Source organism: Ischnura elegans, chromosome 6, assembly GCF_921293095.1.
Source record: "Ischnura elegans chromosome 6, ioIscEleg1.1, whole genome shotgun sequence".
In the NCBI taxonomy this organism is placed as follows: domain Eukaryota; kingdom Metazoa; phylum Arthropoda; class Insecta; order Odonata; family Coenagrionidae; genus Ischnura; species Ischnura elegans.
The window spans coordinates 13,762,352-13,818,816 of NC_060251.1; the positions used below are offsets into that span (position 1 = coordinate 13,762,352).

A 56,465-nucleotide genomic window follows, 5' to 3' on the forward strand; every position below is an offset into this window, starting at 1 on the left:
CTGGTTCAATTATACTCACACAAACAAAATATATGTATATAAGAAGGTTAATTTATTTACATCAAGAGTCCTTCTGAGCAATATTTGGCTTAACAGAACGATCTATTCTTTATATTTTTCCCTTTTGAATTAATATATTGATCAATCAATTGATATTGTGCATAACATAAGTAACGAGTAAATAGACAATACGGTTATGACATAATTAAATAACTTAAAACCAGTGCATCTGTCATCCTATTAAATTTTTACTTTTGAAAATAATATTTTTTTATAAATTTATGGAATATTTAAAGCGATATAAAATAAAGTAATACATTCAAAATACTTAAAAATTCATGCATCAGTCAGAATAGCGTTTACTATTGCACAATTCGTATATTTTCAAATTTCAATTGTCATATTTCTAATAAATGTTTCCTTACGTAGTTATATTTTGACCTCATTGAATGACCGACCGAAAGCCGTGCAATGTCTTTGGAAATTGATGGAATGTTTTGGTTACAGCCATTTTAATTCTATTTCAACCGTTTTCATTTCAATATTTTCGGATTTCGTAATAGTTTACATATCTTTTGTATAATATGTGAATGCTCTTTCAATTTAATTACTGTACCTATAATAAGAGAAATGAAGTGCTTCTTTTATTCATTTTTATTCTTTCAATCCATATTAATAAAATTATGAAGCCCGCTGAAACAACGGAGTGATGGTTATCAACGCATTTACGTTTTAATCTTAATGCAATTTGAGGAATCCATTCATTGGCTTTCTGTTGTGTTTCTCGTAGGTATGCTATTTGAAAGCCAATCAAATCAAATGTGATAGACATGGTTTTCATTTTATTTGTCAACAAAAGGGTTAAAATTCATGTTTCAACCGAATAAATCCTTATTTATAGCCATTCCGTACCGTTTGTAACCGTATTTAAAATCACAATTATTTCTATTTTTCAATAAATATTAGTACAGAAGTCTTACAAATATTTAAATTAATTATTTTTCTTGGAGGACTGCCAGCAATTTCCTCTCGCCAATTATAGAGAGTCGGTTGATTTTGTTTAATTTCTTTCAAGATTGGCCGATTTACAGGTATATTGATGGATTTTGATTTATTTATGCTCTCACTACGTCAAATTTTTACTTTTTTGTCCGTTTTTTGTCAATATTTTTATTAATATTTTTGTGATCGTGAAATCGTTACGAAATGGCAGAGTTTATAGAGATATTTGTAAATCATACGTATGCTAGCTCTTCTCTCTTGAATAGGTCACTGTATGAAGTGTTTCTGTGAATGAGTTAAGCGACCGCTTTAAGTGCATATCATACTATGCATTCACTACAACACTTCAAGTAAGGGAAATGAGGGGACGAAGTTATTGGTGTATATTATTTTCATATAATTATATTAATTATATATGGATCAAAATAGCCTTTTGTGTAAATTAAAAGAAACCTTGTTATAATTTTTTTGATTGATTTGCCTCTGATCTATAGTTTGAATTTAATAATTAATGACTTGCTGGGCTTATTATTTTTATATACAGCCGATATCGAGTTCCCTCCACATCTACTTTAAGGTGTACTTTTGGTTAACTTCGCTTCAACACCTAAATGATGAATATATATTCCAATGCTCAATTTTGTATTCATACTGTGGAGCAAAATCATAATTTATGCTCCATAATCATTAAAAGTATCTAGTTTGTATTGTAATTAGCAATATATTTCTTGCCTCAGCCAACAAATGTGATAATAATCTTGTTTTTCGCGAATCAGGGAGTGACCATTTTGGCTAATAATTTAAGAGAAAGTCTCCGGGGTTAAAAAATGTTCACAAGGGTCTTAATCCAAGACACCAAACCAAGGATATAGCGTATGGTAAAAAAACTTTTTTCTTGACTTAGCCAACATATGTAATAAAATCGTGTTTTTCAGGAATCTGAGTCTGTTTATTTTGGTACAATTTTGATGGAAAATCTCTCGGAATACAATCTTTACAATTCCACGAAGTCCAGTCAAACAATCTCATTAATATGCTGTGCTTCTTAAATTGGGCATTCAATAAACACGAAGTTCTTACCGTATCAGACGTATCCTACTGAATTAAAATAAGGGAGAAAAACCATTTATTGGTGTTTTTAAAGTAATTTTAACAGGTACACACTATCGTTCTCAATATTTTTTAAATCGTAAGAAATAGAGATGACCGAATGGTCTTTGAATTGTTGTACCAAATTGCAATGACGAGCTACTTCACCATTGATGTCATGACTAATGTTAAAGAGATAAATTATCGATAAGAAGGAGCAGCATAAAGTCAGAGAAAAATGAAATTAAAAGTGCTGCATGTCAGTAAGGCTTAAAAGATTAACTTAGTCACAATGAATATTAATTTTCTTAGGAATTAGATATTAGCTAGGGATTGCCGTAATCTTATGGTCTCTCGTCGCAAAAGTACCGTGCTACCCGTCTCGAGTAATTTTATTTGATTGTGTCTGCATACAGAATTATGTTGTTAAAAAATTCATAAATATAATGTCAGTTTTCTACAAAATGATTTGGAGGTCGCAGGATTTTTAGAATGATTATCTGTTTAAGGAGGTAAATCACATAAAAAACTATAGAGTATTTTTTTCTTTCCCTTGACCTCAAGTTTTTAGAAGGATTTGGTTCTTTCCCGGCGAATGCTGTTGATGAAATCTTCTCGGGAAATCGGCCGGGTGATGATGGCCATTGCTGCCAACGTTTCGATGGCCATCATCACCCGGCTGATTTCCCGAGAAGATTTCATCAACTCAAGTTTTTACATTGATTAAAGTTTGGAGAGTAGATCTTTAAGAAATAACTGCAAAATATTTGGACAAAGTTCCTTAAAAGCCTACACTCCAACGCATTAATGAACGTGTAAAACTATATTTAGAATGAAGAAGATATTTGTCAGGAAAGGAAATCGAAAGAAACACCAGCGTGAATTTGGTATGATGGCCATCCTTGGCAATTTTTGACTTTATTCACAAACGAAATGCTCGAGGTTTCTTAAGAAGTCGTACATATCTTGTTGCATTGAGAGTTAATGTTTTTATCACAATGGGGGCTGGTGTCGACGCACTCATGTGACGATCTTCCATCGAAATCCTCGGATGACTATTGCATCACTACGCTGTCCAAGGTCTGGCCGACCATACATGATACACAATGCAGATTCATCTTCCGAGAACTGCCGGAGATTATTCCGCTCTCAAGCAGCAACTGGGGAGGTGTTTGGTCGAATATTGTGTTTGGTGATAGTTTGGTGTTTAGACGACTGGAGCCACTGGGATGGCGTCACCGACGGGCTGGAATCCCCTCTCGTCGGCTACGTATCGGATGGTGACGGTCTTGCCTTCGGGCGAGGTGTAAGTGTAAGAGCCTTCCTTGACGAGGACGAGGTCAGATCCGTCGCTGTTGGGCGTCAGTTTTCCTTGCTCGGTGACGGTGGTGCCATCTCCGGTGATGTATCTGTACGAAAGAAGAATGAACTAATTTCAGAACAAATTTTTATCAGCAGCAGCAGCATCAGTGAAGAGAGAAGAAAAGAAGACCAAGAAGATGGAGAAGAAGAAGTCGGCTATATTTTTAGATAGATTGAAACGGCGTTTCAGTGAATTGAAGAAGGTAGCGCTGGAAGGAAAGGGAGGCTCCCAGATCACATATTTAGTACTTCATGGAAACCTACCTCAATCGGTAGAATACTGTAATAATAATTTTTATTTTACGCATAATGCCACGCGCTTGTTGGGGCTCAGAAGACTGAAGCATATTTTTATGCTTTTTTGTTTTCTTGTTTTTTTAAACATATAGGGCGAAGAATAATTTTGACTCGATTTAAAAAAAGAGACAAAAAAGAAGTGGAGATATAGCTTTGCTTTTAAGTTATCATAGCCTGAATGCGTCAATAAATCTCTAAGCCTTCCGATGTTACTCATCAATAACTTCCTATGTCGCCTAATCTCGGCCCATTTATTTATTTTTACGATGATTACCAGATCAAAATAAGGTATATAGGGTGGAAAAACTTTGTCACGAAATTTTAACCCTGGATAGCTGATGCTAGCAGTAACAAAAATCACCAATGATGTTTAGATCGAAAACCCACCACTTTTAAACTACAGAATCTTTGAGTCAAGCGTTCCGATTGGCCGCGAGTGTGCCCTGTTACCAGATGTTATAAAAAAATTATGTCTTTGAACACTCTTCCTTCCTTTGTCTATGTGCTAGCGTGAAATTCTATGACTTCAGGTGGAAGTAATAGGTAGACAAGATTGAATAAGTTAAGCGATGTCGGGCAGTGGTGCGATAAACGAATTGGGCTCCCTGTCGAGGTGGAAGTAGCTTATATAGGCAAGGAAAACTCCAAAGTCAAAGTACTTGGCCATCAGGGTTTGGGATCTGTCATAGGGGTAACAACACTATATTAGATAACAAACTTGTTAAATATATATACGTGATTATGCACTGAATAGGACTTGATGTTATAATGCGCCGAACGAATGGATTGGTTAAAGTAGAGGCCTGCTTGAGAGGACGGAAAATCAGGAGATGGAGCCAAGATAGGGTCGAATGGAAGCAGATCATTGTCGCTTAGACCAGAGCAGTACATGGGCTGTCGCGTCAAGAATGTTGATGACGATTCTAGGGCTCATATCTATAAAATATTGTGCAGCTCGCTTCAATCGGCGTGTTGTGGGAGTGTAAGGATACCATGCGTTGATAAAAAAAAGAAAAAAAACGCATTCCGCAGTTTATCTAAATAGAAAAAAGGTGGAAAAATTTATTTTTCCATTATTATTACGTATGTACTTAATGAAAATGTTGATTTCTCTGAAATTTTTCGCATGCATATACGAATTTAAAGTCATTACTTATGAATTTGCAATAACGAAATTATTATGAAAATTTTTGTTTAAAACTTTTTTTTCGAGAATCCAATCGGATTTTAGGGTTACTTTTGCACTTGTTAGTAAAAATTATGTACCCAAAAAGTATTTTTTAATCTAGCATCAATCAAATGAATATAATTGTTCGTTTTTGGGGAAAAAAGTGGATGAATTGTGAACGAGCCATTAACATTTTCTGCCGTCTGAATAAATAAATGCGTAAATGCTTGGATCTATTCTAAACCAAAGCAATCTTATTTATTAATCATTTTCATATAAAGTGACCAATGATGAAAAAAGTTATATCTATTATGGGATGAAAAAATAGACAAGACTTTTAATATTACCCCGTTATCATGACGCTCGTTTTCCTTTGCGAAATAGACTTAAATGTAGAGGGTACTTGGAAAGCTTTTCTTTCATATAAATTCAAGTATCAAAAGTTAATCCCCAAGTAAAATAAAAAAAAAGAAGGTAGCGAACCGAGATGGTAATGCGCGAACGTCATTTAGGCGACAGAGAGCATACCATGCAAACAATCTGATTTATTCGCTATTGATCGCGAGTTAATAATAAAAATATGTAAGATGTCTAAAGGGAACCTTTAAAGAAAACTGTTGTTATTATATTTATTCATTTTTCACATAAATAATCTTCATATTAAAATCGCCGCCTCGGTGGTGGCGGGGTAAAGTCCTCGCCTGCCAAACAAGAGGTCGCGGTTCGAGTCCCGCCTGGGTAAGTTTCCCCTATTAAGGGCATGGTTGATTGTTGCGTGCAATTGTTGAATTTGTTGAGCATTCCGATATAAAATGGCCAATATAGCTTTATTCGGTAGTTTGGGAATAAAATAAATAACATAAAAAGTATATTTCGTACAGTAATTGTAGTATTTTAGTCTTAATCCCAAATTTGAGAGTTCCGTTTGTTTGCCAGACCCTTGTGCCCTCCCAAGAAAAAAATCCTGGATCCGCCCTTGATTGTGAGTGCTTTTTTGATTTAGCTTACCTGAGGGAGAATTGGCCGTGGTCGTCACGGGCTTCGTCCCTCTGGAGAACCGGGATGACTCCATGGGTGGCGAACTGGGGCATGGAAGAGACAGCTACGATGGCCACGGCCACGAAAACAATGATAGTCATCTGAAAGGAGAAAATGCGACGTGAAGGACGTCATTCATTACGAATGGCAAAAGCCATAAAGCACAACTTGGTTCTCTCCAATATTAAGTCACAATGTGTACGTTAACTTCAAAAATGCTGCATTACACAAGTAATTTCGTACACAATCACCCGAACGGGTGCCCCGACAAATTGCTTTGCCACTGTAGACATTGAGGTTTACCCGGCGTATAGTTTGAAGAAATAATTCTCGTGTTTCCCACCGGATGTGGTTTTGGATAATATATCCCAACGTTTCGAAGGCTGAGTCTGCCATTGTCTTCAGGGGTTGAATTTGGCTGCTAAATCTACCCCTGAAGACGATGACAGACTCATCCTTCTAAACGTCTGCACCTATTACCCCAAAACAACAAGGGTGGTACCCAAGAATTATTCCTTCATATTTTATCATTGAATTCGTAACTCAGCTAAAACTAAATAAAATATCTAAGAGTTGGATGGGAGTTCATTAATATTGATTGGAGAGGTAGGTAAAACAAATCCTCGGGTTGATGATCATTAAAAATGATGGTGGTTAAAACTACTGCCTTTGTAAAGAGTGGAGGTACTCGAGTCTTTGATCTCGCTAATTATCCAATGGGTTACAATGACATTAACTGGAAATTAAAGGGTATTTATTACTGTGTATCACTCAATGCCTTTCAAACAAGTTACTTTGTGAGTAGTCACGTCCACGGGTTCGTATTCATACCAAGGTAATGAAAGTGTTTTTTTTACTTATCCGGAAGTCTAATTCGGTTATCCCGATCGAATTTACTATCGATATTTCCGGTAAGGTGTGCTATTAGTTGAACCACCAAGCCACCGTTCTCCAAGGTGAATTTTAGATTGGGTTTTCCAAAACGAAGTGTTGATATCTCAAGTCCACATTGTGATTCAGGAGACGTAAGTCGTGCTCATCGAGCCACTATAGCAGAGAAAAACCCTGGCCTGTGTCTCCTTTTCCGTATCTATCTCCACCAATGATTTCACCGGTTTATTTTAAGGGACGACTGGTTTTAACGCAGCGGCGTCCTGATGACGTTACTGCGTTGAAACTAGTCGTTCCGTAAAATAAATTAGTGGAATACAGCAAAGTGTTTCATTTCATTTACATTAAATTTAACTTCCAAAAAGTTGAGCCTGATATGATGGAAGTAATAAAGAAACAAAACTACGTTTAAATCCGATGATTAGTTTTTAACTGTGATACTTGTTTCCTTGCATAAGAGTCATCCTCAGGTATCCCACCTTTTGCGTTGAAACTAATTATAAAATTGTACAAAAATAATTTTCATCGGATTCTAAAATGTACCTAATCTTGCAACTTCGCCCTGTTAACCTTGAAATGGTTGAGTACTCACGGAGTTCATGTTGCTGGTGGTTTTTGCCTGCTACCCTGATCCTCCTCCGAAAATGTCCAGTGGTCGAGTGATGACCGTGTGACACTTCGCCCTCCTTTTATACGAATCGCACCGCGTTTCCGCCTCTCATTTCCCATTCGCAAGAATCGGTATTCCCTCCTCCCCTGTGGGCCAACCTACCCCATCCCCCTGCAGCCTCCGCCCTGATGATCACGGTTGCGAAAACGTGCGTGCTGACTTATGCAAGGTGAAATTCTCCCCAAAGCCACGAAAGAAGGTCCCAAGGAAGGAACAAAGCACGCAGAAGGCGGTGAGGGAAGAAACTTTGCGATGTCAGAGGCTAACGAACTTAAAAATGATGAGTGTGAACGTGGAATTAGACATAGGCTTAGAAATTAAATTTCGCTTTTTAATAATTATTTGCGTGATAGGGTATTAATTACGTGAGGTGTTTGAGGGGGATGCAGGTCAAGCCAATTATCACCCAATCTGAAATGGGGGAGAGGGGCAAGTATCACGTATTTATTTTTCCTCAAGAAACAGTGTAAAATGTGATTCTGGAATGCGATGTTAGCATTATTAATAAGGTTCTATTAAATTCACTATTCAATAAGGACTACTTCCTTTCATTCTATATAAAAATCAAATTCTCTTCCTTCCTCCTTCTCGTTTACCCAACATTTTACCCTCTAACACTGATGTGCTTACAAAGAGGAGTGATTCTATCTCTATCTTCAGCGTTCCCTCCCGCTAAGTACTCGCTCCATCCATACCTTCTATCTCCTCCCTATATCACCTAGAAGTTCTCTCTCCTTACCCACCATGTTCGGCACTTCGTCGTTCCTTCTCTTCTCCGTCCACTTTAATATCTCTATTCTTCTCCACACCCGCATCTCGAACGCCTCCAGTCTTCTCACGTCCTCCTTCCTAAGTGTCCACGTTTCCGCACCATAAAGAGCTACACTTCAGAGCAGTCTTCACTTTGGTCTTCACTAACCTTTTCTTTAAAATCTTACATGACGGAACGGCTAATACTTCGAGAAAAAAGATCAGTCGAGTGGAAGTGATGCCTCATCTTAACCCACCCTTTACATTTTGTTTCATTCCCCGCGGAAACGTTTTACTGATAATGGGGAAATAATTTAATTGTTAGTCATAAACTTGGAGGATGTTGGTATCCTTGTGGGTAGAGTGCTACTGAATACTGTGCTGCTTCTGAAGGAAAGGACATCGGGTATAAATGCCGAGTGAAGCCTTCGAGCTCCCCGAAACTTTCAAAAAAATTTCAATAGTGTCGTTACTAAAATGTTTAACGGTAATATTCGAATGCGCCGCAGGAAATTATTTTTTTAATTAAATCAAATTAACTGTTCATCTACATCTACATACTATCCCGCAAGCCGCCTAAAAAGTCGTGTGGCAGGGGGTGTTAGGATGCCAACCGTATATATATATATATATATATATATATATACACAGGAAAATGATATATTTTAACGAAATTACGCCTAGAATTTATTTACATCTTTTATCGTGTGGGGAGAAAGCGAACTATCACACCTATCCGTTTGACAAATTTTCTCTCTTAATTTATCGTTTCTGTCCGACGTGGATATGAAATGGGGTTCTAATATGATTTTGCCTGTGTCTCTCATAAAGATATGTATTTTCAATTGTTCAAGCAATCTAAACCTTGTGCCCAGCCTCCGAGCCTGTTGCTGCCCCCAATCTAATTCATTTAACATGTGTTTAACGTTTTCTGTATACTCGTATCAGTTTTTGAGTTATCCCTAAGCTTTCCCTTGTATTTCACTTAGCTCACGGATTAAGTCTTTCTGCACCGTAAGACTTTATGTACTTCTTGCATAAATGCGCGTTATAGCTAATTTTCTACCATGCAATCAAGGAGAAAAAAGCAGTGATTTAGGAATCCTTTTCCTCTATATTTTCAGAAGATTAGTTTGTATTATTTGGTATTTAAATATGATTATCAATTTGATTTCATTAAGGCAGTTTTTGCGTCAAGATGCCAATCACCTGATTGTCTTCCAGTAATTTTGTTCACTCGCAAGCAGGAACTTACTTTTTTAAAGTTTTGAACCTTAGAACCGCATAAAGTGTTTGGAATTATTTAAAGATATCTAATTTGTATCTATGGTTAAAAAGTCCGTTGGAATTCTCAAGAGTACTAGCACTTATGAATACCATATGATTATTATTAACCAAATGAAATAAGCTCTTACAATTATTTATTTAGCGATTAAAAAATTTACTTTGGTTCTTTAACAAGTCATCAGTAATTTGGCTTGGAGTAAAAAAATGGTATTTCATTTAGAGCTTGTATGGTTTGAGAGTTAAGGTTAGATATGAATTTCATGCATTTAAATGTCTCTAGATTTAGAAATCGTAGAATTTAGCTTTTTATCTCGTGATTCTGTATTGATGTATGTGTGAATTTACTGCATTGCAGATAGCAAGCCTTCATTTTCATCAAGTGCATCATCAAGACGATATTCGGAGAAAGAGAGTATTTTAGTCTTTGGCCTTTCCCATTCTGTAAGTTTCAAATTTGTATCTTTTTACTCTACCTAGAATTACAGGCTAACGTATAAGACTCAAGACCAAAAATCTCAATAATGTCTTTCAGAACCTATTCACGCTAGTTTTTATATTCAGATAGAAAACACAGCATGCTCTTCTTAACGAGCGGTGGAAATAATGATTCTCATGGTCTGCAGAATATATCCCACGTTAAATATTTCAGAAAGCATTATCTATAATTGAAAATAGTAGCATTAGAACTCACATAGCTCTTCACCACTACTCATTGCTTTTTTTAAATTTATTTACTAAGGGATAGACATTGATCAATCGCTTGCATATCCATTTCATCCAAATTCAAACACTAAACGAAGTGGTGCTTGTTGTTTCTTTTAACTAGGGTAGATGAGATTCCAAGCTTGTATTGTGGAGCCACCAAGAGAGTACCTCTAGGGTAATAAGTGGCTTTGTTTATTCTTATGAGTATATACTAATGTTCGAAACCTTATTATCTTAGGTGATAACAAATTTTTTAATCGCTTCTTAATATCAAACCCCATAAATATATCTTTTGTTGAAAGAGTACCTTCTATCTCATAAGTTTCTTTTCTTCTTTTAGTTAATGGGCCCTTTGAGGAGATATTAGTAAGGATTTATATCCCTAGCACGTAAAAATATTTTCCAGTGAATTATCTAAGTTTACGGAAATCAATAACATATGTTACTGTGTTAAGTTCAAAGGATTTAAATGATTCTGGTTATTTTTTTCTACTGAATGTAAGCAGCTTGCGCTTGTCGTGGAGAAATTTGCGAGAACAGGTGAGTAAATCAAAATTTGATGGCACTTTTCCAAAACCACTTTAATTTCATGTAATTACCGTCTACATATAATACAGATACATCTATAGGCAATACAAATACAAATTTGAAGTTTGTGCAAAATGTATTGAGACGGATCGTGAAGTGGAACTAATGTATTCATGATAAATTGCCAGTAACTTACTGAATTTACTCCAATAAATTCCTTCGCATTAAACCAAGAAAAAATTCTGTAAATGAGAGAACATGACCCAACTGGGGCAGCAAGTTGACTTTTCTCCTGTTAAGTGGGACAAAAATCCGATAAATATACACGCATCGGTTGTATTATCCCAGCATTCACGTGTAATTGTATGTATTTTTTCAATGAAAACACTGTAAAACAATTGCGTATTTTCTCCTCCAGGGATCTGATCCTGAGAGTGTATCTTCTTTCATTGTCGTACGCATACCTTACTCACAAACACACTATTCCATACGTGAAGACGCGTGTGCCCTCTGCAGCGTTTGTCAGTAAGCAATAATTCTTGTCTTCAGTGTGATGACAACATTTCGAGAGTAATTTATTCACCTTCATCAGTTTACTCCTTTTTTTACAGATTAACTCAGCTAATTACGGAATCTTAATGAATTTGAATCATCAAATAGTCTGTGTTGCATTCACGTTTGCATGTCGCCCAGAATTCCTCAGATTATTTGGGCCAAGAGTGCCTATCCGAGTATATATCCGAGTTCTCCGCAATGTAATCTGTAAGCACCGCGATTTTCTAAATTATCAATACATATTTATGGCAATTTCACTCTTTGGTTCTTCCAATGCCAAAAACAACGTTGCTGAACTTTTAAGGTCGTAGTAGCAGGGTGTCAATCCAACTATCTTTAATCTAGAAGCTTTTAAAACGAAACGGTAACATTGAAGTCAATAAAATGCTGGCATTGTATTGATGTGGAAAATTATTATTTCCTACACAGCTATCTATATAGGGGGCACAACACAATTTTAAAAATTTATTAATAATAAATTATAATAGGAGTTCAAAATACACTCAGGATTTCAGAAAAAAGTTTATAATTTTAGTATATTTTCTCAATTATACTTATTATTTCATCAGTGCAATATTCCGGAAACTTAATGAATTTGAATCATCAAATAGTCTGTGTTGCATTCACGTTAGCATGTCCCCGTGTATTCCTCGGATTATTGGTGCAAAGAGTACCTATCCGAGTTCTCCGGAAATCAATCTGTAAGCACCTTGATTTTCTTCATTATCAATATATATTGATGGCAATTTCACGCTTTGTATCTTCCAACGCCAAAAACAACGTTGCTGAACTTTTAAGGTCGTAGTGGAAGGGCGTGAAAATATATATCATCCTCGCCCAAAGCACACAATTTGCACATCGCGCTAGACACCGGAATTCGCGCCCGCGGCATCTACGGCGCCCGTCGGCTCAAACTTGCGGGAAGTGATGTTTTCCTCGGAATCAGACTACTCACCATTGACGATCCGTGACGCAATTTCGGGTCTTGAGCCGTTATTTTCCTTCGGTTCAGGAATGAGAATTTCTCTTTGTTGCTTTCAACTTATTAGCCCCCGGAATTATTCTTCTGCTTAGGAGGCGGTTGAGTGAAATTTACAATTTGGTTTAATTAATATTTTGATAATTTCCTCTAATCCGTAGAGCTATAATTAGCACAAACCCGATTGAGAGATAGCACTACTGTGTTACAATCAAAATGAAATAAGGTGTTTCCTATCAACACTTATTTACCTTGCTCACCTTAGTACTGTAGATTTGTACGCCAATGCGGGCCGTTTTCAATACTTTTAATTCATTTCTTAACAATTAGCCTCTGATGCGATGTGCAAACTGAACAGATGTACGGTACCATTTTTAATAATGAATTTTCATTTTTTTCATTTTTTCACTTTGAAGTTTTGATTTAGAGGTTTACTACTTTGTTAAAAAATGGAAAATTATGATTTTAGAAAATACGGATGGCGTAGTCTTACGCCCGTAGCAAAATTGAAGGACTTCGCGTGGTGTAATATTACGCCTATAGTACGCAAAGTGTTAATTATGACGCGGTTGTGTAATATAATAAAATATGGTATGATATAATATAATGCATAAAAATTCCGAATGTTTTCGTGTTTATCCTCCCCGTAGAGGTAGGTAAATACCTTTTGGTTCTTTCCCGGCGTAACTGCTTTAAAATTTGGTTCAAATGGACGCCCTGACGCTAATACGACCTTAGAAGTTCAGCAAGTGTTTCTGGCATTGGGAGATCCAAAACGTCATGACTGCCATTAACAGATACTGATAATAAACACGATCAAAGTCGTTTGCTTACACAGTAGATTCTGAAGAACTAGGACACATCGGGACAGGCAAACTTTGTCCCAATTATTCGAGAACTTTTCTTGAGAAAATCAAATAATTTAACCATGAGGCTGCACCACAAAGTTAGATTGCAAAAACTGAATTTTTAACCTTCAAACGTTTGAATTATAAAGTTACCGGTTTAAAACCCTTCGATTAGGGCATTTACCTACTGACTAAAATAAAAGATAAGTCTAAACACGTCTCTATAGCATTTATATTGGTTTAAATATTCAATATGACTGTTGTTGACTTTTTTAGCCTTCAAAGAAGGACCATCATATCTTACCTTGGAGAAATTCCGCTAAAAGGCATGTTTCTCTATCTACAAAAGGAAAGTAATTCTATTACAAATAGATATCCACTGTTGTTGATTTTGGAGGAAAATTACGCAGAAGCAAACATTTTTTTATAATCTATTATTTAAACTGGAGTCGTAGAGATTGTTCTTGTAACGTCGCGCCTTGTCTATTTCCATTTTCATTCCCTTGTTTAAATTTATTTATGTTCGTTTCCTTTTTCGAGTTCTTAACTGTATTAATTTATATGTTACTGTATATTTTGCTAGGTTGATGTTTTGGATTGTTTGCTTAAAAGAACGCTGCTATGTGTTTTTGATAAAAACAAGGGAGCTGCTAAAAAGAATGTTTTTAAGAAAGAAGACGTATTATACAGAGGGGTATTGCCAAATTGAGATCAAGGTAGCCTATATTATTTTAAGGATCCTAACATCACATTCCTCGCTTCGTGAACCTGTTCTTATAACTTACGCTAGAAATGGATTAAAGAGAGCTTAATTTTGTGCACACTGAACGAGAACTAAGCCCGAAAGATAAAATTCCGATCGGTGGGAGTGAGGGCGGGTGGCTTCTAAATTCCATATTCCTTCCTATATTCATATGCTGTACAGTGCACTTCGAAACAAAGTGTAAAAAATTATTAAAATGGTATTTTCCGAGAAAAGAGCCTGAAAGATTACAGCGACATTCAGCCATGATAGGAAATCAATTAAACGAATCTCAATTGCCATGTGAATTCGTTGTTGCCTGGGGACAGACCTACTAACGCGGCAATGTATAATGAAAATCATTTAATTTAAAAATCGGACAGATTTAGCTCCTTATGACGCTATCGGAAGATTTCATTTAGATTATAAATATGTATAATCTATCTTTAATCTGTTGGAAACTTGCGATTCGCTTCTCTTTCACGTGTGACGATATTTTCATCGATTGTTCCATTTTTGAGCTGTTTATGTATACATTGCTATTTATAGGTCGTGTTGGGCATTAATATTCCGGATACTGTGCCGAATCAATGGAAAACTATGCTATTTCAATGGGAAGAATCGACAAAGCATGTAACCGCGATTTATATTTTTTCAGTAATTGATACAATGTTAAATTAGGATTTTACATATATTTGGTTGCTGAGGATATTATTCGAGGAATCGAATTTCTTTAATCGAATGTTTCAATTTCCAATTATTTCCTCATAATTAAATTCATGTATCAAATTTCTACGAGGCTTAAAATTTTAATTAAATTTGACGTTTGTTCACTTGAATAATGATATGAGGAATATGGAAGTGGAATACTATGGGAAGGAAAATAGTTTGTTGTAAAAATCAAAGGTTAAGTTTGCCATGAAAACGATTGGATTTACAGGGATTCGAACCCGAATCTCCGGAATTATTCAAAATAAGTATTTTATGTAACTTTAAATCCTATTGCATTATCTTGCGAAACTTTTATTTCCGAAACCATTGCTCGTGTATGGCCATCCCTCTTGGTTCAAGTTGAAAGCCACAATCTTCAGCAAATGATTTCTGAACTGTATTTATTGTAGGGTACTTCGACCACAGGGCTTTGTATTTAAAAGCACAATATTTTTATTCAGATTCTTGGCAGTGGATTATATTATTTTTTCAATGAAAGTCGTAAAAAAGTAAAGAAAACAATCGTAGAAGGAAATGTGGACAGAAAGAAGGGCAAAGGACATTCCCAAATTCGTCACAATACATTAGACAGGCTATTAAGGATGTAGAAGAGGAGAAATTCGTCACCATGAAAAATTTTATAAATAGGAGAGTGAAATGTTGTCAGAGGGGAGATTCGCCAAATCAATCTTAAAATTTATATTGACTTATGATGAATTATGAGAGTGGTAAATCACAAATTTTTTTAAAGTTTATAAAGCAGCACAATCGTGCCACCCAAAAATTTTATTGCATTTTTACATAAATTTTACACACGTTTAACAGTCAACCTTCCAGAATTATCACAAGTTCACTTCTCCGGGTACAAGCATTCACTTCAAGCGAGTGCTACTTGTCCTCACGAGGCACTTGACCAATTGGCCAATGGAGAGAGAGAGAGAGCGCAGTAGCGGCGATTGTTGGTTGTCTAGGCGACGGGGGCAACGGGCAGGTGGTCACCGATTGGCTGGAATCCGTTCTCATCGGCGAGGTACTTGAGGTTGATGGTCCTGCCTTCGGGGGTCTTGTACTGGTAGGAGCCCTCCTTGACGAGCACGTAGCCCTTGCCGTCAGCGGTTGGGACCAGCTTGCCAACCTCGGTGACGGTGGTGCCATCTCCAGTTATGTAACTGAAAGAAAAGGAAATTGTTGCTATGAAAGCAAAAATATTTTATGGTGCGTAATGGGCTATTCCATCAATTTTTACCTGTTTAAATCTGTCACTTTTGTTTCAATTGAAAAGTCACAATTTTCAACAATGCATTACTTTACTGAGTATTATGTCAGTAAACTTCCACCACAACCTTATAAATCAGCTTCATATGTATTTTTAGACTCTTGGTAGCAAATTCTTTCGTATAAATTGCTGTGTACATTTCCCTAACATTTCACATCCATGTCAGCAGGCATACATTTATCTATTTATTTAAACTGAATGCTGAATATTTGGTTGAATCTTATCCCATTTGCAGTCATCACGATATAAGAATAGATCCCAAAACTTAATAATCTCTTGCCAAAATCTTAAAATGCATTTATTGTGAATTCGCATAATACTCTCAAATGGTTTTCAGCTCAACCGGGTGTGTTAAGTGACGAGGTGAAATTTTCGCAATTAGAGTCCGAATGTGCGACACCTTTTTTCGCGTTCAAGGACAGGCTGGTCCTCGTGCAAAGCGTGCATACCGAAGTCACGCGCACTTGTGTAATTGCGAAATAAATAATGGGCCTCCCACAGCTTTGTGACATTATTCTCCGAAGCGACGAATGTCTCGTACAACCGCCCCGAGGTGTGAAACTCACCGTGCCGCCGGTGGCGGCGCTCGCGTATGCGTCGTCGTTGTCACTCACTGGCAGTTGAGGAATTGACCATTAAAATTACTGGCTAAAAATAAAACTCGCTATTTAATTTCATCCTTATTTTAAGAAACTCTGACTTCCATGTTTCATATTAAGCTTTTAATGTTGGCAAGTTTACTTTTTTGAAGTATAATTCGTAAAATAATGAAAATGAAGTTACAAAAGTGACAAAAAATCTGCTTTCTGTCCATTCATTTTGTTAAAATTATGTATCAGACGTGAAACTAACATGTGAATGATGATGGAACAACCTTTTTTGCACGAGTTTCTGAAAGGATTTTACACTTCTTCCGGTCAGAATTTAATGATTTTCCCCCGTAGAATTTTCACGCCATAAGCGCTTTTGAAGGTAACACTCTAAAAATTTACTGTTGACTAGTTTTCGTTTATTTCCGTTAGAAAAAATAATATTAAGCACAGTGATTGATTTTAATAAGTGAACTTGACTGGAATATTATTATTTTTAATGCATTTTGTTAATCGTGTCGGAGATTTACTTTGAAGTTGGCACTTCACTTAATGATTTCTCTTCAAACTTTTTTCCAGTTTCTTCCGTCAACTTTTGGCAATTTAGGGATAACCTAGCCGACTTTGGAAAAGTTATTGTTCTTGCTAAATGATTGGAAATTATGACGTTTTGAGGCTCTTTCTTTTACCAAAAAAGTTTAAAAAGCGTGGAACTGAGGTTGATGACCGTAAAGGCTTTAGGAAATGCTCCAAGGTTAGAAAGACCCGGAACACATGGCAACTATGACCGAGGAAAAACCTACCCAGAAATAAATGGGGAAGTAACTTGACCTATTCAGAAAGGTGGCTTTTAAGTTCAATTAGTTTCCTATTAGTTTCTAGGTGGAGCGGTCAAAAACGCCTAGAGAAACTCTATATTAGCGCAGGATTAGCATATTCTTAGGTAATTTGGTACTCGGGTAATTTAAAATACAGTGCTACCTTGGTCTTCAGCCTTAGAAAGAATTCGAAAGAATGTTAGCATCCGGTATCAATTTGAGAACGGTTGATGGCAATTTGGCTAAATTCATCGGGGAATTTTGTTAATTGGCAGTCCATTTTAATTGATGATATTGATCCGTTTTCGTAATCAATTAAAAATATATATCTTGTATGATGTTGGACACGTTATGGTGGAAGTTCTTAATATTATTAAAATAAGACATTGCAATATTTCAACTGAGTTTTATTATTGCATATTACGCGTTTCGTCGGTACAAACAACATTATAACACCAACAACAGCATTACAACACTTGGTAATGTTGTTTGTAACGACGAAACTGGTTGTGTAGTAATAAAACTCAGTGGAAATATTGCAATGTCTAATTTTAATAATAATGAAAAAATATACTTGCTAAATGCTGAGGTTCTGGCTACTATAATCGGTTAGTTGTTTTGTTAATGTCTCATTTGAAATTGTAATTAGTTTATTTGATTAAATTTTATTTATTATACGGGCACTTTAAAATGACCGTCTTGTTCAATGTGTACCATTTCACTTAAAATAAAATAAATCTTAATATTCTAACAGTGTTGGTTACTGCCGAATCTCTCATCACTCAGGGCATGGGTGCAGTATCATTTTTCCCTGTTATTACACATATTTCGTTTCGGTGATTGGCTTTTGCTAAGTTCATTTCCTTTACTGGCATTCCACTCACCGGAGGGAGAATTGTCCAGCGTCGTCTCTGACGTCATCCATCTGCACGATGGGGATGAAGGGGCGGGTGGGGGTGAAGCGAGTGCCAGTGGTGAATTGTGGGAGGGCGCTGACGGCAGCGATCGCCACGGCGAGGAAAACAACTACGGTCATCTGAGAACAGAGAAAGATGAATTATTAGAAACACGTCTTGGTAAAAATAAATGACCCGATAACTTTGCCCATTCCGCACACTCTATTTGTCACACCTGGACCGGTTTTATCACTTCCATGCCATTTTCTAGAAGAATTTTTACCTTGAAATGTCACGGGAGTGTTGAAACCAATGGAGATGTACCAAATTAGTAATGGAATTAAACAAATATCTAAATAATTATATGGCCTTGTGTAAAATGACTTTACAATGTTAATTCACAAAAAATTATCATTCACCTCATTGAGTCATTAGAATGAAAGAATAAAATTACTTATTCGCCATTTTTTATTATAATTGTAATAATCATCATTAATAGCCATTCATTTTTTGAGGGAACTGATTAGAAAAATCAAGAAATTGGAACTAATACAGTTAAGTAATTAAATATAAGTTAATACAATATTCTCAATTTAAAAATCTGAATACTATTCGCGAAATCATGTAACAGAATTCATCTGCACACAATTTTCTGGAACTGAACGATGGAATTAACTCTTATATATTTTGACCCACAATGCTAAAACTACCAGTCACGTATATGAACTACTGTAAATCAATGCATTTTGAAAGTAGGTACTCACTGAGTTCATCTTGGGATGCTTTGGTTGAGTGTTGTCCTCTGTGGGATTGGAGCAAGTGTCTTGTGACTAACTTGGTGGCTGACTGATGCTGCTAGTGTCGCGGCTCTCATCTTTTATACGTCCACTCAGGACCACCCCCGTCTCCTCGAGCAGATCTGACGGCGATGAGGCACTAGGCCAGCACGGCGCTAAACCCCTTCCCATCCGGGTCAAGAGTCGCCGAAAATTGTTTTCCGTTCATTACGCGCATTCCATCCTCGAGCACTTGCGCTCTGTTGACGAAATTTTAGTGCTAAAAAGTTTCCTAAGAGGTTCCCGGTAGAGCGTTCGAAAACACCACTGGAAGAAGATCCACATTAGCGTCGGATTAGCACACTCTTAAGTAATTTGTGCCCGCGGTGATTAGGGCGCTTCCTGGGTCGTCAACTCTTGGGAGGAATTCGAAAGAATGCAAGCATCCAAAGTCAATTTTGTAACGGTCGATGCTAATTTTGCGAATTGGCCAGAGCCATGAGGGACTATTGTTAGTTGGCAATGCCTTTTAATTGTACACTTACCTTGTTAATTACAACATGAATTTATCTATAAAAATTAAGGATGGTCGGATCGGTTACCTCGTATCCAAATATCCGCGGATATTGCCCTTCATCGGAGACATCGGACCCAAACTCGCGGAAGACATCGGATCTGGATCCGAAATTTTAAATAATAGCTTCAGTGAATGCAATAAGGGTGGAAAGAGTTCCGATTATATCTTCGAATGCGCTTCTTGTCTTTCTCATGAACCGTTGTGTTTGAAAGCTCTCGCAGTAGGAGAATTTCAGCCGTGGAGAATAAAAAAAGCAAAATACGGCTGGCACAAAGTGCGACTCTTCCCAAGAGATTGAACAATCATTGGGGGAATGTCAGCCTTAGGGATTTGAAAATGCATTTGGATCCGAAAATATGCGATCCGAAAGATCCGGCTCCGAAAATCAAGGATCCGAACTGAATCCGGATCCGAAAAAAATCCTGGATCCCTAATAAAAATGAATTCCCGGATATTTACATGAAAGTAAATCGTTATACGGCGAATTTGGTGGAAAATGTATGCACCGGAGAGGATATTTTACGTCATTTAACTCTTATTTCTTTTGCATAAGATTTTCAGTCAGTAATGTGAACATACGGCCATGAAAGTCATTATGTCTCGTAAATCGCAGAGGAATGGTGAAAGATGAATGTGTTACAATCTTATCACTTAATGATTACTATGTATTTACATTCTCACATACTTCTTATTTAGACTAGGTTTAGTTTCATACTTAGAAACCTTTCTTTTCTGTGAAGAAACTTATAGAGTTCGTTATAAATGGTATTTTTATAAGAATTCTCTCATTTCACACGCTACATTCATTGCTCAAAGGTTTTATTTTGACTTAACCTGGGAATGAAAAACGCGTAATTTTGATGAATGATTGATCTTGGAAATTGAATTATTCGAATTTTTTTAAAAATAATGTGCCTAGTTTAATACTTATCCCATCGAAAGTAGTTTCGAAAACCACTGTGTTCCAAAACGCTGTTATTTTTACTGTGAAATGTAGGGTCGATACAAATGTTTAAGTCTTTTTATCTCACAGCGTAATATTCTGAATTGCCTAACGAATTTCCTATTTTCAATTTTTTAATTATTTTGTCAACATTTTCAAATTGTAGTACCTCTACCTAAGTGCAAAAAGCTAAAAATATATGCCATCAAGTCGTCGAGACTTGCTAATATTATGATTTCTTATTTAAAGCATTTGGTTGGTTGCTGCAATTAATACTTAATTAAAACCACCGCCAATATGCAATTTAATTTTGAGCATGCATAATTTTTTGAGTTTTATTATTTATTTAAATAAAATTTTACCTTACATAGGTTTAGTGGTGACAATGAAAGGTCGGTATATCACTTACGCCATTAGCAAGTAAAATAGACTTGAGATATCCCTATAGTTCTCATGTCGGGTAAATGTTTTTTTCAACGAATTGTAGGTTTACATATTCAAATATAGGTTCTGTTTAAGTCCTTCAGATTTACTCGAGAACTGTTTAATTTACCCTAAAGCCTTGATATACTAAAGTGAAGTTTTAATTCAATCTTGCAGGTTCGAAAAATTTCAAATCATGTATTGTTTGTAAGATTTTATAAAATTCTAATACGTCTTGGGTGGAGGTAAATTCAGCCATTAGCATTAAGTTCAGTGAAATAGCCTTATGAATTCACCAATGCATAATTTTTACATTTTATGCTGAATAATCGTCATATTATATTTTTAATTAAACAGTAACAATCCTTTCATTCAACAGTAATATCCTTAGTATAAGCGCCCATTGCTACCGTATTATCGGTTATTATTTAATTATCCATTGCAATTGAATTAGGCGATTAGTATCTTTACTCAAATAATTTTTTTCCTAGGATACTTTCCCTTTAATGTGTGCGTCTATTTCATGGCATTATCTGATAAAAAATCATGTGTCTATTATTGCCCTTTCAGAATTATTATATTGGAAAAGGATTTCTGTTAGACAAAGTAGCAAAAATTATTGTATGCATCTTAATCATCTCATTTGTTAGCACATAAATATTTCTTTCTTCACTGCGCTGACAACTTTACATCTAAACATATTCTACACTTATGTCCTTTTCTTATTGTTTTGTCAATGTCCTTCATAGCCGTGCTCTCATGAATCTTTTTTCTGCAATGGAATGAAATCCAGTTGAATTTAGGGGGAACGAATCTAACTCACTGCACAATTGTTTGCATAATCTTTTGCTTTCGTTTAATTATTTTTTTAATAATTAACAATTGCTTTGGTTTAATTGGGATGAAGTATGCGACGGAAACGATAATTTTTTTAAACACAGGCCTATATTTTTCCCATTAAAGTCGGAATCACCTACGGAATCAGTGAAAATGGAAATAAGGTATGTTTGGTTGGGCTAACCTGAAGGTGACACGGCTGAGATGACTGGAATTTACTCTAAGTTTTATTTATAAAATGATTACCCGGAAATTTACATCGAAGTAAACCATGTTGCGGAAAATTTCGTGAAAAATGTATTTTCAAACGAGAACACATTTCTTCCTTTCAGTTTTATTTCCTTAGTCCTACAAGGTTTTTAGTCTGTGATGTGAACGTGGGTGCTCGAAAGTCATAAGACCTCATAAATCATTGAGTAGCGGGAAAAGATAATATGAATGCGCTAAAATGACTTTATGTCTAGGATATTATGAATTTTCTGGTATGTTATTTACAAATACATGCATTCGTATGCATGTATTTGTATGTTATTTACGTGAGAATTTATTCTTTTTATATTCATTCAACTTGAATTTTCACAAAGTTGAAACCAAATCTATGGTTTTAATGTTATTTTTTATTATGCTAGTTAATTTATCCAATTTTAACTCATTGCCTGCAACTTCTACTGCTACTTGAACATATGCTAAGAAATAAATATTTTAGCTTGAAGGGAATATCATACTAAATCATAATGAAGCATACGGCGATGAGCCTTATTATTGTGGAATAGGTGAGATGATCATGAATCCACATGATGTATAGTGTATGTTTTCCACTCCGCCAGTGTGTTCCTTCAGTTTTGGGAAAGCCCCCTCGTTATATTGTTTTGCCTGCTTCCTCATGTGTTATTCTAAAATTTGCAGACGCCGGATAGCTTTACCTGGAAACTAGGACAACGTGGAATTAGAAGCTTTATATTTTCAGAGTGGTCGTATGAACGCTGCACGTAGATAATTATGCATTAAGTATGTTTGATAGTGTTAAATGGGTTTCGAACATAATTAGCCATAATCTTTTGTTATTGGGCACGTTGATTGTGATAAGGTGCTATAGAAAATAAAGTTACGCTCAACTTTAAATTTTGGGGCATCTACTCCCGGCCCAGCTTTTTGGTCCGTCATGAAATTAATAGCGAAGCAGAATTTATGGTTTAGGGCATAAAAAGCAGAACTTAGGTCAATGTATTAATATCACTTTCTTATTAGCGCTAATTTACTTTAAGACTTGGATCCTTCGTGTACAATTTACTTCATTATATATATTTAATTGGCTTTCAGAAGGGTATCAACTACTCTGTACGTTAAACTGAAAATTTGTTTGATAAGGACAAACTTTAGGTAAAAAATGAACAATATTTTTAAAAACATACCTTCAGTTCTTGTAACTTTTGTTTGCATTGAACTTGGTCTTCTTTGATGATGTCTCTCTCAGTAAAATTGGAATAAAAACAGGATATATTTACCGCATAAAATGTCTCTCACATTTAAAAAGCTGAAGTTTCAAAGTATCAAGAAGTCTTAGTATCTCGTGTGAGAATGTCTCATAATAATTTGGCCTGGAGAATTCCTTTGCCTTCATAGTTGCTGGATAGTTGCTTTGCCATAACAAGCCAGTTGCTTCCTTTTGCTCAGGCTACAGTAGTCTAAGTTGTGGAGTCAATTTACTGCACTGTTCAAACATATGATATAAGAAAGTGTATTTCTGTAACATTTTGAAGCCGGGAAGAGTACGAGATACGCAGAAATAAAATGGAATCCGGAGGGAATGATGTTCTAACTGACCGAATAGAATATAGATTTACCTGATAAACGAAATACTCTATATGAGGGGAAGTTGGAATGTCCTAATCATGCATTTAATGGCTGCATTATCTTCAGCTCATTTCGATTTAAAGCACTGTGACACTACGGGACTATATTGTAAAACACTCACTAAATTTACCATCGTATCTCATTCTTTTATATCTTCTTAAAATAAGATCTGGCAATTAAATATCATCTAATACTTTCCCGGCGAATGATTACCGTGACGTTTTACTCAGAATTTCCTCCAGGCTTTGTGTCGCACCAGATGCATCAACAGATGCTTCAACAGATGCATCGCACATCGTCATCATGTCGAACGAATGAGTTTGAGTGAATGAAAAAGAAAAATACACGAGCCAAAACTATTGAGGCCGGTTCATAAATTAGAATACTCGGTTCATAGAGAATACTCGAAGTAAAATTGAGTGAATTGTAAACCAATGCCAAAAACAAAAACAAAGGAGCAATTAGTTTCGTGGCGGAAGATCAACCACCCAACAATTTTTTTGTGACCCAATGACATCAGTGATAAATATAGCTGATATAATTACACGACATAAATGAGTGATGTGGGATTTTTTTATATATCCAAATTTATTTAAGGCATTAGAGTAATTTGTGTATACATTTCCGAGGCTATAAGTGTTGCATTTTTGGAGATATTTTTCATCCACTCAAACTTATTCATTAATCCTGATGACAATGGGCCAGTCGTCCGTTGAAAATTTGATTATAAACAACGTATTAAGCCAATGAGAATTCTGAGAAGACTCATTGAAAATAATCTGATGCAGTTTAATTTTTTCTATGTAAATTGATTATCCCTCCGGGTTCCTAATTATTTCTGCGTATCTCTTACTCTTCACGGCTTAAAAATGTAACATAAATACACTTTCTTATATCATATGCTTTGAACAGTACAATAAAGTGACTCCACAACTTACACTAAAGTAGCCTGAGTAAAAGGAAGCAATATTCATCGAGCCCAAATTACTATGAGACAATCTCACACGAGATACTAAGACTTCTTGATACTTTGAAACTTCAGCTTTTTAAATGCGAGATACATTTGATGTGGTAAATATATCCTGTTTTTCTTCCAACAATAGTACTGAGGAAAACATAATCAAAGGAGAAAAAATTCAATGCAATCAAAAGTGACAAAAAATGGAGGTATATTTTAAAAAATATTGTTGATTTTGTACCTAAAGTTCACCCTTATCAAAAAAATTTTCAGTTTAACGCACAGAGTAGTTGATACCCTTCTCAAAGCCAATTGAATATATATAATGATGCAAATTATACACGAAGGATCCAAGTTTATATGAAATTTATATTGTAATGTAATTAATATATATAAAATATATAATATATAATAATAATAAAATAATAACAAAGGACTTGTGAAATGACTACCTGCCATGGTAAAATTCATTTTTACATTTTAAAATCTAGAGAAGTCTACGATCTTATGCTATATTTCTCGTCTAATATCATCTGTATTTACGGTATTAATATCATCGGTACTTAAGGTATTTATTAACTCTAAATATGAGAATAGGCATTATTGACAAGTATCTATTTGAGCTGAATATAATTTGGATAAATATTTGAGAGTGGAGAAATAATACTCAAATGTTTTCGACTTTATCAAAGTATTTTTCATATGATGCCCATTCATTGACAACAGAGTTGATTGCAGTTATGCTCTACTTAGACACATATTATTTTAGTAGTATGCTTTTATGCTATATTTGTCGTCTAATATCATCTGTCTTTACGGTATTAATATCATTGGTCCTTAAGGTTTTAATTAATTTGGGAAATGGGAATTTAAAAATGGGAATAGGTATTAAACAAATATCTATTTGAGCTGAATGTAAATTGGATAAATATTTGAGAATGGAGGAATATTACTGAATCGTTTTCAACTTTATCAATTTATTTTTCATATAAATGCCCATTCATTGACAACAGAGTTCATTGCAGCTATGCTCTACTTTGACAAATGTTATTTCAGTAGTACTTTGAAGCGGACATCTCAGGCGTCAAGGATCCTCGTAGCCTCGATCAATCACGGCTGCATCCTCTTAGAAGGAGTACGAGTATGGATTGTAGTCGGGTGCCCTGGGGAGGTGAGCTCCGCTCGGCCTGTATCCGTTCTCGTCGGCAACGTAGTCCACTTTGTAGAACTGCCCTTCGGGGCTCGTGAAAGAATAAGAGCCTTCCTTCACGTACGCCACGTTCCCGGCGCCGGACCTCGTGATTCCTGGAACGTTCTTGATGCGGCCAGTCTCATAAACAGATGTGCCGTCTCCCGTGAGGTAGCTGCAATTCGTAAGTGATAAAGATTAGCGTGCAGGTCCGTGTGATTAAATGCAATTCATTATTATTATTTGGTTTTTATATGTAGTAAAATTTTAAAATTGAATGGCTATCTATTTGATTATATGTTACAAATGACATTTTTTTAACTCTTATTTTAAACTATTATTTAGATATATAATTATCAAATGTACTATTTATTTAAACAATTATCCTTGTATCCTGATTTTATGACTGTTTATTTGATTTTATGTTACAAATCGCTTTATTTTACACTTATGTTAAAGCATTATTTGAATTTGTAACTACCAAATGTATTATTTATTTAAACAATTTCCATTGTATCCTTGTAATAAACCATACATTATTATTAAAAATATTATTATTACTATCATAGCAAAAATTGTTACTAGTCCACCATAAATTCTGGTGTCAACGTAAAATCAGAAAGTATATAAAGACAAAAATATAAAATAGAAAGTACCAGCTTGTCGATATGTATCATTACGTACAAAAATATACAAAAACCGAAATACAAAAAAACAAAATACTAAGTACAAAAAAACCTTTTTTAAAAAGCCCTCAAAATGGATTTTTACGCAATTCATAACACACAAGAAGTGTACGAAGACCAAAGCAAAAAACATGAAACACCAAATTCAAAAAATAAGCGTATGGAAAAGCACTCAGAATTCAATTTTGTTTAAATGCCTTAAGATATTTAATGATGAGTTAGAAATTTATCAGCATGTTCTCCATTTTTAAACCACGAGAAGCTTTATTCAAATATCAGTGGATCGACCCCACAAAAACGTAAACCTGCAGATGTATGATCTTAGGTTTCCCCGGCGTATCAGCTGCAGAAAAGTTTCTAGGGTTTTCCACCGGGTGATGCCTTCCATGTGTCCCGACGTTTAGAGCAGAGACTTGCTGCTCATCCTGCCTATGAACAGCAAGTCTCTGCTCTAAACGTCGGGACACATGGAAAGCATCACTCGCTGGAAAACCCAAGAAACTTTTCTGCAGTAAACCTGTAGAGATCACGGAAAATGAAATAATATAAATCTTCAAGACGATGTAACTATAATATGAAACCCTGGCCGTGCTTTTTAAAATATATATGAGAACCCAACATATTTTATTCTTTTATTTTCCAGCATGAATAGGTTTCACACATTTGAGCCTGAAATCATCAGTAATACAGCAAATATCATTTTTACTGGGCATTGTATACAAGTACTAGGTCTTGTATACAAGTGCCTATATTTGATTCACCAAGCTCAAGTACTTACGGAATTTCTCTTCAATTTATTTCCAATCTTACATATCTAGAATATACACTTTAATACGTTTCATGTGAATTGTAATTTGCATTGAAAAACACTTGTGAAATGACTGCTCCTTAAGATAAAATGCGTTTTTACAATTTAAATTATAGGGAAGTCTATGCTTGTATGCTATATTTTTCGTTTAAGATAGTATTTTTTTATCAGGTAAACGAATATCTTATTAATTCTAAAGGTAAGGGTTGATGTTATTGAGAAAAATTTGGTGTAGTGTTGCGGTTAGGCATGAATATAAGAAGGTTGTAGTTCGACGAAGCCGACTTAATATTTATTTTCTCTCTTAATATTTTTGAAGATACTGCATAACATCCCATGTAATTTTATAAAACTATCCGGCAGAATATCCTCAGGCGTTAAGAGACCGGTTTGTACCCTTTTACCGGCCGTATTTTGACTTTTTTGTGATTTATTTCTCGTTCAAAACGAATTCTAATTTCTTAACATTGTATGGGAATTCAAAGCAGATTCTAGTTAAAACTTACTTATACCTAAAATGAAAATGTTTTACGAAGAAGAATGAACCGAAGAAAATTTTCAAATACAATATACAGACAAATTTGGATGAGGGCGTTCTCTTCATTCCTGAAAAATTCTATTCAATTTTTAAAACTTTGAATAATACGCCTCGTAATGAGTTAGAACGAGTACATGGGTCCCGAAAAAAATAACGATCAAGGGAGCGTGATCAGTACTCTCTTAAAGCACCATGTACATGGCTAATTATCCGTGGGTAAACCACCCTTACGTTAAAATGTTATGGGACAACTATTTTCACAGTGCATTGTTTACTCGTTTTGAGATTATTTATATTTAAAGCTTACTTTGACTGGACGTGTTTCTGACAGCTGATGCCCCTCAATAATTTTGCTGCAAATATATGCTGGCCAATTTAACTATTTCTTATATCGTGATTCAATGGTAGAAATTTCATTAGAATAATTATTTCAATTAACGTGCCTTGTTATTTTAATTGAATCGCTCAAATTTTCCTTGATTTTTAATTTAGCAATTTTTATTAACAATGTTAACCAACTTTTCCCGATAAAGACTACCAAATTTCTAGTCTAGGATAATCTGTTTATATGAAGTAAATGAATTTCATTCTAATGACATCGTACAAGAATAGTGGTTCAGAAAAATAGAATTCAATAATGCAGAAAACATATTTTCACTGGCAGTAAATAGTGTGACTAATTATAATTTATAAAATTCATATTGTAGTACTAGTTGGGAAGTGATTGAAAATCGAATGAATTTGCTAATAGTAATAATAGTGATAAATAGCTAAATTAGTCTTTGCAGTTTAATTTCCCCGTTAGTTGTTAAATATACTGAATTTAGTTATCAATTTTGTAGTTTCTTACTTTAAAGAATGCCCATCGTCAGTCCTCGAGTTGTCGAATCGCAGTATTGGCACGCTCCTGTAGACGAATGCAGCATTGGCACACGCAAACACACCAATTAGAACAAAGCACGTCGACTGTAAAGAGATGAAAAATAATCCAATTTGTTCATTAGTTTCCGGTAAGAATCCCAAAATTGAGAGTGAATAACATGCTAAATTTTAACAGCTCAGAGTCTCACCATTAGTTTTAGTACCGACTTTATGAGCAACCAATTGCATAAAAGCGGGTAAAATAGGCTATCGTATTAGTTGAAATATAAAGCATTTTCCGGATCAGAGATCATAATCACATGTCCTATTGCCTAATACTTTTTCAAAATAACTGCGAAAGGCGAAATGTTATAAGTTATCTCGGTTCGAACGAGAGCACTGCTCTCTGGAATCGTATTCATAGGCATTATCTCCGTTGTGAAAGGCAAGCACGAAGATTTATCTCTGCGTTTTAAGTGAAATGAAGAAAAAATTTCAACGTAATGTAATTTTTAAACGCAGTGCACGTACTGGAGTGTTTGCGATGCCTCTCATAAGCTGAGCTTTTTAGTGCACTCTCCAACTTTACTCACCGTATTCATGGTGCTGTTGAAGATCTTTCCGCAAGGCTTTGTGTGAGCACGGATTAACTCACTGAACGTGGGGAACTGAGTGAACACGAGAGGAACTGCACATCTTTTATATGAAACGCTCTTTCATTAGTTCTTCGATATCCGAACCACTTCAAGGCATGGCTGTTATTCCGATAGGAGCGTCATTATAAAGCGTTTTATTATTTTCATTACGGCGATTTCCCAATCCTCATTCAACAGTATTCACTTGCCAGAGGGCCACATCCGAGATTATAACGGGAATAAATTGATTTTTTATCTCTCTCACTGTAAGTATCGCTATCATTAAGCCGAATTCTATCTTAGCACGCCAGGGGGCCTAATCTCAAATTATTCTAGCTCCTGACTGTATTAATCTTAACGATTCAACACCTGAACGAGCGACTAGTCGAAATATTTAGGGGGAAATGGAATTTTAAAGTTCTATTATGTAAGGAGATGATGACATAGTCATGAACGAAATATTTCCTTCAGCGTTAACAGAAAATGATTACTTTTTTGTGCAAAGAAAATGGTAGTGAATGTATCAAATGAAATTTCTGCTTGTTGGTTGCGCACTGGATGTGAGTGATGAACAATTTTCAAGTGCATCCTTGGTGAATGTACATATCCTTCTGATAGAAATAGTCCGACGCATTTATTAAGAAAGTTCGAAGCTGAACGGTGAGACTGATTAAGGTAGATGATATGCATGTAAGAAGAATAATGCATGCCTTTAAATATAATGATGGTGATACAATATTTAGATTGCCTAATGCGAAAATTCTGGAATGAACTTATTTTGTTTTCATTTTCTGCTTTCCGCATAAAATTAAAATTTGAAGATAGGCTCAAAATGATATAAAAGTACCCCGCATAATATTTTTTTAAATTCCAATTTTCAGTGTTCATGAAAGTATTATTTACATCGCTGAAAATGCGTAAATAAGAAGAGTTTTCATCAGCCACTTCTACTATCCGTACCTAATTTCTCTTATATCGGCCCTATGCTTTTTACTGAATAGTTAGACTTCAACCTTGAGCGTAATACTTAAAGTATCGTTGCTGTATAACCTTAGTTTATTTGTCATTGATATTATTCGATCCCACGTAGCCCTCTTCATCAATCAAATAACCCTCTTTGGGTTACAATCCAGCTTCCATCATAGCTCCGTCTTCAGCTATTTTTATTCTCAAATAGTTTTAATGGCGATTAGACTTAAATTTTCCCGGTCCTCAAAAATACTTCACCACCATGATATTTTTCCCATATAAGTAATTCCACCCATTTATTAAGAAATTTAAGCATTAAGCATGTTTTAGCTAAAAGCAACTTGATATTAGTACTTTTTAATTGCAATTCACCTCGAAGCTGGAGGGTTAGACTGAGGGTAGCTGGAGGGCATAGTGAACCGAAGGGTAAAGGGTTTACCATTCGCCAACCCATTTTAATGCCATTTAATCTAATTTCATTTCTCTTGTGTCATTAGCATGTAATAACAATCCATAATAACGTTGAAAGGGCATTGCTTTGAGGGGAAGAAGTGATTTAAGGTTATTGCGTATTTAAGTTTTCAGGGATTCACAGATTTTTCAAAGTACATTTTAAAAAGATATGGTGAAACACAGGAATTTCTGTCAAGGACTGCTGTGGCCATGAAGCCCTTATGTAGTCTATCATTATAATCGGCAAGGACTTTTTGTAAAATATACGTGTAGCTTTTTCTAGCTGTGATTAATATTGAATTTACTGTGAGCGCTGAATGACTATCCAATGGTGCTCCTTCATGTGGTTATATTAGTTTTACCCGTTAGTAATGTACTTTATAGATAAAGTCTCGCAGAATTTTTTTTGTTACACAAAAAGGGCTCCTCTGCAAAAATGCCTATTCCTCTTCATTTATTTTTTACACTGATCAAAAATTTTCTTGATGATATCTCGGGGTATTTTACCATAAGGTACAAGCTCTGGATTCAGCATATTTTTTTAGTTTTTGATGACTCCTGGTTCTTTTTTTATTCTTTCAAACTTGACCCATATGACGATGGACGAATTTTTAGTTGAAACGATGGCTATGTGCATCTAATTTAAGCGGTGAAAATCTCAAGAAGATATTACGAAAATAATTTTCGGAAAATAATAACATCATATTTTACTGATTGTGAGACCTTATTTAACAAGTCATAAAACGCATGAAATGCGATGGAAAATTTAGTGAATAGATAAAAATGCAATCCCGTAGCATCAATTTCAATGTGTTTATTTTATGGTGATAGTTTTAGATTGTCTTTTCTCCTTTGTGTTCATTGTGAAATAGAAGGATATCTTTAATTCTCCAGGTTTTCTTCGACATTTCGGTATATATTTTTTAAAGATCTCAAGCCATGATCTTCTAATTTGTCTGTTAAATATTTTATTTCCCTAGCAGGTATGCTTCCTAGGTTTAGTGCCCTTAAACGTTTAAATTCTTAACATATTTATATGCATTTTGAAGCTTTAGCAATGCTAACTATTACGCGGTCATTTATATAGTCAAATAATTAAGTAAGCTTATGAATGATAACTGCTGTTTGAATGAGTTGATACTTAATAATGCTCGATAAACCCAAATTATAATTTGCGAAAAATCCATTGAGAGAAAATTATTCGCCTTGACCAGGCTTTGTGTATTGCGGGTGTCTCCCGTAAAAGTTATCACCGTGGCTAGTCCCAGTATACTTAAAACTGGTACATAATGATCGCATATTAAGTGCTCTGGGATTAACATAGGTCCTACATCTATGTGTTTTTTTCCATGTTTACCAAATTAAATTCACAGTAAGTATGCCTTCCATTGTTATTCTCACAACCCACTCTAATTTTTTGCTTTCTTATTTTTATCTCTTACATATCCTATATTTTATTCAATAATGCTTTGCATAGTTGTGTACCCTCATCCTAAGCTCCTACCGCTTATTCATCTTCATCCCACGGCTCGAATTTTTTTTTATTGTCCTTTAAAAATAGTACAGTGATTTTCCCACACCATCGTACAAAGATGTATCGTAGATCGTTCTTAGTGTCTATTTCCCACAGGTAGAATTTCGTGTCTGATACTGTGAAAACACTGTATGCGTCGAAAGTTTTATAGAGTAAAAATTTCAATCTGATAAATTTCAAAATGTTGAGGATTTAATAAAAAATGTTGAAATGAAAAGAGAAATTGATTTCTGTACCTTTTTTAATATAATTTACTATTTGTTATTATGTGCACATTCTCATTCACTTTATGAAATATTATGCGCACAAAATAATTCAGGATCTTTGAGAGATATTCCTTCTTTGTTTTATTTATTTGCTGATTAGTTTATACATTTTTGGTTGTTCAGTTACCAATTTCTATTGGACTAATGAGGCCACGACAATAAATGTTAATTTTTGTTCAATAATGCAGCAGTCCATTCCTCCTTTGACGGGTTCGTCATTTTAGTTCCTGATGTGCTAAATATTGTGTGTTTGCCCTTTGAACTCCCATAGTGAAGAGTAAAGAAAAGTTTATCCACATAAATACCTAGGTGAAATTAAAAATTTATTACCAGTTAAATATTTAGGTGGAATGACACGGTTTCCATTACATTTCATCATGCTAAGAAGATTCCGTAAAGTCATGCCAGAAAGAATTAATTATACCATTGAACTCCCTTTCACCTGTTGTTTTCCATATAATTTTATTTTGTTTGTGATCATTTAGTGCATTGATTTCTTTGAATCCCCCTGTTTTATATCCAAGCTTTTTTTTTAATGTAGTTACCCTTTTAACATTTACGCAGCTGATTTTTGCTTTCCTTTTGTTGCGGAATGGATATAATCACTTTTGTTTCATAATGATTTGTACACCCTAAGAAGGACTCACCCCTGCCACATGCCAATGTGCACGTATCAGTGTGATAGAACGTAAAATTATGAAGTGTAGAGTATTGGAGGATAGATAAAATTAATCCAAATTCGTAGCTAGCTTTATGGTGTTCGTCAGAGAATTTGGAGCGTATTTAGTGTCTAGATTGAGGCTTCCATCCCGTGTGCTCGGGTTCAAACACCGCTGGTAGCAGAGGATTTACATAGACTCCTCGATCCCTGCTTGAATTCTCCGTGGAAGATATTTCAAGGGAAACACTCCGTCCATCGGATAGGACGTTAAGACGTGGGTCCCTTGGCGCCTTTCGTTAAGAGCAGGCTAGTTCCTTCCCTACCCTTCCGTCATGGGGTAAATAAAAACATCTGTTGGTCATCTACTCCAAAATGTCATACCATACCATCTTGATTTCCCTAGATTTGGACTCAGCTACCATAATATTTACAAGTATTTGGTCCTAGGGCTCTTTATTTACTAAATGGAAAAGGTTATTTCTTTAGGGAGGAAGGGTAGGGCTTTCATTGGAGATTCAGAATTTCTGGTGTTAGAACGCTTAACGTTTTTAACGAATATTCCGTGATCGTATTCCCAGAACACTTTATGTAATTTTCTTTATCCACTACAATGCTCTCTATATCAGATTAATTATTGGAAAATTGTTTCCTTTCAAGTTCTATGAAATATGTATCTCGTAAATTCGAAGCTGTGAAATTTGATGCCTTGGAATTTTCTTCAAAAGTTTATAGTGAAACCGCAGAATCACAATACGGGTTATTTAAAGCTATCGGTGCCGGAAAACTTTGTTTGCGGCACCGATATCCGAGAATTTCATTCAGAAAATGCAAAAATAGGAAAATTTTACTTATTAACAGAGGTAACATTTTCGTTTTTAGTGTGTCGAGCTTCGTGTAATTCTTCCTTAATATCATGGAAGAATATCCGCAGCATTTTAATAAGAAAATGTTGCGGAAAGGCATTACTTTTTCTTATTTCTAAGTTATGGCTCTAATTTCAAAATTAAAATATTTAAGTTTATTTATTAATTTGATAAAAAATAAGATGTACATACCTTATTTATTAATGTGAAGAAATTCCTTTTCGTTAACTCAGTGTGATTGAAGGAATGATTAAAGGTTACGATTTTTAGAGAACGCATTCGGTCAGAACTGACTCGGGTCATCCGGATGTAAAACTACTTCATTCAGCGTTTAAGAAAAAGCACTTTTTATATATTCTCGTGATCAGTGGCGTAACAAGGAATATGCTTTAGGGAGGGGGGGAATGAAGAGACATGTGGGTCGAACACCCCACCCCCAGGGAGCGGGGAGTCTGGGAAAATTTGTGAAAAATAACACCCTCTAAATACATTTTATATTATTTTTGGCTCTTAAGACTTAAATTTAAGCAGATTCAGTTATTATCTATCAATTCTAGAAAATAATTGCAATTTTGGCTTTGTTTAAAAGATGTTTTTTGTACGTAGGACCAAAGGTTTTTAATTTGTTACCCCAGTCATTCTGTATTTCAAAGGGTTTGAAAAAGTTTTTGCAAAACGCACATTTTTGGCTTCTCACTAAAGAAAGTGTAGAACAAATATTGTTATAAAATATTGATGTAAATGAATTATAAATACTACTTGAGTTGTTTTTTTCATGTACGCACTTAAGCTTTGTTAGTATAGATTATCAAGGTAACACAAAATGAGCTACACTACATGTAAAGCATAATGTATTATTATTTTGGATGGTAGCCTCAAACAGGTTATCCTTCGCGGCTACCTACCTAAAATTACTCAATTTTTCTATTGTCATGTAATTTGTGTGTGGAGTAATAAAATTATTTATTATTATTAATATTTTATGCCTCTGAGGTTTTGGGGGGGGGGATCTATCCTCTGATCTCCCCCCTTATATAGTTACGTGTTATAGTTACGCCACTACTCGTGAGCGTTATCAGCGTAAAGGAAGGCAAAAACTCCTTTGGATAGTATTGGCTAACTTTGAGTGGAGATTTAGTTAGTTGCCTTTTGTAAATATTAAATAGCAGACTCTACCGGAAAATATGTGGAGAGAAGTTGGTACTGCGACCCTTGGCAAGAATCGAGTTAAATTGGATGCTATAATCTTTATGTGATCGCGTACACTTTATGTTTTGCACTTCATATTTCTACCAAATTCAAGTTCTTCCAATGTCTAGTTACGTTGTGGTACGTCACCCAAGAACTTTTTTTAGTCCAGGATATTAGAGTCATGTGGTTACATGAGGATAAATGGTAGTATTGGTTCATAAAAAATATCTAATTTATCATTATTTTATTCAGTATAGAGACTTGAAAAATATCACATTGCCTTTCAAGGGCACAAAAAGATTTCCTAAACTGGAAAGCGCTGCAACAATCCAGTATCTAGGTGAAATGGCTGTTCCATCCACTCCCCTTTAAGCTTCAAGTCGCCTCCACTTCTAAGGGTAAGGCGCTGACGGATAAGGCGCTGAAGGATAGGGAGCCGAAGGATAAGGCGCTGGTGCTGCTCCTTTGACGATTGCTTGCGGGGACCCCTTGAGGCGATAGCCGTTCTCGTCCGCGATGTAGTCCACTCTGAAGAACTTTCCTTCTGGGCTGGTGTAAGAGTACGAACCTTCCTTCACGTACACCAAGTCCGTCAGGCCACTTCGCGTGAGGCTCGGAAGGGCCTTCAGACGTCCAGTCTCAGTCACAGAGATCCCCGTGTCGGTGACGTACCTGAAACGCAATAGGGTGGTTTCCTATTATTTTTTATTGCCTAAATCGTAATATTATTACTCCTGGAACAAGCATTTCACGCTCTTAGATTTTAGAATGACGATATCTATTTTTCGCGATTAAACGAAAAGTGAAAATTTTCAGGCGCGCGAAAACGCGACGGCCAACAATAAGTAGGAATGCTGGGAAAAGTCCATGTGACGTAGTTCTGGCTCCAGCTGTCACCGTGTGAGGTGACCATGGGGCGAGCCTTTGAGCGCTGATACGACGCAGGCTGCTAGCAGGTAGCAGAGTACCCTGCTAGCAGGTAGAGCTTGGCTTAAATTAGGATTATTATTACCCTATCAAACGAAGGAAACTTTCCGAACTTAGGTAATTTTAATGGGTGATAATTAACAGATATTTCCCTGAGCGTCATGCATGCATTGGTAATCTCAGACGATGTAACACTCCTATCTACTCGTATAGAAACTAGGTCCCTGTGACGTTACGTGGAGTGGCATCGCATGGGCGCCAATCTGGCCTTTTTCAAATGATGTTAAAATTGACCATTGCCATTGGTCTAATTCTGATTTCTAAAACCAAATAATTTGTATATTATAAAAACACTAATGGTTGGTAAGGAATCGCAATCAATGCATTTCGTTTTCTTTGATGAAGGACACTACCCTATCGGAGAGCAGTGGTCCTCTAAGTTCAACCGATTCAAACGTAACATAGTAGCAGTTCGATATATTGAAATGATAGGTAGTTGCAGTTTTCCACAGTAATTTAATCCGTTCACACTTTTTGGCTCTCAGGCATATCATCTGGTAGGTGAAATTATAGTACACGAGACGAGAAAATAAGATGAGAGATTAATATCTAATTGTGATGTTCTCATGAACTACAATGTCTTGTACCAGATGATGTGTCTGTGAGCCGAAATGCGTCGTACGTATTAATTTATCGTGGCAAAGTGCAACTACTAAGTCATTTAAATATTGGTTCTCTATTTGTGCTACGATTTGCAGGTGTCATTACAATCATCACAGGCAACGAGGAAGATCTACAGGACTCGATCACCAAAATTTGAAAAGTGTTCCAGGAATACAGTTTGTATAATATATCCATAAAGTAAAACATGAAAATGAGTGTCCATAAAATAAAATTTGATGCTTTCTCGGGGGAATCATTTGGGTAAAATTCTCTCGGGATACCCACCGGGTAAAACACTTCATTTTAGCCGACGTTTCGAGCTCCGAATAGGGTCTCATCCTCAAGCCTACTTTATGTAGCTTTATTTTCTATAAAAGTGTGTTGAAAAAATGGAAGCTGAGCAAGGATCACCATGAAACTAATCCACATATCTGGGGGCAATAGACAGCGCAGATAGTTTTTTGCGTCAGTTAGGGTTGTGTTAAGTGTGTTTTAATACGAAATATCTCATGCTAAAATAGTAATGAAAGAGCTGATGAGGCTCACATCGCTACGCTGAGCATGGATATCGGGGCTGGAGGACAAGGAAAAACTCGAGACTTTTGAGATGTGGGAAAGGAGGAAAGAGGAGAAGGTGAGGTGAACTAAGACGATAGAAACGAGAAAGTGGCGGGCAGTAAGGAGATGAAACTTGAGGCATGTAGCTACTTCTGTTAGATGAGACGACGGAATCCTAGATAGGGGATTAATGCTTAGGAAGTGAAGGAGGGGGAAGGAGAAAGTAGGGCTATTTGATTAGAGGATTCGCTTCACTAACGAAAAAAATTAAATGCGTGAATTATACGGGATGTGGTGTTTATAACTTTGCAATAAGTTTCAGGAGGAATCTACAACACTTCACGAGTTGGCAGAGGAGATAATTTTAAGCTCTTTTATCCTTTAGACATTAAAAATTTACGGTTATAATTGTTTTAAACTATATGCCTTTGTGCTTTATAAGATGACAGTTTTGAGTGAGTATCAACAATACGATTGCGCAATCTTACTAATTTTGAGATCATTGTTTCAGAATATTAAAATCGTTCATTTCATCCACTCTTAATATTTTAATGTTCTTAAAAATCCAGAGTATTTATTAAATTGTCAAGGCTGGATACCCAAGAAAAACAGTTTTCATGATAACTGCAAAGTGCATAAAAAATGATATCAATTGAAATTGGTATGAGATATTCATGGTGAAGCAAAAAAAATGTTTCTGCTCCACAAACTTTTATCTGCTGTCGACTAGTTTCGACGGCTATAGAGTCATTATCAAGACAAACAGCTTGTTTCAATATGGAGACAGCTACCTGTTTGCCTTGATAATGACGTTATAGCCGTGGAAACTAGTCGAAAGCTAATAAAAGTTTGTGGAACAGATCTGGGTTTCTGTTTTACCATGCATAAATATGTCTGCGTTGCTATAGCTCAGTAACTAAGGGGTTACGACCTCATGTTCAGGGACAAAAAATACTTAAAATTGTCTCCCTTACCGCCTGTTAAAGCATTGCAGATTCCTCCAGAAACGTGGATTATAGTAAAGTATATCATAGAAAAGTATATAAGAAAAGTATATCATAGAAAAATTTTCATCAAATACCAATCATAATAATAACAGCACACAGAGAAATCTATGATTCCTTACTTTAGTGAGAGTTGCCCGGATGAGTCCCTTACGTCTTCAAAGATAGGAGATGTATCCGACCTCACACATTGGATTGCGGCAATGACCACGGCGGCAACAAGAGAGAGGGAAATCTGAAAGTACAAATATTTTTAAAAATCACATAAAATAATTCAACCTAATTAATTATTCTAAATGAGTATAAACTCATAAGAAACGAAATATGATTTTTCCGAGATATTAATGAAATAATTCTTTCGGCATTCTTTTCTTGAGAAGTTTGACTGAAGTGAATTTGATGAGACTTCACGCGATAAGTTTGAATTAAGAGGCGTAGGCTGATGTATTCCCATTATCTGGGTCCCTTTCCTTTTGAGCGTAACAATGAGAGGTCCTCCCCTGAAGGGCCCCAAAGAATTAAACTGTAAGCTTCACGCCCATTCGCCTCAACCTGCGCGTGTAAGATGCGGCCTCACCAAATTCCCTTTATCCATATGTATTCTAGCGAGTCTCAACTCGACGTAAAATGTTTTCTCCAATGTTTACTCATCATGTGCATTCCCCAATAAATCAATTGCAAATCGAAACGCGTTACATTTTTGGCGAAAATAATTCATCGATAAATAAGTTTGAATGGTGTTTTCGGCTTAAAAAAAATACTGGGGCCGCTTTCAGAGCCTTATTAAAATCAACGATCTGTGAAATGGAGTACTGGGTCGGGAGGAGGCACGAGAAGGTTCGAATGGGAACGCAAGTTTTGTGGTAGCAGCGATAGGGCGGCTTTGCTCGAGAAAAATGATGAACAGCAACACACTTTTTTGTGGTAAATCCGAGTCCAACTCAGCAAAAACACGTCAATTTAGGCCATAATCGTATTTGTTGGACCGAGAACTCGATGTCCTCCTGATATTACACTCCTCGCGCAAGAAAACTTCCGAGTTCACGTGAGGTTATACTACTCCTATGAGTTTACAATGGAACTATAAATATTGGCTGCGGGCATCCAATCGTATCGTATTACGTTTTAGATGGAAATTATTTTATGGGTGCACGATGGTTTGTTGGAACTTCTCTATCTAGAACAAGAATTTTTTCTATACTTTATACGAAAGTCTGCACTCAGGAATAGTATCATGGTTGTCTACCTTACAGAAAAATTATTATCTGAGATATTTGTTCCTATTTTAATTTGGTTTCTAAGATACACTTCTAAATTTTAGGGAAAAAGAATTTATAGATATTAATTATCATATATGATACGATATTTCAAAAAAGAAATATTAGGGTATTAAATATGCATTATCTAATTATCATTCGATTGGAGGAAGGACGTCCCTATTTTTAAATGCCACAGAAAAATTTTCCAGCTAAAGATAATATCCTCAAAAAAATCTAATTTCACCTCCGGAGATAGGACGAAGAATATTTATTTTACTTGAAGAACACGGCCATGGGATTCCTTTGACTCATTACGGCACAATTGCTATCCATTACTTCACGTCTCGTTGGCGTTTGTCTTCTTTAATACATCCTCGTATTAGTTTTTATTTAAAAAAGTAATTGGACAAAATTATTTGATACGTTAAAGAGATTTCGTTTCTCTGGAGAAGCTACTCGTTATGTATGTATATTTTCTTTTTGAGAAGTCACTCATCAGAAAAAATGAGGCAAAATGGATTTTATTGAGGATTTTGTACTTACGGCTTTCATGTTGGCTTTTACGGCTACAATTGGCTACCGTGGAGGAGGATAAGATGTTGCGGATGAGCTAGCTGTACGTTCTCTGGGTGCCTCTTTATATGGAACTAGATCTTATAGATGAAATCACCCGGGCATTTGCTTCAAATACTGTCTGATGATTGTATTGTTTTGATTTCGCCTGCATTTGAAAGCGTTGAAGTGGCACTCTTCACATATCAATATGTTTCGAAACGTAATACTTGCGACACAGCTTGCTCAATATTGGGGTCTGCTTCTATGTAGGTATCCAGAGGGCAGTCATTTGAGGCAATTATCTCTGCCGGAATTAAAATTTTCTGCAAATCAGGTAGCTAGTGTGATTATCGCATTGTGAAATTAAATCAGGGATAATTAATCATTACGTAAGCGGTGACCAAATGATTTTTTTCTCTAAGCAAGTAGATCTTTTTTATATGAAGTGGAGCCTGGGGCTGTTATATTGACTTACACATATCCATAATTCATTATCGCCGTGTAGCGAACCTCATTATGTTCATAATTATATTACTTTCGTATTAATATTCGTCTATTATCGCACTTTTCCACTAAATTTTATATTCATACTCTTTTTACCTTTTAATGCTAAATGGTGTCTTCCGTCCATTTTCATTACAGAAATTTTTATCTCATTAATGTGTTAAAATAGATAATTATGATTCATTTCACTAAGTAGGCCATACGTAAGTAATGCTGCATAGAAATTAAAATTTAGTGGTAATATACCAATGTATAATGTTGAAAATATATGACGACCACAAAGTGATGCCTGATGGTGCTGAATATATACGTGGACATAATAGGCCGGTACAGGCACATCTATAAAAAAACTAATCATTAAGCTCCGTCTTGTATCATCGAACATATTATGAAATGGCAGTTCCCTTAGGTTTTTATCTAATTAAATCATACGTAGCTAGGTCAGCGCAAAAATGCATAAAACGAAAAACAATAATTTTATAACGTAAATGGACCTGAAGACACCACTTAAAAACATTTAAAATTTAGCTAAAAATTATGAATACATAATTATGGATATTATTAACTTCCACAAAGTGAAACCTTAATATGAACATGATATTGAATCTGAAGATGAACCTCATCCTTTTCAAGATATCTCAATTCTATACTTACTCTCTTCATCCTTCCTTGTCACGATAACTTTACCGGAAAATGTGATTACTTATGGCTCAAAACGTTTTTGAACGGTATTCATGGGTTCTTCCCGACCAATCCCAATTCTTATATTCAGTGTAGATTTCATGCTTGGTTTGTGAATAGTCTGGGATTTTTTTTTTAATTTTTCCAAAGGGGCTATTTTTTTACATTCACTGATATATGCTATCACCTTTTATCTATTGATGGAAAAATTTTCATCCATTTCAGATTTTCCAACGACTTTATTTCGGCTTGGGGCTCTCTATAATTTCTCTTGGTTACCCTTTTCATCACTTCATGGTACATGGCGGATGCTACTTTTTCATTACAAATTTACGTTTATTTGCTTTGCTAACGAAGTGCAATGCATTAGTTGAAAATTTGGAGAAATTTTAGAGAGCGGGTTTTTCCGTTTAAGGACGAAAAATATTTTCAAAATTGCCTATATACCGATTTATGCATGCACTCTAGGCTGCTATTATTTTTGTTCCTAGCACTGGTTCTATTTTCCATGAAATGGATACGCTGGCAAATATTTACAATTGCGTAAAAGTGAGTTTAATATTTACAGATAATATTAAATATTAGCGATATTTTTGAGAGTTTGATGGTATCTTTTTCTGCATTTCATGGCTAGCGTAAATATTTTCCCAGAGCTTTTCACATAAGATTTTGTATACTTGACTCAAGGATTTTATTCAAGAGAGCTCAAAATTTTCGGCGCAAATATCGATTTCGAAAGTGAATGAGATCAGGGAAAAACATGAAAATATTCTGTCGAGAACTTAGGCACCTTTTTTAGGATAATTTTAAGCCCTCTCGTCAGGCTTAGATGACACTTGATGCCAGTAAATCTGGACCTGGCAAAGTTTTTAGTATTTTTTTTCAAGAGAGTGACCTTTTTCGGAGTAATGTAAAATGATTTTACTTTTCATAGTTGCACAAAAAGAGTCTTATATGCTTATTCTTTGTATTGACTATTTTTCAAATAAGCCAATATCAATGTTTTTGTTTGCGGAGGGCATTCTGCATCAAATATCGCAAATGTGCCATTGAAAAAGAGTACATATTGCAATTGTTTTGGAATCATACTTTTTTTTTGAATTTGCACGGTGGTTTAAAATATATGGGTCATCGATACTACTCTGCGGTTTGACGCTTCAATGCATAACTATACTCACTGAGGTATTAGTGCCGCTGTATTGGATAAGTAAATTTTTAATATTTTTCCCGAAAGTTGGGACCGATTAATATCTGATGATCAACTGTCCGTATGGTCTAATTTTTCTCTGTTATATTATTTTATTTTACAACCCACCCGTCAGATGAGAAGTCATATACATGAGGAAATAGAAGTTCGTCATTTTTAAATGTGGCATCATGGTAGTTCGCCAAAATATAAAAAGAGACTAACTTTTCTTCTCTATCACTCTATGCCAAAAAAGTCCATGCATTTGGAGTAATCTCAAATAACTTCCCGGTGATTTCAGCAGCTTAAATTACCATGAGAATTGTTACATTGAGATTCAATACCAAATATCAATTAGATTTCTAACGCATCAACAACGTTATCGTGAAATTTGATCTATTCAGTTTTTACTTGAACATTTCTGGCACATTATGAATATGAAAACCAAAAGAATCCAAAGTTTTAGTTTTCAAATTTAATCATTTCAGGCATAAGTCAATGAGTCAATCAAGTCAATAATCAATGAGAAGAATACTTTACTAAATCATGAATTTTACTTTTTACGTCCAGTTAAATAGCCAAATTCATAGGTGGTACTAGGTTCCTTTTAAAAATGCCCGTGCCGTCAAAGTATTGATGTGAATATAGAAATCTATATGATTTATGACTAGTCGGTCTCTTATATTCTTTCAAATTGCATGAATTTAAGACCCATTTTCGCTCATTCTCCCTGAAACACCTCTATATCTGACAATAATTGGGCGTTTTTGTAATAAAGAATGATTATGTCCACTTAAAATTAGCTGTAACCCTTTTTTCATTGATGAATGGGTTGCAATAAGTATTCACCTTTTATTTATGGTTCCTTTTTAACTCTCGTTGGTTTCTTTGTCTCGGGTGTAACCAGAGGGAGCGTTATTACTTTACATAAATATTTTAGTTTTCTTCTGTGCTGTGTGATTCATAAGCACTATATAAATCAATGGTCTGATTCATGCTCATATATTTAAAGAGAAATCTCACTCATTTTTTAAACATATTAGGCAGGGAAAAATTAACATACAGTACCGGCCGAGAGAATCAGAATCCTCAAGCCATCCCAAATCTTGCCCCCTTAGAAATTTTTATAGAGCATTCTTCAACAAGGTGCCCTCTATTTGGAACAATGGTTATTTATTTTTTAACTAATAATGGCTAACTTTTCATAAGCTCGCAAATTACGGGTAGAAATTAATTTTCTGCATTAATTTTTTTCAAATAAGTCAATTTTGTTTGTTTTATTCTCCGATTCTATGTCAAGTTTTCCAAATCTCAATTGTGCTCTTTTTTGAATGATAACCTTTTTTGATTATGCGTGGTGACTTGAAATATGTCTTCCATGCTGCACCTCGGTTTGAAGCTTCAATGCTGGCTCCGGCGCTTTAGTGTCGCTGTATTAGAAAAGTTAATTTATTGTTTTATCACGAAAATAAGCACTTATTAATACCTGATTCATGATGAATTGGTAAAAAAAACTTTCCAGCCCTAAGACTACATTACTTTCAGCGCGTCAAAATTTGTTCTGAAACGATATTTCCGCTTGTGTTCCAAATGCGCCTTCAATGGAGCTGAAAACACAATATAGCGCAGAAAAGAGTTGTAAAAAAATTGGATGAAAAGTTCGAATATATAATTATCAATCTCTACGAAGTGATTCCTGTGGTTGAACCTCATAAATTAACATGAATAAGTTCCAGTTGGTCTTCCAGAAATTCCTTACCATCCTTGCACGGTGAACGGCTCCACGGTGTAATGAATAAACTTGAAGCCTGCAGTCATACATTCCAGGCTGTAAATTTCTATACATAATTCAGCTTAACAGCCTGACGATCTCATAAAGGTATACTTATATGCTCTTTTTTGGTGTATTTGTGAATATTCATAAGAATTTATGCATATGAATTTACTATCACATTTTTTTCTGTTAAGAAAAGTTACAGTTTTGGTCAAAAAAGTTATTATTTCGTATCATTTTGCATGCTCTTATCATTATTAATTTTTCTGTTATTGTAAGTGTATTTTCTTCAAATGATATGTTTAGCCTCGTATCATATTCAATGACATTTACAATACATAAAAATTAATATTTTTTGTGACTAACACGGAATATAATTTTAAGGATGCTTCTGAACTTCCACACAGGTGCTAACTTCTGAAGCTATACAAAGCTCCTTTATTATTTGTTACTCTAGTTGTAAATTCGAGACATGTCATGGAGTAATTATTTTTTATTGTTATTTAAATAATGGCTTTCATTGCGTCAGGGCTTTGCATCTTCCGCTGAGGCTGTGTAGCCCCTTGACCACTGATCGACCGATCATTTTTATTGACGTATAACTTATTTAAAACCTACGGTATCATCCTGAACATTGCATTATATATAAATGGTGCTTTCCAATCATTCCCTAGAAGTATTATTCATTTCCTTAAGTATATTCTCGGAGGTAAATATTTTATGATTGAGATGCAGGTAAGCGTTGCTCCCATTACTTCTCGGTTTCACCGCTTAGAAATTTTTTTTTGAGCCGACAGTTACCAAGAAGCGATTGAGTCCTTTGTAAATAAACGCCACGGAAAAATATGATTCAAAGGTTTTAAGCATTTTTCATTATTGTCAATAAAATGCGTTCCCACTGCAAGATCTACAGGATCCTTTACCTTAGATGTGCTTCTATAATGAGCGTTGCAAGTTTTGATTCACATCGAGTACTACAACTTTCCTCACCAAAAAGGAATGCAAAACATTTGTTTCATTAAATTACACCTCGTATATTCCATCAAGAAATGCACAGAATGTTGCAAAATACATTGGAGATGTAAAGCATCTTTTATGGTGCTGCATCAGATGTTATTACATATTGTAATCGATTGAGGGCTTTTAATAAACGTATTGTTCTATTCTTAATGAAATATGCAAGATGATTTTTGGAATTTTTGAAAGCCTGTACCTGTGAGAGCAATATTCATGCAAGAATTAAAACCATTTACCCATATTTTCCAATAATTAAAAAATTAGAGAGCCCGCCAAAAGGACAGGAGTGTCAGCGGTACCAGCAGCTACGTTCTTTATTCAAAGCAATCTTACCTGTTTCATGTCAAACATTAAGAAAAAAGGCCAGAAAAATAAGTACAAATTAATTAATTTCAGTAATTCTTTATTAAATCACCGATATATACATTTATTTATACGTCTCGATGATGGCTTGCAAAACAGCTGTTGCCTTGATTGATTTGTTCCTTAAGAAATAATTGTCATGTTTGCGAGCTTGTTGATTTCCGGGAATTTATCCAGTCCGTAGTGGCAGCCACACAATGACCACACCTTGATCATAATAACCGTTGTAAACTTCTTGATCACTGTGTCACCACTACAAGTTCACTGCGATAAAAAATGGAAGGATACGATAAAAAAAATTTTCGCTCCGTCCACTTCCTGCACCCGTAACCCACACTCATAGGAGTTTGGGATGGGCTAGTCCCGCAGCTGTTCTGGGGGTTTCCGAGGATTGAGGGAAGGTCAGGGGGTCAAATTATATAACAAACTAGGGCGAGTAGGATATTGTTGGGATATTTAGACGACTGGGGCGACTGGCAGGTGGGCTCCTTCGGCCCTGAATCCTTGCTTGTCTGAGGTGTAGGTCACGGTGAAGGTCTGTCCTTCCGGGGAGGTGTAGGTGTAAGATCCCTCCTTAACCAGGACGTGGCCGTCGCCCTCGTCGTTCTCAACGAGGCGGCCGACTTCGTTGACGGTGATGCCGTCCCCGGTGACGTACCTGCGTGCAATGGAAGGGGGTCACATTAATATATATGCCTTTTATATAAGATAGTACGTCAAGCATGATATAAAAACCTCTTGAATCGATTAAGTTAATTCCGTTATTGTATATTTGAAAAATTACATTTAAAATTATGAAAATTTTATTCCTTCACTTACTAGAAGGAATCAATTGCATTAAGAATGCTTTTCATAAATCCTGGAAGTGTCTCATCTCTAAGCGGAAGACATGCAACTTGGTGCAGCAGTGAAAATTTTGTAAAATGATTCTTTGGGTCAGACGGTTCCTATAATTATATGACTTGTAGCATTTATAATAGGCCAAATCTGATAATAAATGTCTATTAAATCGATTTGATCACTTCATTTATAGTTATTTAAATTTTTAATGGAGAAAATATAATTAAACTTCTCGAATTTTTATTCCCACGGAATACATGCGACTTGGTGCACCAGTTTAAATTTTGGAAAATATTTCTCAATATGGGATCGTTCCTAAGCGAAGATAGTAGGTCAAGCATGATATAAAAACCTTGTGAATTCTTTCTTCAGTTACTTCATATTTTAACTAAAAAAAATCATGCTTAAACTATGGAAATTTTATTCCTTATCTTACTAAACAGAATTAATACATTTTCGCCGAATTGACTAATTCTGTGAAATATTTCTTAGTATTAGGCAATTCCCATGAATCTATTAATTAATGGGGAAACATTAAAGTGAAACCTTATAAATCGATTCGGTTAATACCTGTAAAGAGTGCATGCTCGCTGAATTAATTTTTTTGTTCTATGCAAATACTTGACTCAATGTTAAACTCAATAAAAACATGATGTTGCCGTTTAAATCAGGTGTAGCGTTTTTTCAACACCGAAAACGAGTAACTCGTTTGCAAACTTTCGAATTGTCTCAAATATTTCTTCGTACAGACATAATAAATCAGGACAGAATATGACTCATAAATTGCTCATGCCTTAATAGAGGAGAATCCAAGAACCTTGGAATTGGAGAAATAAATGATTTTGGGAACGTTTTCTATCGCTCATAACTTAGGTCATGGAAACAGTAGATGAGATGCTGGGGCATCCTAGGGGGCTCCACATTAAGACATCCTGCGATCACCATATTTAAAGGCAAATCCTCTGTGACTGAAATTTTGGCAAAAATTTAATATTTTAAAAATTTTATTTTAACAAAGCGATCTCATTAGATTTAATGATGGGACCAAGTTTACGTTCTTTTTTAATAATCTCTCTTTTTCTAATAATTTAAAAATTATATTGTTTAAAGTATTTCAGTCAAATTGGTGATATTTTCCCGCAATACACGTATTTATTTCCGCTACTTTTTCGCTCTTCATCAGTTTTTTAAAGATGCCAAATTAAACCTATTGATTTTGTGAAAAAATCGTAAGCAACGTCATGATAAATTCATAATTAATCTGTTAGCCTGTTAAATGATACTAATTTATACCATTTCTTAAGTTTTATTACACTAAAGTAAATATTACGCGCGTTACCGATATTTTTTACGACGGTGTTCATCTTAATTTTGAATAATACGCTTGCATCCTCAGTCACTCACTAGCGGCTACCATGACGTAGATGTTACGTCACGAGCACCAAACGAGTTAAGGGGGTGTAATTGATCGCTCACCTGAGGGTGAACTGTCCAGCTTCGTCGCGTGTCTCGTCTCTCTCGAGCACGGGCACAACTGTTCCGGTCACTCCCGTGTCACGCGTGAATGTCGGCCTCGCCACGGTCGTGCGGAACTGCGGTCTCGCAACAGCAACGGCCACCAGGGCGAAGAACAAAGCCAGCTTCAGCTGCGAATCAAAAAGCGTAAAATTCAGTGGTATTCAGAAAAAAATTACTCTTTAATATATATCATGCACCAATGATGAAGTTCGTCAGGAAATTATATTTGGATTGACCGGGATTCAAACCCGGATCATTTGATTGGTCTGAAAAGATGGCTCGGCGATGTAGCTAGCTAAACCTTTCTAACCCAGAGCTGATCCTGGGAGAAATCAAATTTCAGGGTTTTTCATTTAAAAAACTTGAAAATTTTCAGCTCAATGATAATTATCGTGGCAGCTAAATCTTTCGTCATTAAAATAATAGGCAGTTTAGATATCTCCTAAATAGAGCTGAAAGTTTAAACATTTTTGATGTTGCTTAGAAGCAACATTGGGCTATAAAGAGCTAATACGCCTGATAGAGCAGAGGAGCATTAAATAAATCTTCATGGAGAATTTCAACCTCGGTGTATATACCTTTCCACCCATGCGCGTGGTTGCGTACCAAGTCAATTTTTTCATGCTTAATATTAGTTGATTAATCGCTTAATTATTTTTAAAATTAAATATCAATTCATCTATTAAATATTTTGTAATTTCCACTTGAATTTTGACGTAAACCGACCGCCGTTTCAACAGTTTACAGTGATTGTAAAAGTCTGACTACGGTCGTCAAGTGAGTACTTGATATGCATGCCCACCGACCGGGCAGACAGAGATAAGTATTTAGGATGAGCAAATGTTGAAGAAGGGAGGAAAGTAATGAATTAAGTGAAGGGGGTTGAAGGTTGTGGTGTGATTGAGTGGTCAGTGAATCATCTTAAAGAAAGCGGTGGGGAAAATTATTCACTGATATTTAAAAAAAAAGTTACTCGAAGGATGGCTAGAATTTATGCCTTATGAGTGAGATTTTGCTAATCTTTCTAAGTTTCAAGCAAAAAATATGAAGGAGCGCACTTGTTTGTAATATAGTGGTGCGTTCCTGATACAAGTTAATAGTGAACGTGGAAGATTTGTTGGAAAGCTTGAAAATGTTTATGGCAGAATGAAGTATGGACGAAATAACAAAATAATAAATTCTAAGAATGTGTCGGAGCCTTTTAACCGTCAGTTAAAATGTATATGTATCACTGAAAAGTGCTGGTTTGTAAGACATAAATTTAATTATGATCTGTCAGCATGCGAAATTTTGTTGATGGAACAAAGGATGAATTTGAAATATATGACGGAACGAAAATTTCACATGGTCGTATAAAATATTTCTTATTTCTTTACAGCAGAAAATTGTGCCATATCTCTCTCGTTTTTCGAAAAAATTAAGTATTGAAGGGCCCAAATTAGTGTGACTTTTATAGAAATAACACAGATTATTTTCGTGTGGGCTAGAATAAATCTTGGTGATTGAAGCCGTAGTCAAAGTCTTGTATTTTATATCTTTGTGAATTTCGATTTGGAACAAACAGCTACTTCAAGCTGCAACAAAATGTCAGGAAATGACTTTATAAGAGTTATAACTGGAGATAAGGGAAAGGCAGTCATTAAATTCGAGGACCAATATATATTGGATAAAATCATGAAGGATTTTGATACCGTAGTTCTGAAACTGACTTGTATTCTACGAAATATCTGTATTGTAGAATAGTAATGCGGAATAGCGTATCCATTTGAAGGGATTTAGCATTAGCCTATTAACAACTATTACTGGTTTGGTCTTTTTGGAAATTCGAAGATTTGATTACTTACGGAGTTCATGGTTAGTTATATGTGATGGCAGTACTGGAAATATCCAAGTTAAACCTTGTAGATCACACAGGTGACTGATGACCTGCAATGTCTTTGCGTGTGCTTATATACTCGTTTAGTGTTTTTGGCTGAGGTTAATATTCCCCTCACATCATCGCCATTTTCACGAAACTTAAAAACTCCCACGTGTTCTGGCGTCCTCAAGCGAAATTTGTTTATAATTTTTCCCGGCGCCTCAAGTAACTGAAGACATGAGACATTCTCCCTTCCTCTAACTCTGGGCTTGCCGATGTAAATCTCAAAAGCCTTTGAACTTGCGGTGTCTCGCTTCGGGGTAGTTTCTCTGAAGGAGCGAGCGCATCAGATTTTGCGTTGTTTTCTCACCTTTAGCGAGGCGACGTTCCCCGAAGCAATTGGAGATTCTCCAAATATTTAGGCGGTGAATCCTCGGCAGTATTACCGAGAAATTGGTCTCCTACTCTTAATGATGTCAAGCGAATCTTTACTCTTCCCATGCGTCTGATTAAGCGTCATTTTAAGTGAATTGGATTCGTTTTTATTGTTAATTTAAAGAGAACTAAATCGTATTAAACTATTCAAAATAACTTAGGGGTAATACTTTTTTAAACCGACTTTTACAGTAACAGGAAGGCTTAAATTCATTAATAAATCTGAGGTCATTACGAGTTAGAGATACTTAGTCGATTTTGGTATTAAATAATTTGCCTTAAATTAGTAAATGACACAAACACGTAGCTGATCGCGATAACTTTCTTTTTGTGTTTGAAAATAATTCAACAACAATATTTTCAGAATTATTCTGAGAGTTTGATAAATTATTGAAGATTACTACTTTCACATTTTTAAGGGGTTTTTACAGTAGCATTTTACCGAGAGAAAAGAAGAGAAAATGAAATTGAGATTTAAATGTGTCGCAAATTTCATGTCAAATTACTCCATCACCCAGCTCCAAATGAGAAAGCGCTACCTTTACCATGTAAAATAATTATTACTCATAATATGACGGATGATAGATTTTTTTGTGCAATGGTGGAAATCAATAGGATCAGAGATCAGTTGGCAGATTGAAAGATGGTTGAATTATTAAGATCCCTTGAAACATCATGATTTATTTTATTATTGAATGAGAATAGAAACGAGAAATATTTTCCCCATGAGGTTAAGGCCAAGATTAATTTGTACTTTAGCAATAATGGTGTGCATTTTTATAAAAAAATAAAATACTTCTGAAATCAAAGTAAAATAAAGGAAACGATTAAAAAAAATTGTGCTTGAACCGGGAAATACCACCAATATTTGATATACTTTGTAGGTTTTTAGTTGAATGACATGCTAATGCCGAGCTGGGTTTAAACTATTTTTACCTGTAAATATTCTCGGATAGGCGGTATTATAAAAACCATCTCTGAGAAAGATTCATTTTTTTGCTATAAGAAGAGGAAAAAACTGTTACATAACTACTTACTGTTACTATAAACTACACGAATATATCCATAAATCTCTAAACACTTAGTCGCGCCACTTCAGTATTTTATTTCCTTAATGGGAATGTGGGCTGTTGAAATTACTTGCTAGGTTATAAGTTTCAGGACCATGGAAAATTTTCATTTTCATCGAAATATATTTGAAACAAATTCTGTTGTTTCGGGCGTGGCTTTGTGGAATTTACTACTGAAAATGATATTTTGTTATAATGTAGTGCCCAAAGTTTGGTAGAAGGTAATTGAGTGCTTACACTCACTGCTTCTGAGATTTTTGTGCTTGAGTCGTGGCCTAGTGGCTCAAAAACTTTACAACTCTTCTCCAACATGAGGGAAAATGTTTTTTCCTAGTAAAAGGATGAGATGCTCACAACTATTCTATGCCTGTGTGTTCATCTGTATGATTTCTTTTGTAATTTATTTTTCTTTTTGAACGCAGATAATGAAATGACTCGTGCCATATAAATACCCCTGAGGACTTATTTGTCTACTATTCAAGTGCTGTTTCACTAGTCTTATTTCCAGGCTTACATACCTAATTCGGATTGCGTTTAATGCAAATTGAATTTTTTCATAGAGTTATATTCACATAATTTTCAAGGCCATCAGAAATATCTGTTTAAAATAATTGGTTCGTTCAAAAAATTGCCGGCCTCGGTGGCGACTGGGTAACGTCCTCGCTTGCCAAACAACAGCTAGCGGGTTCGAGTCCCGCCTGGATAGGTTACCCCTGTCCAGGGTATGGTTGTTCCAGTGCGTTTACTTGTTAAATCTGTTGAATGCCCCTATGTAAAATGGCCAATAAGAGCTGTGTTCGGTGGTTTGAGAATAAAATAAAAATAAAATAAATAAATAAGGGAAAGTATACCCAGCTGTCCTTAGGTGTTCATCTAAAAAAATGACTTAGTGAAAGTGCGCAATAATTATGATTGATTGACTGTGTAGGATGAGCATGTAAACGACAAAGAAATTAAAAATAATTGAAAATATTTAATAGTAAAAGACTCAACTGATAGATAAATACTGTACTTATTTAAGCATTCGTTTCTTATCTATATATAATAAAATCCCCTAACGACCACTCATTCATTCATTCACTCACCTATACAAATGTTTGGGGTGAACGAGACGAGATACGGCAAAACGTCTAATGAAGACCCCCTCTAAAATTGTCTGAAACCCCAGGAAAAATTATGAAAACACTAAATTTACAATTATTTATCTGTCTATTCATCTAAAATTGAGTATGGGGATTAGTTCAAAAAATGGCCACCAAATTCCAATGGCAGCGCGGCAGTCATACAAACGAACAATCATAGCAACATATTTGTTTATGCAAACAAGAGGAGCTAAATTGGGAAAGAAGATAAAGGAATTAAAACGAAAAACTGATAAATATGAGGAAGGAAATTAAGAAAGTAATATTTGAAGTGTCTATTTCTTTGCGTCTTCTTTCCGCAAGAACAAACATCTGTTTAAATCAAAGCGCATTCAAATCAAAAGCGGAGAAATATAAGGTAGGAAATTAGTTGTTGTTTTTGGTATACTACATCGAAAGTGTGGTGGTTATTAATATCAAAGTTAACAAGTGCACTAAATGCCAATTTAGAAATATGATTCGTGCTGTTGACTATAGTTCGTATCTTGATGGCGATACACGATTGTAGTAGAAAGACTTTCAAACAAGTCTTACATGATATAGGTAGGTAAAAAATGGCCACCAAATTCCAATGGCGGCGCGGCAGTCATACAAACGAACAATCATAGCAATATATTTGTTTATGCAAACAAGTGGAGCTAAATTGGGAAAGAAGATAAAGGAATTAAAACGAAAAACTGATAAATATGAGGAAGGAAATTAAGAAAGTAATATTTGAAGTGTCTATTTCTTTGCGTCTTCTTTCCGCAAGAACAAACATCTGTTTAAATCAAAGCGCATTCAAATCAAAAGCGGAGAAATATAAGGTAGGAAATTAGTTGTTGTTTTTGGTATACTACATCGAAAGTGTGGTGGTTATTAATATCAAAGTTAACAAGTGCACTAAATGCCAATTTAGAAATATGATTCGTGCTGTTGACTATAGTTCGTATCTTGATGACGATACACGATTGTAGTAGAAAGACTTTCAAACAAGTCTTACATGATATAGGTAGGTAAAAATGATTTTATTTTCATTTTTTGTGATGATGATAACTTATTATTTTTGTTTACGTTCTTTTTTCCGTTAATGTCCTTTTTAATGTACAATGTTATCCGTGAGCTGCAGGAGTGAATAGGCAGTGAATAATACAATATGTAAGATACGTGCAAATAAAGGTATTTCTTATTCAATTATTTGTCTTGCGAAAATCACGTTTCCTTGAGTGACTAAGTTATTCAACTATGTAAATTATCGAAATCTTGACATTCACAATGTCTTGTACACCAAAGGCTGTGATCCGTTACTCACCAGATTTATTGCGCATTGCGTTGGATATTAATTATATATCGTTAGATATTAAAGCTGAGATATTTGTGTATCCCGATTCATTAAAACTTTAAATAGAGGTACTTCTGAAGTGAAATCATTCGCGACCACGATAAATAATATTTCGATAAAATTCGTTATACTAGCCCCAATTCATGCTAAGGCGCATTTGTTTCTAGATATTGATATTCAGTCCCAACGTAATTCGCTTACGAAGGGGAACAGCTGTTACATCTTATTCGTATATCAAGAATTTGGTTGAGTTTTGTGGAAAATAATTAATAAACGTGTTTTTAATTGTAATTCGTAAAGTCGTTATGTTATGATATTACGTACCTATGCATTGGGTGTTACAGTGGAACGTGGTCTCAACGTTTTTTGTATTTGAATTGAATAAGTTAGAGATACTCGAAGAAATTTATTTTACTTTTTTAGCCCCTCAGAAAAACGTTTCTCTTTATAAATATTTACATTCATATTGTAGCCTACGTACCATGCGCTCGTTTTACGTGAACGTGGAAATATTGCTTATACCTAAGCTAGCCAGCTTAAAAGTAAACGATCCTTATGTAACAAGTAGCAAACAAAAAGTGTAAGACCCCCCACAGTGAGCATAACAGGCCGCAGGCCTTTTTCGGGGGGGCCTAGGGGGGGGCTCTGCCCCCCCAGCGAGCAAAGCGAGTATTATCTATATAGTAGATAATATTAATATATCTCCTTATTTGCAGTAAAAAAGATCCATATGCGCGTTAGAAAATCAGTCTAGTCTAAAATTCTGTGCTATTAAACAAAATTTAGCTCTCAAACAAGTGATTTACGAGATTTTGGGAATGAAATTTGAAAGCACGCTATATTTTTAAGAAATAACTTCAGAAATATAATAAGCTGAATATAAGGCACGAATTTTCGTGGATAATCTAGTTGAAAATAAAGGAAAGCATAATAAACCATAAGAAATGTTGTGAAAAAAATTCAATCTCTTTGATACATTACTTTTCATCTGTATAATTTGTAAAGAACGGCTTTAAATTCATGCAATATGTGTCGTTGTATCCGAAGAGCGTTATTTGCCCCGAGAGAAAAAGATGAACGTGGCGTTCACGTCGGAGTGAAGGAAAAATTTGCTCCCCATAGGGCATCTTCATTAGCAGCCGCATACTCTTCTCTTTTCTCAAATACTTAACGTGTTTTCTTGCCGGCTCAACCTCAGGACGGGAAGAATTCCTAAATAGATCCTCAACCAAAGCCGTTAAGACACTTTTCTCTGAAATGGTTCGCATGAGTCACCCGGAGCTACTTAAATTTAAGTTCACAGAACTATATTAATTTAGAAAAATAGTGCCTCACATCCGTGGATATCTTAAGTAGCCATTATTGTGACTGTATAATATTCCATATATTTGCTAAAAAGTCGGAAGTTTTTATGATAATTGTTATCACATTATTTTTCGGGATATACCTATATATAAATAGCACTTGCACAATTAAACTCTGTGTCGGTAGGCATAGCAGATGAAGATTTATAGATTTTGTTTCTACTGAGGAATTTTTCATCTTCTGGGTGACATTAGATCGTTAAATATCATTCTTAAGTATCATAGGGTTCAATTATGTATTTATATGTCCCTTTGACGAATAAAATGAATACCTTGGCACCGTATATTTCCTACTTCTATCTCTAATTGGCGGATAAGTCAATATGCTATTCTCAACGATGGCAGCTGGTCGTAACGATAAAATAAAATTAGTCAATTTGCGTACTATTAAAATTTTGGCAGAAACAATACCTATGAAATGAAAATTTATTCAATGTTCTGGGTACATACCCCTTAGAACAACAAATACATGAAATAGCATGGAATTTGAGTTAATATTAGGTAAAAATAACAGTGACATGCGCCACAACACTGATGGAATTTATATGTACTATTTAAAATATTTTCGGAGTAAAAGTAATTATCAAAATTGTACATAAAATATCAGTAATATGATGGAAATTTCAATCTGGTCTAAAATTATGTTACAAAGCGTAGAGAAAACACCTCACTACACTACCAAACTTGTCACGTATCACACCTGGTTGAGTCTTAGTCTAGGACAGAGGTTCTTGCTTATTATCTCATATAAAATTTTCATCTTCATATCTATTGCTACATTAAATATAATTATCTACATTTTAGGGTCAGAACTTGTATTATTATCACGCTCGACCAATTGTTAGCAATTTTTTTATCGTTAACATTTATTTGATGCAACTTTCCACTAAAATCTTCTGTCAGCTGATCTTTTCACGCCTACGTATTTTTTCTCTTCCACGTTCTGCACGCGTTCCATGTATCCCATTTGAGGTCTTCCTTTCCCGCTCGTGCATATGAGCATGAAAATTTCATGCCACGCCACGATGATTGTCTTCGTCAGGCCATCATGCATCGGCCGATATGGCCGATTAAGTTCTTCTGATTTCTTATTAATGTTTTCATGAGTCTTTTCTTCTTTGTGCTTATGACTACATCATTTATCACTCGGCCGATGCATTTTATTTTTTATCATTATTCTATGGAACCGCAATTCAAGTGCC

The 56,465-nt window shown here is 35.3% G+C and overlaps 4 protein-coding genes across 4 annotated transcripts; all 4 read right to left on the reverse strand.

The window, feature by feature from the left end:
- Window positions 1-2,974: 2,974 nt before the first annotated feature.
- Window positions 2,975-7,517, reverse strand: LOC124161024 (endocuticle structural glycoprotein ABD-5-like). Its single transcript, XM_046537162.1, has 3 exons — window positions 7,440-7,517; window positions 5,927-6,057; window positions 2,975-3,500 (listed from the first exon to the last, which is right to left on the reverse strand). The coding sequence occupies exons 1-3, from the start codon at window positions 7,446-7,448 to the stop codon at window positions 3,299-3,301; spliced, it is 342 nt and encodes a 113-aa protein (XP_046393118.1). The 5' UTR covers window positions 7,449-7,517; the 3' UTR covers window positions 2,975-3,298.
- Window positions 7,518-15,370: 7,853 nt separating this feature from the next.
- On the reverse strand, window positions 15,371-19,057 carry LOC124161212 (pupal cuticle protein 20-like). The gene is made up of 3 exons (XM_046537476.1): window positions 18,967-19,057; window positions 18,191-18,342; window positions 15,371-15,791 (listed from the first exon to the last, which is right to left on the reverse strand). Exons 1-3 carry the CDS (start codon window positions 18,973-18,975, stop codon window positions 15,590-15,592), a joined length of 363 nt encoding a protein of 120 aa, XP_046393432.1. The 5' UTR covers window positions 18,976-19,057; the 3' UTR covers window positions 15,371-15,589.
- Window positions 19,058-25,538: 6,481 nt separating this feature from the next.
- Window positions 25,539-29,254, reverse strand: LOC124160479 (larval cuticle protein 65Ag1-like). Its single transcript, XM_046536331.1, has 3 exons — window positions 29,246-29,254; window positions 28,642-28,757; window positions 25,539-25,934 (listed from the first exon to the last, which is right to left on the reverse strand). The coding sequence occupies exons 1-3, from the start codon at window positions 29,252-29,254 to the stop codon at window positions 25,697-25,699; spliced, it is 363 nt and encodes a 120-aa protein (XP_046392287.1). The 3' UTR covers window positions 25,539-25,696.
- Window positions 29,255-45,742: 16,488 nt separating this feature from the next.
- Window positions 45,743-50,000, reverse strand: LOC124161014 (larval cuticle protein 65Ag1-like). The gene is made up of 3 exons (XM_046537149.1): window positions 49,918-50,000; window positions 48,032-48,201; window positions 45,743-46,373 (listed from the first exon to the last, which is right to left on the reverse strand). The coding sequence occupies exons 1-3, from the start codon at window positions 49,924-49,926 to the stop codon at window positions 46,172-46,174; spliced, it is 381 nt and encodes a 126-aa protein (XP_046393105.1). The 5' UTR covers window positions 49,927-50,000; the 3' UTR covers window positions 45,743-46,171.
- Between the last annotated feature and the right edge of the window lie 6,465 nt (window positions 50,001-56,465).

Excerpts from the sequence above, each read along its gene's own strand:
- LOC124161024 (XM_046537162.1), bottom strand. Across the intron at positions 3,501-5,926 it reads CACGGCCAATTCTCCCTCAG|ATACATCACCGGAGATGGCA; the intron begins GTAAGCTAAATC and ends TCTTTCGTACAG.
- LOC124161212 (XM_046537476.1), bottom strand. Across the intron at positions 15,792-18,190 it reads GCTGGACAATTCTCCCTCCG|TTACATAACTGGAGATGGCA; the intron begins GTGAGTGGAATG and ends CTTTTCTTTCAG.
- LOC124160479 (XM_046536331.1), bottom strand. Across the intron at positions 25,935-28,641 it reads GACGATGGGCATTCTTTAAA|CTACCTCACGGGAGACGGCA; the intron begins GTAAGAAACTAC and ends TACGAATTGCAG.
- LOC124161014 (XM_046537149.1), bottom strand. Across the intron at positions 46,374-48,031 it reads GCTGGACAGTTCACCCTCAG|GTACGTCACCGGGGACGGCA; the intron begins GTGAGCGATCAA and ends CATTGCACGCAG.